Source organism: Setaria viridis, chromosome 5 (genome assembly GCF_005286985.2).
Source record: "Setaria viridis chromosome 5, Setaria_viridis_v4.0, whole genome shotgun sequence".
NCBI lineage: Eukaryota > Viridiplantae > Streptophyta > Magnoliopsida > Poales > Poaceae > Setaria > Setaria viridis.
Window position 1 is genome coordinate 27929907 of NC_048267.2, and position 56662 is coordinate 27986568.

The 56662-nt window shown below is 44.2% G+C and overlaps 3 protein-coding genes across 3 annotated transcripts; 1 reads left to right on the top strand and 2 right to left on the bottom strand.

Annotated features, from left to right (window-relative positions):
* Positions 1 to 15838: 15838 nt before the first annotated feature.
* On the top strand, positions 15839 to 18363 carry LOC117855095 (uncharacterized). The gene is made up of 6 exons (XM_034737370.2): positions 15839 to 16107; positions 16252 to 16342; positions 16428 to 16501; positions 16588 to 16733; positions 17436 to 17649; positions 18017 to 18363. The coding sequence occupies exons 1-6, from the start codon at positions 16099 to 16101 to the stop codon at positions 18182 to 18184; spliced, it is 702 nt and encodes a 233-aa protein (XP_034593261.1). The 5' UTR covers positions 15839 to 16098; the 3' UTR covers positions 18185 to 18363.
* A 5529-nt stretch (positions 18364 to 23892) lies between these two features.
* On the bottom strand, positions 23893 to 26228 carry LOC117857001 (transcriptional corepressor LEUNIG). The gene is made up of 5 exons (XM_072293600.1): positions 25732 to 26228; positions 25475 to 25627; positions 25161 to 25325; positions 24967 to 25086; positions 23893 to 24604 (listed from the first exon to the last, which is right to left on the bottom strand). Exons 1-5 carry the CDS (start codon positions 26083 to 26085, stop codon positions 24338 to 24340), a joined length of 1059 nt encoding a protein of 352 aa, XP_072149701.1. The 5' UTR covers positions 26086 to 26228; the 3' UTR covers positions 23893 to 24337.
* Positions 26229 to 27223: 995 nt separating this feature from the next.
* Positions 27224 to 36693, bottom strand: LOC117856999 (transcriptional corepressor LEUNIG). Its single transcript, XM_034739464.2, has 18 exons — positions 36398 to 36693; positions 35423 to 35520; positions 35192 to 35301; positions 34201 to 34608; positions 34002 to 34087; positions 33286 to 33373; positions 33075 to 33150; positions 32868 to 32917; positions 31301 to 31600; positions 30426 to 30626; positions 29704 to 29934; positions 29500 to 29617; positions 28997 to 29106; positions 28768 to 28917; positions 28511 to 28675; positions 28296 to 28415; positions 27786 to 27992; positions 27224 to 27703 (listed from the first exon to the last, which is right to left on the bottom strand). Exons 1-18 carry the CDS (start codon positions 36427 to 36429, stop codon positions 27557 to 27559), a joined length of 2697 nt encoding a protein of 898 aa, XP_034595355.1. The 5' UTR covers positions 36430 to 36693; the 3' UTR covers positions 27224 to 27556.
* Between the last annotated feature and the right edge of the window lie 19969 nt (positions 36694 to 56662).

The window sequence follows — 56662 nt, forward strand, 5'->3', positions numbered from 1 at the left end:
TGAGCGCGGGGTCTGGTCGCGTCATGCGCCGGATTGGGTGCGGCGACTCGGCTAGTGTGCGGCAGGAAGGAGGAAAGGGCACTGCAGGTGAGGGTACTGCAGGCGAGGTGACAGGGCGAGCGGCAACGCTATCAAGCGCAGAACTAGCGGCTTTGCTATGGCACGCTACTGGCGAGTCAGGGGAAAAGAGTTGTCACTGTCGGCGCAGTGGTTGGCGAAGGCGGTATTGTCACCGGGCCCGTGCATGGGCAGCGCAACTGAGGTACGATAGAAAAGCCGAAAGGCATTGGGGCGTGGCCGGGGATCCTGGTGAGGAGATGCGCGTAGGAGGCGAGGCGGACTGGCGCGGTAGCGGCCAATCTCCGGTCGCAGTGGCGGCAGGGTGCCTGGCGCGGCTGGCAAGGTTTCGGGCGAGACGAGATGAGGCGCAGAGACCACAGGGTGCTTCTGCGCGCGATTGGAAAGGAGGTGCGCTGATCCATCTTGTCACGGCCGGCGACTAGGTGAGGCGGCGCTCACCGGTGAGACTATGGCACGCGGCGGCAGGGCTCTGAGATAGGGTGCACGCTCGCTCTGGCGCGCTTGGCCCGAGAGATCCGTGGGATCCTTTTCTGGTCCATCTTCCAGCCTCTTGCCCTCCCAATTTTCGAACTACACCACTTCTACTGCCTTAACAAGAGTTGTAGAACTCAGGCCAAGGCCCAACTCTTGAAATTGGACCGAGTCCAAAACCGCAGTGGACTTGAGGGATCCAAAGCTCCAAAGTTTGGAGGAACACTGGTTTCGGGACTTAGAGAAAAACGGCGGTTTGCTAGTTTTCAGGGGTCGGGGCTGATTTGAACTGCAGATTTGGGAGCCTTCGGAGATGAATTGGATTAGGGTCCAACTAACAAAGTTGTAGCAGGGACTTCATTCTCCAACTTCCATAAAGGAATTTCTGAACGTTCAGCTCAACTTGCCAAAGATGAATCCGCCCTAAGGCGTGAGATCAGACTGATTTTCCAGTCTTAGCCATAATGGCTAAAGGAGTTTGAGTTGACCAGATCAGGAAACTTGTCTTAAGATTAAACTCGGCTGATTTAAACCTAAGTTGTTACACTGACGAGCACGAGTTCCTATTTAGGATCCAACCCTGAACCAATCAGGGCTGTCTTGGAGGTGTCGCTGGTCTCAAGGTCAATGGCCTTGATGTCAACGTCACTTGCCAGCTTGACCTTTGTAGCCCCTGACTTGTTCTCTTGAATTTCGAGTTTGGCTGGGGAGAGCTTTTTTGATGCGGTGAAAACTTGTTGCATTGAATTGGGCACTTGAGAAGTTGCGGCTAACTCAATAGCTTTTGTATTGCACTCATATGATTTTTTCAAGTCTCCAAGGAGGGAGAGGACTCCCTTAGGGCTCGGCATCTTGAGTACTAAGTACACATAATGCGGGATGGCCATGAATTTGGCCAATGCTAGTCTTCCAAGGATGGCGTGATAAGAAGTCTCAAAATCCAACACCTCAAACCGAATGTACTCCATCCGGTAGTGCTTCTTGGTCCCGAAGGTAACTGGTAGGACTACCTGTCCAAGAGGTATACCTGCGTTGCCTGGGACGATCCCATAGAAGGGAGAGCTCATCGGCGTGAGCATCTTTGTGATGTTGAGGCCCATCTTCTTCAAAGTATTGGTAAATAGGATGTTGGGACTGCTGTCGCCGTCAATGAGTACCTTGGTGAGCCTGGAGCCAGCAACAACCGGGTCCAAGATGAGAGGAAATCGTCCTGGTTCTGAGAAATTAGTCCACTGATCTTTTCAAGAAAAGGTAATTGGTATCTTGGACCACTTGAGGGGCATGGGTATAGTAGGCTCAATGGACATAATCTCTCGTAGCACTAGCTTCTGGGACTGCTTCGAGGCGGTACCCGGGATCTCGCCGAAAATGACGTTGTCAGTCTTGGATGGGGTTTTGAATTTGCTGGTGCCATCCTCGTCTTCGTCTTCCTTGGCTTTCCCTTTGAAATTGGTACCCGATGGCTCTAGCAAGTTCTTCATTACTCTGCGTAGGCTGTAGCATTCTATCGCAGCGTGTTTGTGGTGAGGATGGCACAAGCACTGTTTTTTCAAGAGCTCGCTCAAAGCGGGCCTATCTTGGCTTCTGCCACCTCCTTTCTTGGACGATTGAGATATCTCCATGACAGTATTGTCTGGCTTGCGCCTATGACCTCCCGAGTAGTTATTTCGGTGATCGCCATTGCGGTTCTTGTCATTGTCTTGGTCCTTGCTATGATTATTGTTGTGCTGGCCTCGATTGCGATCTGACTCGAACCTTTCAAGCTCTTTGTCTTCTTCGTCTGCCCATGCTTGCACCATAATCTTGAGGGACTTGACATCATGGGGGCACCATCTGCCAAAATGTTGGAACATACAGCGATCGTAGAGACCGTTCTGTAAACAGTTGATCACGTCTTGCTCTGAGATATCTACAACGGTGGCCTTCTTATCGAAGAAACAACGTAGGTAGCCTCGCAGGTTTGCGTCTCGCCGTTGCTTGACTTGTGCCAAGTCAAATCTGTTGCCTGGACGCTGCATTGCTCCCGCGTAATCTTTGGTAAATGCCTTCTTGAGATCTTGCCACGAGTCAATCGAGTTTGACTTCAATGGTTCGAGCCAAGTAAGCGGCGCTGATTCCATGCATATGGGGAAATAGATGCTTTTGTGTCATCGTTCCCTCCTGCGGCTTGAACTGAGAATGAGTAGCATCAGAGCCATTGAACTGGGTTCTGCTTGCCATCATCTTTGGAGATGCCTATAGGTTTGAATTTCTCGGGCAAAATAGTCTTCCTGACTCGTCTTGTGAAAGCTGGGAAGCTATCATTGCCGTCACCCCTATAATCAACTTCGAGTTCGCGCTCACAGCGCAGTCCTTCGATAATGTCACGAGCATCGCAGTTGTTATTTATCACTTCTCGAAGATCCACCACAGGATATGCAGGCTCAGGATCGGCTCTGTGGTGGCGGCGCCCCCCCATAGAAGGTGTTTGATTACCCTCGGGTATATCCCTGTTTTGTCTGGCGCCTTCGGATTGTCGAGCTGAAGGGCCTCTGTAGCTACTGCCATGTTGACTTTGCTGGGATGGAGTACGTGATACCGAGGCTATCAAATTCTACCTGTCGAGTTGTTCATAGGCATGTTCCGCTAGTGCTGCCAACTGCCTGGTATATCTGTCCTGTGGCATGGCACGGGTAATGAGGTCGATGGAAGCAATGGTGGTGAGAGGCATACGGTGTTGCCACGTTTGGACTACTTTGAAGGCTTTGTCCAGATTCATGATTGGGAGCCTCTCTGCCAGCCGGCAGCGACGATCTGCTCTCGCTGCGTTCCTTCCTCATCGCTGTGTTCTTTGAGCTTCAGTTTCCTCCCCGTGGACGTTGGCGGTTAGTTCGTCCTGCAAGACGTCATTTGGGTGATGCTCATGTCGAGGAATCCTCTCCGGTGGATCGCCATCCTCTGTATCTTGCCCTGTGATGAGGGTAAAGAGTTCTCTATCTAGAGAGTAGCTTTCAGAACTTGAGGTGATGACTTCTTAGAGCCATCACCTTCAGGGATAGGGGACAGAGGCATCCCTTCCTGATATAGGAGAACGTCGAGGTGGGCGATGAAGTGTGATTCGTTGTCCTGAGCGAGGGTGGGGGGCCTCATGCCAGGCCAATAGACGAATCTGCGGACATCATAATGGTGTCTCCTCGTCGAAATCCGAGTAGTGATCGTAATTGGGGTCCTCGATCGCACCCGGGTCGGATTGCAATCTGGACAGGCCTGCCTAATAAGTGACAGTTGTGTTACGGAGTCCGAACGAGAATCAACTCGGAGTTTGAATTGATTTGCATGATGGCTAGAACGCCCACTCGTGAGAACCAATCCGAGTAGATGTAGGGCCCGAGTAGTACTTAGACTTGATTCTCGATCCTTGGAATAGGTCAGAAATTTCTTTGAATCTCTCAACGAATTCCTCCAAAACTTGGCGATGAAAGTTGATGTCATAGAACTTCTCCTCCAAGGCCTCCCCGATGTGACAGTGGAAGCCTCCAGCGCCGTCTGTGATGCAGACCCAAGAGCCGAAGATGAACGTCGCGCCCGCTTCGAAGGCGACTGCGGGTTTGGTGGTGACTCTGCCATCGAATTCGCAAGGGAAATCTTGGCAACTTCCCCTACCTAGTGCACCAACTGTCACTGTTTAAACCCGACAACCTACCCAGGGGAGTACTCGGGATAGAGTTTTGTTGGTGGGTGTTGCTAAAATCAGGAACTCAATGGTGTACGTAGGCACATGATTTAGACAGGTTCAGGCCACTAGATCGCGTAATACCCTACATCCTGTGTGTTGTTTTCTTGTATTGGATTGAACTTGTTTGGAGGGGTCCCTGCCCGCCCTTATATATCGGGGGAGCAGGGTTACAGGTCGGTTATTTTATAGGAATACTAGTCGGCTTTGACTAGAGAGTCCTACTCTAACTGTTACGAGTAGTTTTCTAGTCCTCGACGAGTTCCTGTCCTCCACGTAGACTACACTGCCTTGCACCATAGTCTTAATGTCTGACACGTCTCGGTGCACAACCCTGTATACGGATCTGTCCAAACCCTTTAGTGGGCCATAGATGTATGTACGACAATCGCAAGGTGAGGGTACAGGAACTGTATTCACCTCAGAGACTTTTGTGAGATGTAAATTTTATTCGATCCCACAGGATGAAAGTTTCTCGATTTTCTACTTCTTGTAACCCTAACTTTGCTATGTTTGTGGCATTGGTGGAGGCGGAAATGTAGACGCAGTGGTGTAGAGGTGGATGGATAGCATGGGTCGAGCTTGACGTCGTGCTTCATCGCTCCACACTTCCATAATGAAGTGGAGGAGTGAATCTAGGAGAAGGGCGATTAGCCAGTGGTCCGAGGCGGTAGACACACCACACTTAGACCTCAGCCAACTACGTATATAGATCTAGAGCGATACTTCGTTGGTGATGTGCATGTGCAAGTCAACAAACAAAATATGAAGGTGGATGTCATGGACTTTACACGACAATGTTGTCAGCGTTTTATACCCGGCAACCTACCGAGGGGTATCCTGAGGTAGTAGTTTGGTTGCTGGGGGATCACCGGACTTGGAACTCGAAGGAAAAAGCGAGGACATAAGACACTGATTTATACAGGTTCAGGCCGCCAAAGTAGCGTAATACCCTGCGTCCTGTTTGGGGGTGTTGTATCTTGCACCTTGTGCTTGGGTGTTGATATATGAGTTGAGCCTATGTTGGTCTAGGTACCCCTGCCCTCCTTTATATACTCCAGGGGGCGGGATTACTAGTCAGTTTCAAGAGGAGTCCTAATAGGATTACAAGGTATGATTTCTAGTACAATTACAGGGGAATCCTAGTAGGAATCCGTCTTCTTCGTTCCTTGCGGGTACTGGGGATCTATCCCCGACAAGCCTCTAAGCACTTCATAGTCGAATGTAGCAGCCTTCGAGTACTTTTCAGATCCTCGCCGAGTAGTTTAGTGCTCCTCGAGTACTTTGTCTGGCTGAATCTTCAAAGTTCCTCAAACTTGCCATGAGGCTATGGTGTGCTCAAACCCTTGATCATCTTGATTTCATAATCTTCATCTTTGGAATGTGATATGGAGGGTGGTAAAAAGTCACACTCCATATGGAGTAGCTCCCGAGCCTTAGGTTGAATCGAAGAATCAGGCTGAGGCTCAATAAAATCTTGAATCTTCTTTATTTAATCTTGGGAAAAAAAACAACTGTGGGGTGTAGCTAATCAACTCCCGAGCCTTGGAATGATTAAATAATCAATCATAGCGTCTTTAGTCTGCAAACAAGTCATCATCCGAGTAGTTTTGCAGCGTCCATCCCCCTAGCTTATGCGCCAGGTGAGCCATAGGAGCCACGTCAAGTAGTTATTGGCACTTCGCCCCCGAGCTTGGAAGCTAGCTGAGCCATTGGAGGTACGCTGAGCGTCCTGGAGAGTCATCACTAAAGCTTGACCTGTAAAAGAAGATGTATACATTATGTAGCATATTTGTAAAATTATGAAGATACTACCGAAATTTATTCAGTGATAAATGTAAATATTTTGTGTCATGCTCTTATTTTGGCCATATTTCTCCCAAGTAGTTAGCTTGTTCCGTTTAGGCTCTCAGTCCCTGTTTAGCCATTCCCACTGTGTGTGAGATCTTTGTCTCGTGTACGCGTACTGGCACTGCTGCTATGCGTCTGAGATCTTTGTCTCGTGTATGCGTCCTAGCGTTTAGGCATGACAGAAGATTCGAGGCTTTCACGGATTATGGCAAGTTTAGCCTGAGTAGATTAACGACCGCTAAGAGAAGACAAGAAAAATAAGTAGCCGACATCGCGACAAAAAGAGAGCGCGATTGCGCTTAAAGTAGTCGATGAGACTTTTCTACCTTTTGGCGAGAAGAGCGCGTGTTGCCGCGCATAGGATTTACACCTCCATGGGGTGTAGCCGCTGTGAGCCTCTATCACTTAGTGCACCAAACTCGTGGCCATAGCCTCCTAATTGGATGTACCAAGCCCGTGACGGTCGGTCAACATACCCCAGGAATAGTCGGCATGGTGTAGCTCTGAAGGGTAATTCCCGTCGAGAGGCGTACACAAAAAAGTACTCGGCGCGTTGCCCATCTTGTGGAAAACAAGCCAAAAAATTATATGAAATAATTAAAAAAAGTGACTTAGATTGATTTGTGGACGATTGTCAATGAAGCCGTGGCAGTTGTCGATGAAGCCGTGACGGTTGTTGATGAAGCCGACTAGTCGGAGTCGATTCCGACTAGTTGTTGATGGTGTGAAGTCTGCCCCAACTAGTTTTCTATTCGAGACGAGTAGTCGAAGTAGTCGAGGTTGTCACTGGCGTGTCATCTTGCCGATTGTAGGTGTTGCCGCGCGAGCTGAAATCTTGTTTGGTATGATCTTTGGTGTACATGACAGCTTCCCTGGTACATCTTCCTTATCCGTGTAGTAATTTTGCTTGAATTGAATTTCCAGTCGCAATAGCAGTTCGATGCTTTGTCCCATCGTGATACGTGTGCTGGTACTTGATGCTTGCGGTTCGGCTCTGATTCAGACTCCGTCTTGACATGGGACACAGAGCACATCGAGACTTCATTTTGGATTCTGTCTTGGCGTGACGCGCCCCATGTTCGCATGACACCGCAAAAGATTGACGCAGCGCCCGCCCACCTTGTCGGATTCAACTTGGACAGGGACTCGCGGCTTCTGTGGATGGAATGGCTCGTGATCCAGTTGTTTTCCCAAGCTTCTCAACTCTGCTTCGAATTGGAACTTGACAACTTGCTTCTTGTGGAGTAGACTGATTTTGAAGATAAGGTCCTTTAAGCTCACCCGATGATCTCGACGATCACCGCTACCTGGCGCGCCATATGTCGGTGTTTTATACCTGGCAACCCACTGAGGGATATCCCGAGGTAGTAGATTGGTTGGTGGGGGATTGCCAGACCTGGAACTCGAAAGTAAAAGTAAGGATACAAGGCACGGATTTATACATGTTCGGACTGCCAGAGTAGCGTAATACCTTATGTCCTATTTGGGGCGTTGTATATTGCGCCCTGCGCTTGGGTGTTGAGAAATGAGTTGAGCCTATGTTGGTTTAGGCTTGAGGTGGTTCTGAGGTCTGCCAATTTATGTGCCCCTGCCCTCCTTTATATACTCCAGGGGGTAGGATTACTAGTCGGTTACAAGGAGGAGTCCTAGTATAATTACAAGTTATGATTCCTACTACGATAACAGGGGAATCCTATTAGGAATCTGTCTTCTTCCTTCCTTGCGGGTACTGGGGATCTATCCCTGATAAGCCCCCGAGTGCTTAGTCGAATGTAGCAGTCTTCGAGTACTTTTTAGATCCTCACTGAGTAGTTTTAGTGCTCGTCGAGTACTTTGTCTGGCTGAATCTTCAAAGTTCCTCAAAGTTTCCATGAGGCTATGGTGTGTTCAAGCCCTTGATCGTCTTGATTTTATAATCTTCATCTTTGGAATATGATATGGAGGGCGGTGAAAGTCGCACTCCATATGGAGTAGCACCCAAGCTTTATGTTGAATCGAAGAATCAGGCTGTGGGTTAATAAAATCTTGAATCTTCTTTTTTCATCTTGAAAAAATCAACTGTTGGGTGTAGCTTATTGGTTGGTGGGGGATCGCTAGTACCCGCAATGAAGGAAGAAGATGGATTCTTACTAGTATTCCCATGTAATCATACTAGGAATCATACATTGTAATCATACTAGGACTACTCCTTGTAACCGACTAGTAATCTCGCCCCCTGAATATATAAATCTCGTGTCAAAATACAACTCCTAACTCGGATTAGGCTAGTCAAACCGGTTAGACCGCCCATCCAAACCGGTCTGACCGGTTTGCCAAGGGCTAAATCTTGTCAGAGCCATAACTCTCTCATCAGGACTCCAAAATTGGTCGTTCTACATATGCATTTCAATCGTATCGACGAGATCTATGCAATGGTGAAGTCTAATCAAATATTTGACAATATTTGTAAAACCGGTCTGACCGGTTTGTGGACCGGTTCACCCAGATTCAGACAGCAAACTCCTATAATGCCAATTTTGATCTCGAAGACATGCCCCCTGGTTCTTGGTACATCTTGCGTACCAAGAAACATTTGTTAGAACCAAAACTGCATAGGAACATTGTAGAGCACAAGTGCATCAACCATGTTCCACTTTTGAGGATGATAGTATCTATCAACCATATCACTTGATTCTGCCCAATATGAAGAATTCAACTTGCTGCTGCTGTTTATACATCTTGTGTGAGTGAAACAAGCCTGAGTACACACTGCCTCAGTTGTGGATTCTTGAAATACTAATTCAAAGTCATTCTCACACTTGCAAGCTATTGTGAATGCATAAAGCGACCAAATTGCTATAATGTCAATTGGTCTTTGCAATACCTCTCAAATTGAGAATGAAGAAAGATAAAATGATTCAATATCACATCCATAAGTTTATCTTGATAAATAAATTAAGGTGAGTAATCAGCCCAAACGATGAATATGACACAATTACTTTGGAATTGATGATGGCCAGATTACTCTTGAACACCTCTTGTTCGTTTTCACCTTGTCTTTCAATGCATCTTGGATTATGCAAATATCTAGCAACAAACTTTCTCCAACTACTAACCTCAGCTTCACCACATTCTGAAATTTTGATAACCAAATTAGCAACCATACTGGTCAGACCGGTCTCAATGGCGGTCAAACCAGTTTGTTCGAGATGTGCCCTCCGGCATTTGCTAAACACCGGCATCTCTCATGTAAATGTCTTATTGGATATTGCAGCCTGATGTTCATTGTTCCAGAGTGCTGATCCAACCCAAGTCGCTTCTTCATCTCCGGGTTTTCATGTCTAGATACATGATGCACAACAAAGTCAAGTTGATCCACTAGACATCCATTAAGACAAACATCTAATGACTCATTTAAACATAAATACTTGTTGCACCTCCAGCAATGAGTCATCAAACACTTTTGCATGCTTTCTTCCCAGGGATCACAAAATCTCTAGCCTGAATAGAAAGATTTCATATTTGGCTTGATCATTGATGCTAAGCACTCCAACCGGCTAAAGGTCTCAAAACAACACCATTTGGTGAAATAAAGACATCACCAATATTTTGAAAACACTTTGTAATCTGATTTAGTAAATACAAACTCCATGGTGGGAAACTACTCCTTTTGCTAATATCTTGCCCCCCGAGCATTAAAACCACCAATAGGATCATAAGTGATCTCTAATCGGGAAGTTATCACTTTAGGACGATGATCAAAGAGATTCATCAGCCATATATGTTGCCAATGATGATAACAAGTTATCATCCATCATGAATCCATCTATAAGAGTATGCACAACCGAAATAAAAGAGTAGATATATAAAAAACCATTTCTAGGAACTAAATATTTTGATTTTTGGAAATTAATAGCAACACCTATTGCTATTAATCAATATATATATATAGCAATTTGGTGATAATCCTCTATAATATAAAGACCCACATGACCAAGGATCAAAACAAGAGTGTGAGGGATAACCAAACATACCTAAGGATGAATTCCAAGGCATAGGCATATGTGGCATTTGTAAAGCAAATGGATGATGTAATGACCAATAATTTTGATGATTTGGTGCAAACCTCAGTTTTGGAGATCATCTTTCGTACCTTTTCTTCCCCTACAATTCCCCTTCAACTGTGCTGCACCTTTTGCTTAGGCATCGTCCTTGTTTTGAATTTGAATGCTCCCTTTAGGAACCCATGCCATGCCCTTCTTTCTCAGCTCTTAAGCACTAAGCTTTTGTGGCTTCTTCTTCTGCCTATTCAATAAACCAAGTCGATGGCTTGGCTTTGCTTCAGTTTTGGACAACAGCACTCTTTTCTTGTTTTTTGGTGTTTTCAACTTATTTTGTTCAGATTTGGTACTTGGAGAATCAATGGCTGATTTTTTTCCTTTCCTTTGCCATTAGTGGCCAAAGTGCTCAGCACGTTAATCGGCTTTTCACTAATTGAATTCAGATCTGAACTCTTATCTTTGCGACCATCTCTTTTCACTTGATAAACTTGCTTGACAACATTTTTCTTGTTTTGAACTCTAGACCAATCCTTGTGCTCAAAACGGTCATTTTCAACATATGGCTGCCTTGCACATGATGGTTCTCTTGGTGCTGCATACTCTACATGATATGGTCTAAAATATGGAGTATGTGTCCATGGATCATTCCACCCCCCATGATGAGTAAGGATGAAAACTAGTGGGATGTGGAGCACATGGAACTAGCATTGGTGGCCCAAAAGGAGGATATGATGAATGAGACCTTTCTCCTTGACAATTCCAATCTCCAGAATTATGTTTAGAAGGCAATTTTGATGGTTTAAGATCATTTGACCGATTAGCCCGCTTGGCATCATTATCTTTTTGACATTTAGCCAGAAGTTCATCGAAAGTGAGCTTCGGCTTTTTACCATTGTGCTCAACACGGTCTCTACCTCCATTCACCACCGGACGCTCAGGTCTCAACATTTTTAAACTTTTCACACTTGAACCAGTCTGACCAGTTTGGGAGACCAGCCTAATCTGTTGGTCCAAACCAATCATATCTTTTTGCCCAACCGGTCTGACCTATTCACCTAGCACAGCAAGAGTAACAAGTTCTTGATTTGATGGAGAAAAATCCGTTAGCCCCACGGTAACTTCTGGGATTTTGATAGGCTCATCGTCCTCAATAGTTGTTTGAACTTGCAATTCGTGGACGATGTCCTTCTCATCACATGGGAGCCTCAAATCTTTCTCTTTGGCAATTAAATTTGGATCTTTAGATGAACCGGTTGATGCTAACCAATTTAATGATCATTTTCCATCAAGACCAATTGTAGCCAACTGGTCATCCTCTTGTGTTTGAGAAAATCCCAATCATCCAGTATTAATGGCTGATTATATAAATTGGCAAAACATATTGTAATTGCTAGTATTATGATAAATGAATTATGCCACTTGCAATGCTCTCGATCTTCTAATTCGAGAGGTGATAGAATAACTTTGTGATAAAATAGCTTAATAAAATTATTCTCTAGCAAGATATCAAATAAATCATCACACAAAGTCAAATCAAAAGTATAATTTATTTTCTCTAACTGATGCTTTCGAGGCGAAGGATTTAAGGCCAAGCAAGCAAATGGTTCAGATTTCTCACCGATCCATTCAACTATACCTCTCCTTATGCTTCTCATACCCGATGCTTTAGAGCTTATCACTATATTAGTATCAGATTTCACAATGACTCTTGGTTTTGATCTTTTGCTTTTAAAATCTAGAATGACCATAAGCAAACCATGTAGAGAAAAACTTTGGTGATGATGATGGAGAAAATTTAAATACCAAAGTATTACTATGATCAGGCTTTCTAACTTTCACAATGCATTGGCTGAGATAATATGAAGGCATACTACTACTAGCAAATAAATTACTATCCTCAATCGATCTGTTGGAAATATTTATGATAGAATCACTAATAGATAAATTAACTGAAGATATATAATCTGATTGAGAATTACTTGCAAAGCATACCTTTTCAAATATATTGGAGAGATGAGGAACCTTGATGTGGATGATATCATACTTTTCCTCTTGACAGCAACCCACAGCCACATGTTGTATGGACCGGCCAGACCGACTTATCATACCGGTCAGACCGGTGCTCCCAGGGTTGCTGGAAATCACCTTGTGTTGACGTGCAATGTTTCCTTCTTGCCTCCATTATCATGTTTTTCACCAGTTTGATGTTCTAAACTTTTCGCAGCCAGAACTTGTCGTTTAATGATGCGATAATCACTAGAAAAATGCATGACACCTTCGGCTTCAAGAAAATCAAATATAGTTGTTTTCTTACGTTTGACATGGCTCTGTACAACTAAACTTGTTTCTTTCGATACAACATATCCAGAATGTCTATTATTTGGTTTAGTTGTTGTAATAACCGAACTATTGCTTAAATCTGAATCATTCTGTTTCTCATTATCAAGTAACAAGACAATAAGCTTTTCAAGTTTAGATTTCCTCTCTCTTATCATTGTAGCCAAACCTATTTTAATGCTAGCAATTTCTGCACACCAAGCATCAGAAGTAATTTGTTATTGTGATGTAGAAACATATGCTTGAATTAACTTGTGGAGGTGCATATGTCCTTGCTGAATTTTCATTAATTTGGCTATAGTTATTAGAAACATTCTGAGCCAAATCATGATTATTAGCATTTGCATACCTTGTTGAAAAAGTAGGTTCAACCTCCACTCTAGTAGCATGTTGTGCAGCATATGATGGTTGAGAATAACTGGCCGGATAGCTAGAATTAGCATGGCCAATTTTCTCATTTACCGACATGTTTACTGAATTCTCACTAATTTGGCTATAACTATTGTTAGAATAAAGAGCCAAATTGCGAGCATTGATATTATAATCCATGGTATTGTACACAACATTTATGTCACAATCTTTCTCATTAGCCTTTCTAAACCAGCGGCAGAAAATCTGATCTAACTGAGACCATGTGCGAATAAAATTTGGTGACATAGTAACAAATCAAACATAAGCACCACCATACAATAATAAAGGAAATAATCTTAATCTCAAGATCTCATTATAACTAGATTCTCCACATTGTATGAGAAATTACTTTATATGTTGTACAACTTTTTCATCTTTTCCAGAGAATTTAACAAAATTAGGTATTTTAAAACCATTGGGGCGCAAAACTGAATTATAATGCTTAGGGTTTGGACTTTGATATTTTGTGTCCTTAGTTCTACTTCAAATTAGTCCCTTAATATGCTTGCCAATTGATCATAGGTTTGAGGCTACATACAAGGCTCAAAATAATTGATCGAACTCACCATGTTAGTTTGGTCTTGATAATTACCCTTCAACTCTTGCACTTGTTGCACAGCCGATGTTTGAGAATAATGTTATATGTTGCTAGTGGTATTAAAATTTAAAGTATGCATATTATTTGACAATGGCTTTTGCATATAACATTCAGAATTATAATTTGCATAAGTAGAACCATCTAAATAATTATTAGCCGATGCAATATGCCTACTAGTATCATATCTAGCAACATCAACATGAGGATTTATGGTACTTGAAAAATAATTATTAGGAACATGTAATATATTTGCAACTTGTAACTTGGGCTCACTGTAATGATATTGTTGTGGAGTATAAGGATAGCCTGTCATGATAGGTCTTGATACTTTTGCTCTTGTGGTAAATAAATTCAGATATTCTTGATAATCCAAGCAACCAATGACCAATACTTTGCTTCTCTTTTAATCTTCAGTATGTAGCAGCAAGCAAAACACAATGCAATCGGCTTGAGCAGCCTGATGCAATGTCACAAGTATAGATGCAATCGGTCCAAAAGACCAGATGCAACAATAGTGGCGAATTAAAATGATAGATCAATTACGTAAATAGCTAGGGTTTAATAGAACGGTTTGAGCAACCAGATCTTTCTTACCCAGCGGAGTTGTCAAAATGTGTTGGTGTAAATTCGGGGCCAACACACGAGAGCACTAGAGCGTGCGGGTCGCGAACGGACAGAATGGCAGTGATGCTGCCTAGACCGGTCCAGCAATCCGGTTAGACCAGTTCTTAGGGTTTTGCCTGCATCGATCGTTCGAGGGGATAACTACCACACTTACATAATGGAGGACGGCTAGGTTTGCGAGCAAACCAGCAAAGGGATAACCAACACACTTACGTAGCGAAGAACGACTAGTTTACGAGCAAACTAGCAAATGTTGTCGAAGCTCTCGCCCGGGAAGGACCCCGTCAAGGCGTGGACGTCGCCGGCGTGCCCTAGGTCGACCAGCAAGCCTAGGGCACCATCTCTGGTTGTGGAGATCAGTAGATGAACAGAATGGAGGTTGAAAAAGGAGTTTATGAGATAAAAAGTAAATGCATAGTAGATTGATTCGATTGGGTTGCCCTCAATCGGCCTTGGCCCTTATATTTATAGGGTGGGCAGGTCTTGCCCTAGTAGGAGTCGAAGGTTATACAAATCCCGTGTCAAAATATAACTTCTAATACAGATTAGGCTGGTCAAACCGGTCAGACCGCCCATCCAAACCGGTCTGACTGGTCTACCTAGGGCTGAATCTTGCTAGAGCCATAACTCTCTCATCCAGACTCCAAATTAGACGTTCTACATATGAATTTCGATCATCTCAACGAGATCTACGCAACTGTGAAGTCCAATCAGAGATTTGATAATGTTTGTAAAACCAGTCTGACCGGTTTGTGGACCGGTTCGCTCATATTCAGATAGCAAACTCCTATGATACCAATTTCGGTCTCGAACACTAACAAAATATGAAGGCACGACAATGTCAGATTGGTAAGAAGGAAGAATATGTCGCTATGGAAGCTTATGTCTTGGAATGAAATTGAAGCACGCAGAAATTATGCATCGACTAAATGTAGAATAAAGTTAAGAAACTTAGAGAAGTCAAAAAATTATCGTAATGTCATTTTGATTTAGGTGGATTTTTTTAAGTTTGATCCGGAACTGGAGCGATGGAGCACAACCTCGAGCTCAAACCAACACCATCCATCTTCTACACCTCCGCACCTCTACGTCAATACTCCTGTCGATGGCGCGAGACCAGACCAAGTTAGAGTTGCGGGCAACAATGAGAATTGGGAATTTTTCATCATGTCATCAATAAAAATTTGCATGGCAGTTTATTTTCACCCTCCCCTTCATGCAAATACCAGGCATACACTCTTCCCCCTGAGAGCTCACCGTCCAACGTATCTAAATACATCTCCGTGGCAATGTTTGGACCGTAGAAGGTGTCATGATGTTGCATCGGTTTGAGTAGTTTAAAAGTTGGTGGACCAATCTGCACCAACTGATATGTGGTTGGTACAATTTACTTAAAAAAATATTTAGCTCTTAGTCCTTTATGTATAGATCCCAACAAATATAAAGTGAAATATATATAGTATCCCAAAACAATTCAAACTATAACGTAGCAAAAAAACTTGTGATTACTACCATTTTATACATATTGCTACTAATCATTTGTCAAACTAATTGTTGATACAATTTCAAATTCATATCTTAAAATAGGTGCACATAGCATAAAAAACGAATAAGAAAAGTGACATGGCTGCCCCCAAATTAGCAATTCCTAGTTGGTGTACGTGTACTGCCTGTGATTCGAGCACCTGTCTAAAACGGAAAGAATTTACCCATTTGCCATTCGGAGCAATTCGCCTGCAGGCTGCCCGCAGCCACACCTTCCAGAACTTTCCCTAGACGCTCTCCCTGGCGGAGGTAGGAGGACCCCTCGAGAATTCAAATCCCATCCCAAAATTTTCCAAGCAGAAGCAACGACCGCCGCTTCCCTCTCCACTCCTCCTCCGCGCCTCCCTCCAAAACTCGAATCGAACCTAGCGAACCTCCCCCACACCAAATCCCCCAAATCCGGAGGCATCCGCAGATCGCCGGGCCCGATGAAGACGGTACGTCGCCCCTCCCTCGATCCCTCCTCTGCATCACTCGCATCCCCTTGCTGGATTCGGCCCGATTTCCTTCTCCGTTCTCCGTTCGTGCCGGGCCCAATGACGACAGTAGGCCGGTGAATTGATTGGCCTAGGTTGGTGCAGGCGGGGGAGGAGGCCGCGGCGGCAGGCGAGGAGCTGGAGCCGCTCTTCGAGTACAAGCGGGTGCAGCCCACCATCAGCTTCCACTTCGACGGTATGCATCGGCGTCGCGTCGTCTCCGTGGGCTAGGGTTTTGTTCGGGCGAGTCGCTTTAACGCTGTGTTGTTTTCGATGTGCAGACAGCGACTTGGAGAAGGCGGACATCTTCAGGCACTGCAACAAGCGCCCCCGGGTCGACGCCGACGCCGCCGCGGTGAGTGCGCGCGAATTCGATTTCAATTTGAGGGGCGCGTTCTGTTCTGGTGTGTTGATATACTGTTGCTGGTCCGTGTTCATTAGGAGGAGGGGGGTAAGCCTGACGAGAAGGGCGCCCCCGCCAAGGTGGTTGATGTCGACGAGGACGAGGAGGATTGGTTGCTCCCGCCGCCGCCCAAGGCCGCGTTCAAGCCCCCAGCAGAGGAGGACAGCGCGTTGCGGGAACTGAGGTATATCCATTGGGTTTTATTCAGAACCTGTATTGCTAGTGCACTCACATTGTTGCCGGCTATGCCCTTTGTGGTGCAATGTTTCTGTTGGGTTTATTTATTACAGAAAGTGAGGCATGCCAATCTCATTAGATGCAACCTTACTGAATTAAAATTCACTAATAGTTATTCTATACTTACCTTGTCTTAATGAGAATGCATTGGAAGGGGACAATATCGTTGTTGTTTTTTACCTGTCAGCATCCTTCCAAACCATGGAAACAATTGCACGCAATATGATTTATTTAATGAAATCATGCTCAGAATAATTTTTGGTTTTACATTAGAAGAGTGACCTGGAAGAATTTTGGAGCATTTTTTTATCTGTTCCAATGCCACAGCAAGCAATTTATAGATACTCCTGTGTCATTGCGGTAAAGATGTTTGGTTCTTTTTTCTTAGAAAATGTGGATGCCTAAGGTGATTGCCACCTGACAGCCTTATAGTCTTTTAGAGCACACTGGAATTTGCGGTAAAAAGCTTGCACATTTTAGGTTTTACTAAACAGAACACTGAAGTTCAAATGAACTCCTGCATCTAACTTTTCTCTTTACTATTGCTGTGGGGCATTCTAGTCATACATGTTTTCAAGTTCATAGCTTTAGCATCACAATATTGTTGTTGCTGCCCACTTACCATCACTTGAGTTTTCACAATTTGCAGATTAAAGAAACAAGAGTTTGCAAAGTTTGCTGAATCAGCACACGATATATTGCAAGAGTTAGATGCTACTACCAAGAAACAAGTTGGGCCCAAGGAACCACCTGAACAGATAGTTCTAGATGAGGAATCTGAACCAGAAGTAGAGAAAGCCAGGGGAAAGATAGTCATATCAATTCAAGACAAGGATGGGAAGCAACAGTTCCGTGTATACAAGGTTATCTTATTATTATTTTCCATGGGCTACTGTTGCTATCATTCACAATTCAGCCCATCCGATATATAGCTTTGATACCAGTAATAGGGCCCTATGCTACATTAGTTCAGAGTCCAGGTCCTTCAACAGATGGTCACAGCAGTTTGGTCTATTCTAGATTCTAACTAATGCACATTCAGTTTCGCTGAACAAATGATGTAGTTATGAACCTATATCTTCGCCTTTGGTTCCTGTAACTTGATTATTTGAAAATAGTAGTGCAAAGCGTGTGTCAGCCTAGTTATGATTTTTCATTATTGTTACATTTGACTTATAGTTGACATGGGAGTCCTAAGCTAATATCATGTTTGGTATATACCTGTTCCAGGACGAGAAGTTTGACAAGCTTCTCAAGGCGTATGCCAAGAAGGCCAAACTTAACCCATCCAATCTGGTCTTCGTGTTTGATGGCGAGAAAATTAACCCATCATCTACACCTGAGGACCTTGATCTGGAGGACGACGACATGATTGAGGTGTGCCACAAGCGACGCTGAGGGCTAGGAGCTCTGCTGGTCGTTTTTTATGTCAGTCATAGGCAGACTCAGTTCTCTTTTGCTAGTTCCAGTTATCTTTTGGTTTCTAAAGTTTGTTGTCTATATTCATATAGCAAAGACATGTCAAGTAATTGTATGTAGTCCAGCTTTTGTCCAGTTCCAGGAATAGTTGGTTCCCATTGTTCTGCTCTTTGCTTCAGTGCTGTGAGACGCGGTAAGAACCGTGTACCCTTGCTTCTCCCAAGCAGGGTGCTAAACCTTAGCCCCTAAATCCTTTAGCTCCTCCAAGAGGTGCTAAAATGGGCTAAAGAGGCTAAAATGTGGTCCCAGTTCCGATTATTCCCCAGATGCCCCCCTCTTCTCTCTCTTCTCGAGCTGGCGTTGCCGTTGTTCGGCAAGGCGCGTCCAGGAAGGGACGGGGCAGCCTCCTCCACCCGGCCCCGCCTCCTCTGCTCGACCCCGCCTCGCCTTGCCGGCCCCTCCGCACCCCAGGTAGTTGTAGATGAGAAGCTTCTTGTCGGGGGCGTCGCTCCTCACCCTCCAGCCTCCTCCGCCCGGCAACGCTGTCTCCAACTGCGAATACTTCGATGACGAGAAGCAGCAGCCGAGCCCCGTCTCTGTGTTGGAGCCGCACCCGTTCGAGATGACCTCCCACGCCCATGGCAAGCTGTCCGCCGCCGTCCAAGAACGCCATGGACGTGTTCCGGGAGCTCCTAGACGTCGCGGTGGCCCTGACCCGGGGGCCCCCAGTGTGGAGGAGGCCGCGGCGCTGTCCCCGCGGATTGCCAGGATCCGTATCGACCTGGCGGAGATCGGCGGGAGGGTGAGGAGCGACGCCCGGAGGTGATGAATCGATCGAGCTCTTTGACGATTTCGCTGGCGCGGTGAGGGAGGGGAGCTTGGCCGCGTGGCCATTGGCTCGCGGCGGGGAGGGCTCGCAGGGCCGCCATCGTGCGAGGAGGCCGGCGCGGCTGGGGAAGGTAGGGAGAAGAGCGAGAGAAAGGGAGAGAGAGGAGGGGTATTGTTGTCTTTTGTCAACCAAAGTGCTAAAGTTTAGTCCCCCACCCAAACGCCTCAAAATGCTAAAATTTAGCACTCCATTTGAGGAGGCTAAACTTTAGCCCCTTCCTTCCAAACAAGGCCTGAAGCGTTTGAGATATGCTGCTGCGTTGCATGCACTTTTTGTGACGGGCCAGACACAGCTGCAAATGCATCATCAAACACACATTTTGGCAGTGGTCCTTGGTAACAAACCTGCAAAGGGTTTATACAGAGAGACAGCCTTTTTCGGAGGCGGCTGCTGGATATTTTCCCTCGCGAGGTTGAAATCTCGGATGAGTAGCACCATCCTCGCGAATGATAAAATTGGATTGGATGTATAGACAGAAGATCCCACGAAACATAAAATGTTATTGCTGCACACCTCAAACACCTTAACACTTCAGGCAGCTATCCTTGTTTATGCTCCAGCAGCGCACTTCACAATCACAATCAGAGGAGCAAATCATATCTTTATTCTGATGAAAATCAACAGAGATAACAGGCTTCTGATGGCCTGTCAAAGCAAGGGGTAAATCGCCAGTCTGTGTAGACATTGCGGGACCATCTTCTAGCGCACCATTGCCAGAAGACAGTAGCACTCGGAGACAAAAAAAAAAAAAGAAGATAATAATAATGAGGAACATACAATGTCAGCAACTCAGCATCCCAAACCCGCAAGGTTTGTTAAAAGATGAAGTAGCAAGGCGTGACATGCTCCGGCTGAACCTGACACCACTGATCAACAACAAGTGTGCTTCTAGTGAAAGATTTAGGCCGTAAGAGCTCACCATAAAACAAGCTGTACGGAGACAGACGGGACTGAATCTGACATCAGTGATCAGCAACAAGTGCGCTTCCAGTGAAGATTTAGGCCGCAAGAGCTCACCATAAAACAAGTTGTGCAGAGACAGACGAACGGACCAAGGCCTGAGTTCAGGGGAGATTTTTCTTCCGTCCCTTCCTCGTCCCCCTTTCCTTCCTCTTCCTCCCTTTCTTTTTTTCCTTTTTCCCTAAAAAATCAAGGGGGAGTCAATGGGGATATCCATTATTTGTAGAGAGGTAGGGGGCTTGAGCCCCCCTCCCTGGCACCCCTGGACCCCTTGGATCCGCCCATACATAGAGATAGGAAAGATGAGTAATCTAGACTTGTGAAATCATATACAACATCAAGGCCCCCGCGTCTCTCCCCCCGTGGGTGACACAAGCGGCGCCTTAGCTGCCGCCACCAACCCCCCCCCCCCCCTCGTGCCCACCTCGCCGCTGCCAAAGGGGGTCGCCGGAAGCTCGTGCGGCTCCCGAGGATGGCGGCGGCAAGGCAAATCAGCCGGTGTGGGTCTCGTGCGCCAGGGCAAGACGGCGCAAGGAGGCCATGGCCATGCGGTGCGCCGGAGCGGCAACAGCCTAGCAGGGCCGTGGGCGGATCTGGCTTTCCCGCCACCGGATCCGTCGCCTTTCGACCCATTCTGGCACGCAACAGGCAGCGTGGAGAGAGGACGTGCGACAACGGCAGCGGTCCGGGTGGAGGACGGCGGGCACGATGGCGACAGCCAGCGTGGGGGCAAGGAGACCGCACGCGGCGGCGGCCGGCACGGGACGACGTGGGCGGCGACGTTCCAGTGAGGGCGATGGCCGGGCTGCCCCTGGGACGCGATGCTATGGCTACAGGGTCGGCGGCGGTCCGACGAGGGTGCCGGCTGGGCTGCCCCTAGGGCGTGGTGCTCCGCTGGGTTGGCCGGGCCTCATGTGCAGCGAATGCATCGGCAACTGGGCGAGCGATGTGGTGGCCGCGGGATGGCAGCAGGGAGCGAGACGGCGTCCCAGCGGGAAGAGGTGCTGCGGATGGTGATGACCATGCACGGCAACAGCAGCGTGCGCACCGACGATGCGGTGAGGCGTCGCGGTAGCGCAGCTGAGGGGGTCTACACACGACGCGAGGAGGCATGGGGGCGGCGCCGTACTGGAAGGGCTTCTATGGCTACGGTCCTAGGAACGTCGGGCTGGGGATGTGGTATGGATGGGATGCTTCGGGCGAAAGCCTTTGCCGGCGATCTTGCTAGTGGCGATGGCGGTGGCGCCCTAGGGTGTCGTTCTCCCCGTTGGGAGCGCCATCTTGGAGCTCCATCCCTGCTGCATGGGTTCTCTGGGTGAAAATCATGTCCAGATTCTAGACGAGCGATGGCAGCACCACTGGCATCGTCCCCTCCTTGAAGGCGTCGTCTCTAGAGACCTAACTCGGCCTGTGGCATTGCTCATGACGACAACCAAGGGAAGCCATAGCCAGTGGCGGCACAAGGTGGCATGGTGCAGGATGGCGAGCTAGATGGGGTTGCTAAGCTCACGTGGAGGCGATCGCAGATTTGGTGGCGGTCAGGGTTATCGCATCGTTGTCGGTTGGCTGCTTGCAGCAGACTGCGGCGGCTAGCGTTGCTTGGCAACTACCGGTGCGGCGTGGGACTGTGTCGAAGGACGGCGCTTGCAGCAACGGTACCGTGGGATGACTAGGCTTGCAGCGGACTACTCCGGTGTGGTACATCGTTGGAAGACGCCGCAAGTGACTTCTTCGGCTACTGCCTTGGCGGTGAAGGCTATGTGCGCGGGTGGAGCAATGAGGTGAAGTCGGCCTGCGGCGGTGGTTTGGCAGTTCAATGTGCCCTCCATTCTGATGGCGACAATAGAAATGGATCCGTGACATGGAATACCGTGGCGGACGTGGCAAGGCCCCCGCGCGTGGTGTTTTCTTCGAGGCGATGAGAGCGAGGTGTCCAACGGCGGGCATGGCGAGGCCCTCACGTGTTTGTGTTTTCATGGTGGCGACTGCGAAGCAGCCTGTGAGAGATTCAGATCTAGTGGTATCACTCTATCAGATGGAGTGTGGTGTTGCAGTGACACTACGGCGAAGGGTCCCGCATGGTGATGGCTTAAGTGTGGTGCGGTATGCTTTCTCTTAGGTCCTTGTCAACATGGTCACGCCGGGAGATTTCAACGACTACATGAGAGTGAGATTGTTGGAGAGCGCTGCGATAAGGCTTTCGGTACGTCTATCGTTGTCAAGTGGAGTTGTACGGTCGTGTTGATGTCCCAATCCAACCAGTCGTCATTGGCGGTTTTGAGTTGAGTGTTACCTGCGTTGATGTCCCAATCCAACCGTGTGAGAATAGATTGCTTTTTTCTTTTCATTTCATTTTTCTGCCTATGGCCTCCCAGGGCCGTAGTGTTGTATTTTTCTACTAAACTCGCACTATGGTTCGTTAAAAAAATGTGAAATCATTGTTACGGCGGATGACCTACTTTTTTATCGTGACCACCAACAGTAAGGAGTTTGACATAAGACAAAATAGAGGTTCACTTCGACCTTACTAATTTCCAGCCAACGCACTCTACTCATATTGAAGAAAATTATTTGCCCCTATTCTATATATTAATTGAGGGTATTCATAACGTTGAATCACTGCAAGCTGGCTTTAGCATCTGGTTATCGTGTTTCTTTCTCCTCCTTTTCAATCGATTGCTCTCGTGCTTGCAACCGATGATTCACTAGTTTAACCTGAACTTGAGGAATCACTTCGCTCATATGAAAGGCAAACAAGTTTTTTTGAAAGGACTAATATTGTTTTTCCATTTGGCTGCATCACTCGTGCTCCCTATTGTAGGATGACTCGCTCTTCTCCCTTTGGTCAGTGAAAAGTAAATTCTAAATGATCTAATGATCTTTCTCTACGAAATTTTATTTCACTTAGGAAGTGGCAACCATGCTCAAGTTCAGATCTTGATTCAATGGTCCAATGTAACACCGAGGACACAACTTGGGAAGATGCTTCTTATATTCCTAAACAATTTCCTGACTTTCGAACTCGATCCTTTCTCTTAACTCCATTCATTCCTTTTTTTAAGAACAAAGATGAGCTCGAATACAAAGATGAGTTCAGTAAGTTGATTACTTTGTTTGCACTTTCTATCTGCGTAAGAAAAGTATGATCCTTTCCCTCCTCCAACTGGGCGTTTTCTTCCACTGTCTTATTTTTAGCACGTATCACATCGAATGTTTAGATACTAATTAGGAGTATTAAAAGTAGACTATTTACAAAACCAATTACATAAGTGGAATCTAAACGGCGAGACGAATCTATTAAGCCTAATTAAGCCTAATTAATCCATCATTAGCAAATATTTACTGTAGCAACACATTGTCAAATCATGGACTAATTAGGCTTAATAGATTCGTCTCGCCATTTAGATTCCACTTATGTAATGGGTTTTGTAAATAGTCTACATTTAATACTCCTAATTAGTATCTAAACATTCGATATGACGGGTGCTAAAAATAAGTCAGTGGAAGAAAACGGGGCCTCAGTAGCGCGAAAGAAAAATAGATGGATTGAGCGACGGGACAACGTGGATTTAGCCCTCATCTCTACTATCTGCCAGCTACACATCATATATATTAGATCTAATTCTGCACCTCCCCCATCACAAGCAAGACCCAATTCCTATCTTAATAGGAAGAATGTTTTAATTTGGAAATTGTCATACCAAAAGGAAAAAGCAGAGAAGCCATACTCTGGTGCATAGTTAGTGGCAGAATGCTTATTGAAAAAAATAGCGGATTTAGTAATCTCCTGGTACGAGAAATAATTAGTATAGTAAATGGATTAATAAGATTTCTCTCAATTTACAATCAGATTTGGCGGCATGGACAAGTTTAAGGCAGGGGAATGCAAATCCTTTATCCCCTGTTCAGATCTGGGTGTCTGCGTGACCCACTAAATACTTAGTATCATAAGTAGTGTTCGAGTTCACAAGGCTACAATGACAAGCTTCAGCACTTCAGCATCATGTTGAACAACATACAATGTAACAACGACAACCACAAAACAAATAACATGGTTAGTTCTCCAACATTTTCGTCCAACATATAACAGACCGATTAAACTAGTCATTTCCACAGCTTGACAGTTTTATCGAGACTTACTGAGGCAATGTGCCCCGTTTCGCTCGATGCTGCTAGGGCTGCAAATAAACCATCATGTGCATTGTTGAGCGTAATTGATTCGTTCTCCCTTATGTCCCAGAGTTCCAAAGACTGTACGGCATAAAAGTAAAAACCAACCAATGTTATAACCAGAGAGAGAGAGAGAGAGAGAGAGAGAGAGAGAGAGAGAGAGAGAGACTTGCCTTGTAGCAACCAATTACTAGTAATGATGGACAGGTTGGGTGGAAAACGCATGAGTGGAACATTTTCCCTCTGCTATTCAACTCGTGCACAAATTCACCATCATGCCCAGAAGTAAACGACCATATTCTGACTGAGTCTTCACTGACAGAAGCCAGGTAGTCACCAGAAGAATCCCAACAAACTGATTGAATAGTCTTAGAGTGCCCCTATAAACGAACAGAATTTCTGCTTAGATAATCGGACATTAAATCTTGGACAATGGAACTTTCGAAAAAAATGTAAAAAGATCCTATTCCAAACCTATTGAAATTTCAGCATCACGAAAAAACTACAGGGTAAATATTATGGTACTTAATGAAATTGAAATTTGTCATGAACTTATTCTCAATGGAACTTTGGAAACTGCAAACAGTTCAATAACCAAGTTTGTAATGAACCTATTCTCAGTTCAGTGGCATTTAGTAGATTGTTGCAAGAATGACTACGAATGGTATTACTCCTGGAAAAGCTAAAGATAGGGCACGTTATAAATTGCAACACATTTTGACTGTGATCCTTGGTAACAAACCTGTAAAGGGCTTCTACTGGCCATTTGTGTTTCCCCGTCAAGTATGAAGACAGCCTTCTCTGAGGCTGTTGCTAGATATTTTCCCTTGAGAGGTTGAAATCTCAGTTGAACAGCAACACCCTGCGATGAAAAAAACACGATTGGATGTTCAGCAAAAGATCCCATGAAAGATTTTAAAAGCTATTACTACATACCCTGGACACCTTAACACAGGTCAGACAGTTAGCATAATTTGCCCTCCAGCTATGCACTTGCCCATCACTATCACAGGAGCATATCACATCCTGTTTATTAGGATGGAAATCAAGTGACATGATAGGTGCTTGATGTCCTGTGAAAGTGCGGAGTGAATACTCAGTCTGCACATACACAGTTAGTTAGGCGTTGCAATTACTTCTAGTTAGATGATGCATTTTGAGCCTCAGAACGTCTTCTAATGCACTATTGCCATATGACAATAATAGCATTTTGAGAGGAAAAAAAGAACGAAAAATAATGAGAAGCATACATCATCAGCATCCCAAACCCGCAGCGTTCTGTCAAAGGAGGATGTAGCAAGGATCCGTGGCATGCTTGGGCTAAATCTAACATCAGTGATCAGCATCGAGTGCTCTTCTAGAGAAGATTTAGGCTGGAGGTGCTCTGCCGACCACAAGACAGCCTGCGCAGAGTAAGAGCAGGTGAGGTGAGTAATTTAAATGGAGGGTCCTTTTTTTCGTAAAAAAATGGTGAAATCGGATCCGAGCCCTGTGCTGGTGATGACACCTTTTTATCATGGCCACCGGTAGCAAGCAGTTTGCCATCGGATGAGATATCGCAACAAGTAACTTTGCTTCCACTGGCAGTTGCTTTTGCAACCTCACCAAAGCTAAAGACTGCAACAGACAAAATCTTTAGCTGCACATGGTCCTCCAGTGAAGTCATTACAGTGAGGGTGAGCCAGGTATCCTCAGACAGGTCGAGAGGAGAACTTGCCTTGGCTGGAGTCCATGCCGGGTCCCAAATCCAGCAGAGGTTACCACGTCGCCTGGACGCCTGATGCTGAAGCCATTTGGTCTCCGATCCCTCGACCCCTCTCCTGATGGTGTAGGTTGGAGGAGCTCTGGAGCTGGAACCCATTGGGGAAGTCGCCTACGCCTAGTGCTTGTCGGTTTGGATGTGCAGACTGAGAGCGACCTGGAGAGCAAGGCGGGCATCTCCAAGCAGGGCACAAGGAGGCATCATGTCTTCGAACCTGGAAGGCAGACGAAGCCCTTGCTGCGTTAGGGCGTTTGCAGTGCACGGTAAAAGTGAGATTTTAGGTGATGTGTGTATCTAGGAGAGAAGAAATTTGGCGTGAAATGAAAAAGGTATTTGGCCTCAAATGTAAGTTGAATTACATGGCTCCAATCAGACAGTGGTGTTTTTTAAACAAAAAAAATTCTAGCTGATGCTTGAGTTCTGATGAGGAAGCAATGGTGTTCACCGTTGGCGTATTTGGGAGACAAGAAATGGACTTAAAAAATGAAGGGCACCCCCATTCAGTTGTACAGCGAGCAAAAGCCTATGTGGAAATGACATTGCTGCACTTATTTAAACTACATACACATCACCCAGGTGTGAATCTGAATGCTCTCCTCCTATATGGATTCCACCATCTGACCGCCGGATGGGTCGTTAATGATTATGTAGCAAACTTCAAAGATTAATGTCGCAAACTTCAAAGATCCGCCTCGCAGTGGTGTGGAACTTGTGATCAGGGATAATATGGGACAATTCAGAGCTGCGTGTTGCCTTTTGGTGCAAAAATTTGGCGATCCAGAACTTGCAGAAGCCATTGCTGTTAGGTGTGCTATTTTCTTTGCCGAGGAAACCTTCTGCGATTGATCGTGGCTTCAGATCGTCAAAACGTCATCAGAAAGATCCATTCCCATGTTGGAATAATCGTTGAGGACACAACAAACTTACTAGTTTTTTTTTTCTCGTTCACCCATGTTAGTAGATGGTGCATTCGTGCAATGAGGCAGCTCATGTAATAGCAAGATTAGCTGATCAGTTTGGTGTAACGACCCTACGGAGTGAAACTGAACCGTAGTTTGTAATGATCAGTTAAATTATTATAATGCTGCCCTTTCAAAAAAAAAAGATCAACCGCATTTGTGAATTTGTAACCCTCCAGGGTAATATGAACGAGCTCAAGATTCAAACTAACCCTTAATGAGGTTATCTATAAAGCCCCCACAAGTCCACACAATGTTAGGATTCAACAAGGACAACATACAGAGGGAAAAATGCACTACAACTGCATACAAGGCAGATTAAAAAAAAACAGTTTGTAACTTGTACTGGGTACAAATTCGAAGTCTTCAACCAACATTTCTATAAGGAGTTACAAGTTACAACTACAAGCTTCAGTAGCATATTGAACAGCATACAACGACAACCACAAAACAAAACAAAGTTAGTTCTTGAGCCCAAGTGGCTCAAGAGTCTTGTTAGCTACCCTTTTCGTCATGTGGTCATCTGAGGCAGAAAACCGTCTTGTTTGTCTATCATCTAACAAACAGAATGTAAAAGTCGACATGGACAACATCGGTCACTATTATACAGGTCATTTCCAGAGCTTGACAAATCTATCATGGCTTACTGAGGCAACCTTCCCTGTTGCACTGCATGCTGCAAGGGCTGCAATCAAACCCTCATGCGCATTGTTGAGGGTCATGGTGTTCTTCTCCCTTATGTCCCAAAGTTCCAAAGACTGCATGACATCAAATTAAAAAAAATGTATAACCATCCTCAGAAAAAGGACTGCCGTTGTGCTCACATAATGAATAACTTACCTCATAACAACCAATTACTAGCAATGATGGATAAGTTGGGTGGAAAACACATGAGTGGAATTTGTTCCCGCTGCAATTCAACTCATTCACAAAATCACCATCATGTCCGGGAGTGAATGACCAAATTCTGACAGAGTCTTCACTGACAGAAGCCAGATAGTCACCAGTAGAATCCCAACAAAGGGATTGAATATTCTTATTGTGCCCCTACACATAACAAGCTTTTACAGTTAAATGCTCTGCGTTTGCCAAATGCAAAACATATACCATGTGAAACCGAATGAAATTCAGCATCGTTAAAACCAGCATGGCTTAAAGCTGATCAAATTCTAGTAAACTTATTCTTGATCCAACCAACAGCATGTACTAAACTGTCAAGATGTGTATCACAATTGGTACAAATGTAACCTAAAAGAAGCTAAAGACACATGTCATAAGTTGCATGTAGCTATAACGAGATGGAAATGCATCCTCAACACTCAGAAGATATTAGCATCCTTGGCAACCAACCTGCAAGGGACTTCTACAAGAATGTTGTGTCTCCCCATCAAGTATGTAGATAGTCTTCTCAGAGGCAGCTGCTAGATATTTTCCCTTGCAAGGTTGAAATCTCATCTGAGTAGCACCACCCTGGGATGGCAAAATAAGAATGGGCCCAAAACCAACGTCAGAACAAATGTTGAAGCCCATGATCCCATGAAAAATAAAAGGTATTAATATCATACCTTAAACACCTTAACACAGGTCAGACAGCTACCATTATTTATGCTCCAGCTGCGCACTTCCCCATCACTATCACAGGAGCATATCATATCTTCTTTATTTGGATGAAAATCAAGTGACATAACAGATGCTGAATGTCCCGTGAAAGTGCGGAGCGAATAGTCAGTCTGCATATACACAAACAGTTAGACATTAGCATTCTAAGATGCAGAACACCTTCTAATGCACTGTTGCCAGAAAAAGATAATGAGTAGCATACATTATCAGCATCCCAAACCCGCACAGTTTTGTCAAAGGAGGATGTAGCAAGGCGTGACATGCTTGGGCTAAATCTAACATCAGTGATCAGAAACGAGTGCTCTTCCAGTTGAGATTTAGACTTTAGGGGTTCTGTACACCACAAAAAAACCTGTACAGAGTACGAGAAGGTAAGTAATTTAAGCCTCTCTAAAACTTGTGAAGTGAAAGTCCTATGCTAATGAACACACCTTTTTATCATGACCACCAGTAGCAAGCAGTTTGCCATCAGATGAGAAGTGGCAACAAACAACTTTGGTTGAACTTGCACGTGCTTTTGCAACCTCAGAAAAACCAAATCCTGGAACAAACAGATCTTCAGGTATGCACTGGATGCTGGAAAAAATAATACAATGAAGTAAAAGTATATTTTCATACATTTTGCTTTCGTACGGCCAAGAAAGTATAATATGCTTTGAAATAATTATGTAAAATGCCAGTAGCAAAAATAGAATGCAATAGGTCATTAGGAATAATGATCTGCTAAGGAGGTATTTTCTTACCTAACCAGTGAATAGATGAAATGACAAACATTTTTCAAAGTAAAACAAAAGCAATACATTTTTCTTAAAAAAGGAGGATAATATGGTAGAATACAACAGGCATAAGGAAATATTGATATCATGGATAATAGCTCACTCTCTCAAGGATAAATTAAAATCAAACCAGGTACCAGAAGGAAACAAAAACACACCTTTACTAGCATCCATGCAGCGCCCCAAGTTGTCTCTAGGATCCATGTCATCCTGTGATAGAAAGGATTCAACATTATCATCCAAGGAGCCATCTTCCAGCAAACGGTCCACATCATCCTGAAAGAAAATGTTTCAGTTACGATACTGTCACATTACATTTGGCAAAAAAAAAATCCCATAATGCTTAAAATATATGTGCATACCAAGGGGTTTGCAGGAGATGTCAAGCTCCCAGTGCCATCAGAGCCAAACATTACCATGGGTTTAGCTGAACCACCATTCTGCTGCAGCTGCTGCACAGACATTGCATCTCCTGGTGTATGAGTGGAAGGTGTCGAGGGTGCAGAACTTGGAGAGGGGCCAGCGGTATTTGCTGTTCCTGAACTGTTAGCTCTGCCAGAGGATGAACCTGGCTTCTTTCTCTTCTTTGCTGTCTGAACAAGACAAAAGATGAAGATCATCACAGTGAGCCCTACAGTCACTTGTCAACACACAAAGCAACATAATTCCAGTGAATAGGACAAATCAACTGTAGTGCAAAGAATGAAACACAACAATATGTTGTTTTTTATGCCAGAAAAATATAAAATGGAGCTAGGTAATCAGGTCCAGAACTCTACAAACTGAATTGGTCACAGATGTTACCATAAAGGTGAAACATATTGATCATACAAGACTTCCGACTTCAAACCAAAAGCAGCATGAGATAAGCTTTATCATAATTTTTTGTCAATATATAGTATATTTGGTATGCCAGGACAGATGTATAACAGGCACATACCATAATTTTTTGTCAATATATAGTATATTTGGTATGCCAGGACAGATGTATAACAGGCACATACCATGAATCAGAGCATGTTAGGTTTGAACATCCATACAAAATGAAATAAAAAGGCATCACAGGCATACAACTGGCACGTACTTGTTCAGCTCCCCCAAAAGTGTTTGGCATGCCCCCGTCAACAGGCATACTTCCAATTCCTGACTTTTCTTGTTGAAGAAGTTGATTTGAGCTTTGGGATTGCTGGCTAGAGACAGCAGGTTGCTGAAGCTGATGTTGCTGCGGCTGCTGCTGGCTATTGTTTTGCTGTTGTAACAGTTGCTGCTGCTGAGCAAGTTTCTTCTACTACACAGAAAATCTGTATAAGAACATGGTGCAGAAAAGGGCTAGAAACCAAAACTAAGGAGGGTACTCATGCATGTTGCTGCTTCAAAGGAACAGAATAGCAATTCAAGCATTGCTCATATACATGCATAAGAACATGGGAAGCAAGCACATATGATAAGAATACAGGATAACTACTAGGAAAATTGATAGATAGTCCAAGTTCATTTTGTTTCACTAGAACTTTACAATTACAAATGCCTTGTTATGTCAACCAATTTTGTGAAGAATTTGATACTTTAGAAGTCACAGAAAATGGCAAATAACTCACTGTTTATATGTTATCACAGATGCTAAGACAAATTTGGCAATAAATAGATCAAGGTCAACTATATTCAAAGTTGTTTGTAACAAATCCAAATTATACCAAAAGTCAAAACAATATGTACTATGTTCATTTTGTACTTTTGTTCATACTGAAAGGAATTCCACAATGTTCATTTTGATCATATTGATACAAAGTGCCATCTAGGCATAGCCAGGAGCCCATGATCCATCAAATTTTCCTAAAAACTTGAGTTTGTCCCATAAATATAAGAAGCTAAGAAGAGATGACGAGTATTTACCACCAACAGTGCAATCATACAACTCTGATAAATGAAAAGCCACAAGGCAGAAGTCAAAAGATATACCTTTATAAGTATATCTATATCGCCACCACTTTGACTAGGAGAGCCAACATTTGGAATAATATCAGTGCCACTGTTTGTCTGCCCATCCCGGCCAAGAACAGCATTTCTGCTGTTTAGCATCATCCTCAATCTTCTATTGTCAACATCACTAGATGTTGGCGAAGACATATTTTGCTGAGCCTGCAGCATAAGCTGCTGCTGCTGCTGCGGAGTCAGCATCTGGATCTGCTGGTGCAATTGCTGTTGATTCTGAATAAATGATTTCTGCTGAAGAATTCCAGACCTAAGTTGCTCAAGTCCCTGTAAAAACAAAGCATGAAGAGGTTAAAAGGTAGTACCTGATAGCAAACCCTAATCACACAAGTGCCATTTGCCAATACATTGAACTAAACTCCTTCCGTCCCATAAAGAGTGCAATCCTAGTTTTTTTTTCAAACAGATTAGAAGTGGCGTGAAAAGACTCTCATGCCCTCATATGTTAGCCGCATGCAACTAACCAGACTTCCTAAAATCACAGGCAGGAGTTAATTTTGGCATGCAGATCAAACATGACCACTTAATTAGGCAAGTAGTTGCGGTCCAATTTCTAGGGCTGCACTCTTTTGTGCGATTTTTCTTTTCAAATGGCAGGATTGCACTATTTATGGGATGGAGGGAGTAGACTGAAGTTTGCAGATTCCTCTGAAATTCTTATCAATGACACTATTTGTAATCTGCTATATTTATGTTGTACACAAACTGCCAAAATCATTTGTTTGGCATACAAGGGCCATGCAAATTTAAGGATAGACTTCAAAAGCGACACGAGGTTGGCCATGCAGGGTAAAATTTTGCAAAAGATGGCCTACGGTTGAAAAAATAATAATATCATTCTGTGGCATACTGTCATCCAAAACAAAAACAGATGAGACAGCAAATTTTGACATACCCCTATCCCCTCCCATGTGGAGGTACTACAAGAAAAACTAAACCATTTAAAAACTAGAGCAAGCATGTGCACCAAGAAAATAAACTCACTCTTGCCAAAAATTCTTGAAGTTTTGGATGCCGGCAGTCAATTTTCCATTTGAATATATTAATAGAACATAATAAAGTTGTGATATTGTGAAACTACTTTTCAAGACAAGTATACAATTTTCATGTTTACAATCTAAATATTTCAGAATATATTGACGAAACCATGTTAAAAATATTGTGTGTTTGTGACTGAAGGGAGTACTATATTTTAACCAAAAAAAGGGAAGTTCAGCCCAAGCTGAACCAAGGCAGGACAGTGTGCAGAAACATTCCAGGAGGAGTTTGGAAAGTTTACTGGCAGTGATTGGAGAAAATCCCAGACAGTTTAGATCAAGATATTTTGAATTGAATACTAACTAGGGAGTGTTTTCCAGCTAATATCTAATTCTATTTGGAAAATTCAGGTTTAATTAAAATTCAATGGAAGCAGTTTAAATAGAAAGCGCTTAGGTCTGTATCTCCAGGAATATATTCTTAAGTTTCAACCCTGCATGCAACAACGATGAAGAAATACAAGAGGAATATACATTTAACCATAAATAAACCTTACCGTGAGTGGCCATCCTTTCAAAGTCAAATTGTTCCCAGCTTGATTGGATCCTGTTAAGATCACATCTAATTTAGCTACAGAAAGACTATTATTTGACAAGGTTGAATATGCCCAGCATAACTTTTTAAGCAAGACTAAGGAAGCTATTTAAGTTGAAATCAGAAACAGTTGACAGTTAAAAGGTAATCCCAAGGAGTAGATGAATACCTTGGACACCAATAAATGATCCTTCTGGGCCTGCAGCTCTGGGCGTCAGAATGGGATTGATCTCTGTCTTGATACTCTGCTAATAATAGGAATACAATAAGGAACGTACCCTTTAACTTCTTGTTTACTCTTTTTTTCTCTACCAAGTGTGGAGGATCTTTTATGATTAAAGGTAATATACTAGACAAACCAGGGTACCAAGAAGACTAACCTGAGCAGGCCCAGGAAGTTGGGGACTTCTGGCCTGAACTTGTTGCAGAGTGCCTGACAAGCCACCAACAGTTCCATGCAAAATTTGCCTATGATAAAGGGGGCACTTTTAAGTCCCTTATAGCAAATTTTATTAAAAAAACCCTTCAGCATCAAAATTCCATTTGCATTAACTACCAAATTTAAGGCACGCATTGACTGTTTATGGTTCAGAACAAAGTGCGTGATTTATGATTAAAAAAAGCACTTGGGAGGTGCAATGCCCATTTGTTTTCATAACCAGAGCATTACTGTCTTCATTATATGGAGCAATAACACCAAAATGCACATGCAACAAACCCTAGTAAAGCAGAGTTATTAGTGTATATCTAATTTATCTTCAGAGTAAATCAAAGGATAGTTCAAAGTAAAATTAAGCTTTTAACAAGAAATGACAAAACAAATTGCATAAAACAGAACCCACAGTTTATCAAAATCAAAGATTAAATCATCCCCCGTATCCGCAAGTCAATTGAACAGTCCACGGAAACGCTGGTTCAATCTACTCTATTAATTGTGGGGTTAAGATGGTAAATTTCTATGGACATTGCGGGGAACCCTGTTCCTTCAATTTATTAGCACACTACTTTTTTTCTTTAAATCTCATCAGCTATGCTGTATTACATACAGTACATATACTGTTGTAGCATTTTCACTATTCATAGGTTCATCAAGTACCCTGAAGATTGTCCACTTGAAGCTGCTTTCAACAATGATGCTTCATTTGAATCAAGTAGTTGCCCAGCATTCTCTCCATATCTTTGCTGCAACCAGAGTTTCCATGTTACAATATTACCCCCCAAAAGAAAAACTATCTGGTAAGGAGTCAGCCAAAAGAATGTAGTACATTGAGCCTAGGTAATGTCTAATAATGTACCTTCATTGATGCATCTTCCAAAGTGTCTCTCTGGGAAGGTACCTTTAACCTTTCCTCATACATTTTTGTTGCCATTACATTTGCAGTACTTTGGTTCTGCCGCATTAAAGGATTGTTTCCAGAAATTCCATTTGCAGAACCATTAAGAAGATGGGAACCATCTCTACGCTGTTGTTGCAGCTGCTGCTGCTGCTGCTGCTGCTGCTGATGCTGCTGCTGTTGTGGTTGTTGCTGCTGCTGCTGCTGCTGCTGCTGCTGATGCTGCTGTTGCTGTTGTTGGTGTTGCTGCTGCTGCTGATGCACAGCTCTTTGTAACAGCATTTGTTGCATTTGTATATGCTGTGGCTGCTGCTGCCTCTGTTGGGGTGGCTGTTGCTGCTGTTGCTCCCTGGCTTTCATGAGCTGAGTCTGGAATAATTTAGTGGTTTGTATCTGAATTAGTATTGCTGGGATAACAGACCCTCCCAACACCCATGGCTATTTATGCAGTAACCACAGCCTCAAGATTTCTAAATTTAGGGCTTTAGGTAACAAAATACCCCCAGGAGCCAAAAAAATAAAACATGTATAACAAAAGAAAATAAAGATAAACACATGCTATGAACAGAATATCAGTCAGGCCAGGCCACAAAGAAGTTGAGATGTGCAACAAGCAGTTGATCAATAGAAGCTACTAAACTCCTGAAGCAAGTGTATACAATGCAATATTAAAAAGAGGTCAGGCTTCCTTTACAAACAATGCCCTTGTAACAACTAATAGCCTATCTTGAACATAGCAAATTCAAAGAGAAGGAACAGTTAGTTTCCTTATTTGGAAAATAAAATCCTCTGGTCCAAACAGGCCTAAAGTTCTAATTCTAGATGTTCTTTAACCCAAAGCACAGAAGAATTTACTCTTTGTTGAAGGGCATATAACAGAAGCCAAAAAAAAACATTCACGCGTTAAATAAAATTTGTTCATGAAAAGACAGCTGAATGCATAAACACTAACTTCAATATATGACGCTGCAACATCCGAATGTTTCTCATTTGTTCGTGCTATGAATATATCCCAAAAAACAGACCACCACTCGAACAGAAAGCCACCAGGTGCATCAATTGCTGCAAAAAAAAAGGAATTTTACAGGTAGTAAATAATATAGTCTTGACATAAGAGAGAAAATAAGTGCTAAAACTCACAAGATAAAAAGATGGTTCACACAACTTGCAGACAAATACATACCAACTGGATCTGAAGAGACCTTCCCTTCTGCTTGGAAGGCCTTTGCAGTTGCCTGCAAATTTCTCTTCATAAAATAGTCATATATGTAAACATCCAGCCTGTTTCATTAAGTAATTAAATAATCAGAATGGAGCGGTTAAAGGAAATATTCATCATACAACTATTCAGCCACAAATATATACCGATGTTCAAACAGAACATAAATAGATAGCTAATAAACTTAACAAAAAGAGACGAAATGAATACATAGCATTACAGAGAGAATCGGGAAAAAGTATATCTTCAACAATACAGTTATGCTACTAGTTTTGTTTCCTCGACTTTTATCTTTTTGTAAATCATTAGCTAAAATGATCCTAAGCATTGTTGTTCGGCTAATCACAGTTCATATTACTGGCAACAACCTATTGATTCAATTAATAAGACATCCTTAGCCCTGTCCACTTTCCACAAAATAGTTATGAATAGGTCAGAGATATGACCCCAGACTAGGAAAAGGAAATTGCCCCCCTGATAGCTCAAACAAAACCACTGAACATTCACAATCTAAGGCTAAAATCACGACATTTCTCTTGAAATCCGAGAGCACTAAATCTGCCAACCCCCCGACCCCCTGGTTCAAATCCCCAAATCGGTTATCCTGCTCTTCCAAAACCAACACCGGAAATGAGCACTCATGTATAGAATCCGAAACACTCATCCCCCGAGCCAAAACTGCAGGGGCACGCAGTGACAAAGGAAAACAAAGCTGTAATGGAGGTCTCCCGAAACCCTAGCTGGTCCGCGTCCCCTCGAACGCCATACGGGACACAACCAGGAACCTGCCCCGCGATTCTAGCACAAAAATATCGTCCCCGCACAACGCGGCAGCAGCCAGACAAAAGTACGCGCCCGCAAAACACGGCGCGAATCAAACGGGCAAGGGAAGGAGGAGGAGTAGACAGCACTCAAGAAATGGAGAAGCTAAATCCTCACATCTTGTCCGCCTCCCAGTTAGTCTGCGACATGGCTGCTGCTCCCGCGGCGCGCCGGCCAGGCGCCGCAACCCTAGCGCAAGCAGCAAGCGGCGACGGAGATGGTGCCGCCGACGCCTCCGCGGCGGACGGACGGACGGACGCCCGCCGGGGCGGTGGGTGCGTGGCTCGCGCGACGCTGAGGCGGGGAGCCCCCGAGTCCAAACCCTAGCAGCGGCGTGGCGGCGGGGCAGCGGTAAGCGGCGGAGGGGGGAGGAGAGCAGATTGAATCGCGGCTGCAGCGGCGGGAGGGGAGGGGAGGGGAGGGGGAATGTGTGAGAGAGACGGGGACGGAAACGGCGGAGGGGGAGGGGCAATTGGGGAATGGAAACGGGAGGGGTGGGGCCAGGACGGGACGGGACAGGGGGCTAAAATAATGTCGGGGGCGTAATAAAATCTCTCTCCATTTGTAGCAATCGAACAGCGTTGGTACGAGTACGTATCTCGAGTCAGGAGGCGGATCATCTGAGTCACGGCTTGACCGCCACCGCCTCACCTGTCACCGTCCGACCTGAGAGCCTGAGACGACTTGCGACGGCTCGATCTTGTTGCTGCGAGCCTGCCCAGCCATGCAGACATCTTAATGACCATGAGTAAAATCAGTGTTCAGAAATATATCTAAGTAAACATGCCACAAATAACAATATAGCATGCAGCTGATTGCACCAACCATCATAAAGCTACATGTAAACTAATAAGAAAAAATTGAGCATATCACCTTAAAACAAACCATTAATCTGAATAAGATCAAACTTATAAGAATTGAGCAGATTATCCATGATCTCTATTAATTTTATCTTCAGTCGCTCTTGGGCTCTTGGCTGTAACATGTGATTATCATTAAAAAACATGTACACGAAGCAGCATTGCCATTTTGCAAGGCTAGTAAAGATATCACCTACCACCGGAGATAGCAGAAAAACCAGAGAAGCACTGAAGACAAGAACATGAACCCCATAGCAGTAACAGTGACCTACAAAACCCGTGTGCATCCTGCATCAGCAGCGTCATCTGAGCATCAAATCGTGATCCAAAATATAAAAATTTACTCCGTCAAATGACAAGATGCAGGAAGTAACACCAGATGAAGAACTTAAATGACAAGGATTAGTGCATTTCAACAAACATGTGGTGTGCATAAGATTGCTAGCTTGAGCAGCAGGCACTGGACGGTGGGCAAACCTGGCTGCCGGTGCAGAGAGCGGCTTCCATGATGGCCTTGGCATTGAGGTAGATGTCCTGTGAGGATGGCGCGGCATACACGTTGGTGCGCCCTAGTCAGGGTTGCGCGAGGCGCATCATCCGGCATGCAGTTTTACAAAATTATGAATGATATGATCCTGAAACAATGAAGCACAAATTAATATACCTAGAAAACATACACCATCATCGTATAAAATTACACATGCATGCTATTTTACATTGTTGAAAAGGAGAATAAGGAAATAAGAAATATATGGTATGTTGATTTTTTATACAAAAATTGACAGTGAACCAAAAGAAAGGACGAGAATCAGATGACATTCCTACAACACTAAAGGTATTAGAAATCGGAAATTCCAAGAGCTCTGCACATCTTAGTCTCTGTTAACAATTGTTAACAATTAAAGAAGCTTATACTAACTCGGTTTGACAATCGATTCGTAACCAATTGAACAACATTTAATGTCCGCCCCTTTCATCCTTCATCTTGACGAGCACCTGCCTCTGCACCGTCTGCAGCTACGTCTATGTCATCTGCGTTTAGTTCTGATGTAATAGCTTCTGAAACCTGCAAATCATGTCATGAGCTCAATAGAAATACCTCTAGGTCCCAAACAAAAAATATTCCTCTAAATCTCAGTACATTGTTTTGAAGAAATCAGCACAAAGAAAATGAAAATATAAATGTCCTTCTCGCAGAGGCCCCTGCGGAAATTTTCGCATCTGCAGGTCCTCGAATCCTTGAAAATCAGCACAAACAGAGGCTCCTACTCATCTCTGACGCACCATAACAGAGGGGAAACCATAGATAAAATTTCAATAGGCAATGGTAGCTAGTATCAGCACAAACAGAGGCTATAACAGGAGTAGAGAATATACCTCAACAGTCAACTAACAGGAAAGGAGACGGCAGAAAATCGATCTACAATGGACTCAGTTTCTTCTGATCATGTGCATCACACATCAACTTCTTCCAGCATCGACACGCGTTTCAACAAAATTCACATCTAATGACTGCACCTGACACCGAACGTAAACAACGAATTTGAATGACACACCACATACCTAGGGATGCACCAGCGACCTGGTTGCTGGCCTCCACCACGGATGCCGGCAATGGACGGGGGCAGCGAAACCAATGGATGACGGCGGCAGCGGATGCAGCGAGAGTAATGGACTGGGGTTTATATATAACATGGATGTAACGCAAAAGGAAATGTGAGGTGCCGGGGAATAGCGGGATTGATTGACTAATCTGTGATTGATCGATTCACAAATCCCTGGTTGACGGACGGTGCATGGATTAGTGTGACCAGCAGGTTGAATTGAGCTAAAAATAGGCGCGGTGCAAAAAGAGAGGCGCGGGAGGCCGATTTTTGCCATGAGCTCAAAGATCAGAGATAGGATGAGATATGATGAGCGGCTCCGAAGCCAACATATCAGATTAGATGTGGACTAGAAACTCTGGCGCGGCTTTTGCCTGCCGGAGTTGAGCCATTGTTTGGCCAGCTTCTGAGTTCGTTATGGGACATACAAACATATTGTGCTTATGAATACAGTGATGGAAGCTGTACTGGTCATAAACTCATGACATAATTAAGACCACTTATGAAAAGTTAGAGCAAACTATGATAAAATTTTTGTAGCAAAATGTAGACATGCCCTTCATGTATCTGTTAGGATAATTAATAAAGACAACTTATAAATAAGTTTATGGTGTTACTGATATTGCGAGTCCAGCCTTTTCCTCTATCAGTTCGTACTCACTATGTTCATGTGCCTAATTAAAAAGGTTGTGCGTAGGCATTGGATATTCAAATCAGTCTAGACCATGACAACCACGGTCATTGATAATCAAACCTAAAGGTCATCGAACTTTATATCTAATTTCTTGAATTCAATATACGAATCCAATGGATGGAATATTTATGAAATGAAACTCATAAAAAAGGCTAATATGTATTTTAGTTTTTGCATCCTATCGTTGCCAAATATTAAGAAAATGGCGTACTGCTAGTGTAATCCTTAAGAGCTTTAAGAAAGTTGCATACAAACCAATACTCAGTGCTTGGCACCGAGTAATGATCAGGATTTAGAATAAATTAGTCCCTCTGTTCTTAAATGTATATGACACTGTTGATTTTTTCCCCTCAAACTTTTGACCAACAATATCTATTTAATGAATTAGTTAAATAAACTAAACTGAGTACCATTACGTCTACAGCAAAAGTATTTTAGGTTCAACTTGTAGTTTTGAGAGAAAAAAAAATAGTGTCATATATTTAAGAATGCAGGTAGTATAAATTACGAAAGAAAAATGAAAATTACATATTATAGTAATCAACCTGATGATAAAATATTTTTGGTTTGTATTACAAAAATTAAATTTCAGTTCTTTTAGTTTTGGTTATATATCTACAATGCGAGTCAGTCAGTCACAACGATACAATGGCATAGGAGAGCGAATCTACAAAATCATATCTTAATTTACAGTACCAGAATCATTTCATAACCTATGTGTGGCAATGTTGGTACTCAAATCATCAAGTGTCGTTCTTCAGTTCCTAATTGCCAGTTTGTGTACAAGTCTTAATGGTGAGGCACAGCTTGCAGTAAGTAGATAAACAAAGGAAACTAATTTTTGATCGAAGAAGAGTGGAAGGCAATTAAGCAACAGGAAGCGAGGTGAGTTGGTAGCGGTGGCACTGTGGCAGCGCTCAAGAGCTGAGCTTCTCTTGCTCGTTGCTTTGCGCCCCTGGCCACCAGCGCCTGCCAACTGACATAGTGCTATCGGCCTTAATCCAGGATAGCCATGCGGAGGCGGGTGCGTCAGAATGCCATGGCAACCTGCTTTGGGGGCCAGCTCCTGACGCAGCGCTGCACTCGCGGGTCATTGCCAGCGCCGGCCACCGCTCGACCAAAGTCACGGCCACAACGGCCACCGCTGCTGCAAGCAGTGAGCCCCAGCGAATTGCTGCGTTTTCTCCCTCGCCCTGGGACTTGAGGGTGCACCGCTGAGCGCGCCAACAGGACGGCCGTGACCATGGCGAGCCGGCCGGGTGTGGTCGCACGCGCACTCGCGCCGGTACCGAGCGCAGCATTCGCTTCAGCAGTGCGAGCGTGTTGTCCGAGAAGGCGGAGTCGGAGGGAGTTCCACAACATGGTGTACCGGACGGGCATTTCGTTGAAGTCCCTAGGGGCGTCCAACGGGCGGCTATAGTGGGTGTACATCACGACGAGCGACTGCAGCCATGGCGACAGCCTAGAGCGCGACTACGAGGCGGAAGACCCCGTCACGGGTGCAGATGGCCAGTGTTTTTTTAAAAAAAAAAAACTTGCAGGTGGCCAGTGTGGTGGGCGTGATTGGGCTCATTACCGGTGGCGGAGGAGGCGGACGCGCGAAGCGACGGGAACGGCGCCAGTTTGGTCGAACCATCTGGAAACCAGAGTTGCAATGCTTGCACTGGATGGCTGAGATTTATGATGCCCGATAGGGAGAGACGTGGCCCAATCACTGCCGAGAAACTTCACCGGATTTCGGATTTAGGTCTTTAAAGAAGATGGGTAGCGCAAGCGAGCAAAGTCAAATGATCCACGACTCGTGTGTTGCGTCTGACTAGCATATCGTTTGAGATCTGTCCCGGTGTTGCTTGAACATTCGCTACTCCCCCAGTCTCAAATTGTAAGTCGTTTTGATATTTCTTGGTGTATATACATACATCTAAATATAGTATATATCTAGATGCATATAAACATCTATGAACTAAAAAAGTCAAAACGACCTACAATTTGAAATGGATAGGTAGAAAAGAAAGCCCTGACAAAGGCGCATTAGCACATTCCTGCCTTTCTCCCCGAATGAGTAAACTCCAATCCAAAATTTGACTGTATTTTGTTAACGGTTATATTTCATAAGTTTCATAACAATAACCAAATAGGCTAATGACGATATGAAATTGGCCACAATTTTTGTTCTTGGGATGTATCTGTGAGGTGAGAAAATGGGCAACATGTGTGGAAAATGCTAATACGTCTACCGTGTGGCATATTTTGCGTTGTATCATATACTTTACATTCCTTAATTTTTAATGGGGTTTCAAACATGGGTTTTTTTTCATAAGTTCGCAAGTAAACTAGAAATAACATGTTTTCTATTAAGGCCGTTTTCGTCGTTTTCTTTTAGCGTAACCCCATGCGCCTGTTAATATTGAGATAGCTATGGTGGTTGTCTTGTGATTTAGTAGCTCAGACTAATGTAGGTTCTTACAAGAGTACCACATAACTATGACTACTATGCATACAATTTTTCACAAAAACAACCCAAAAGTACGGGTTTTAATGGAGTTTGAAACATGGCTTTTTTTTATAAGTTTGCAAGTAAACTAGAAATATCATGTTTTGTATTAAGGCCGTTTTCTTTCAGCGGCACGCCCATATGCCTGTTAATATTGAAACACCTATGGTGGTTTCATTAGTCTCGTGATTTATCACTTACTAATGTAGGTACTTACAAGAGTACCACATAAGTATGAGTATGCATACTATTTTTCACAAAACAACCCAAAAGTACGGGTTTTGAAAAGGCTTTGCAATGGACAACGTTTGAGAGAAATGTATGTTTGTTGGGCTTTGCTAAGGTACTCCGATTACCTCTTAGGGGGTGTTTAGGAGAGGGGTGCTAAACTTTAGCACCCCCACTTTAGTCCATTTTAGTCACTTGTGCTCCCAAACAGGTGAGCTAAAACTGGTGGACCAAATTTCAGCCCCCCACTAATCCCTTAGTCACTTGGGGGTAGCTAAAATGGACTAAATGGACTAAAAAGTGGTCCCCCGGACCACTTCCCCCTGCCCCCTCCCCTCTCTCTCCTCCCCTCAGTCTCTCTCTCCCCGCCTCCTTCGCCTCGCCCGCCGGTCCCGCCGCCTCCACCTCGCCCGCCGCCTCCTTCGACCAGCCCCGCCGCCTCCACCTCGTTCGCCGCCTCCACCTCGCCGCCGCCGCCGCCTCCGGCCGGCCCCGCCCGCCCTGCGACCTTCGCGCCGGTCCCGACCGCCCCCTCCCCCCGCGTCTCGCCTCCACCGGCCCCGCCGCTGTGCCCCTGCCCCACCTCGCCTCGCCTCCGCCCGATCCCGCCACCGCCGCCGCGGCCGGACCACGGCGCCGTCTCCGCCTCGCTCGCTCCGCCCGGAACCTCACCATCGGACAGCGTCTCTCTCTCCCCGCGAGGTCTCCGGCGTCGGCGCCCGCTGTGCGCCGTTGTGCGCCGTGGCGGCGGTCCTGTCCACCGTGCTGCTGCTCGCCGCTGTGCGGCGCTGGCTGGCGACGGAGGGGATGACGAGGAGCAGGTGGCGATCCGGAGGGGCAGCTATGCAGGGTAGAAGGGTCATTTGGCACAGTAGTTGCTAAACTTTAGCCTCCCTCCCAAACACCCCCAAAGGCTAAAGTTTAGCACTCTTTTTGAGCCATTAAGAGGTAAGACTTCAAATAAATCTGAGCCATTAAAATTTAAGAGAGAAAAACAATTACCTATAGGAAAAAAAAGGGCAATAAGCAGGGATCTCGGTTACCACCGAGGAATGCATAGTGCATGTCATGTGCACGTATCCATGCAGTTTCTTTCTTTTGGCTGCAACTGACAAAAAGACGTGCACATTTCTTGGAGATTTTTTTAGCGGGAAATTAAGAATATACTCCATTCCAAAATCAGAGGTGTTTACGTTTTCAATCTCATCACGCCGATTTTGGGATGGAGTAGTCCCCGTGTTTTCCAAGATGGAAGAAATTAAAGCCGCAACATATCAAGATAGTAAAATTTATTTACTTGTTTATGAATATAAAGAAATAAAATTGAGTTCATGCCATAACTATGACTTGCAAACTTTCTTTTTGGCTGACTTGCTTCCTAATTTTGTACATCTTTGACGGCCATATTGTCACATGTCACGTTACAAAAACTAGATCCCAACTAAATGACTTGGGAAGAATTTTTTTATTTTTAACCTTTTTCTAAATAAATTTTTAAAAATAACCTGTCCGGAAATTTATTTGTACTGGCTGACCCTTTTGCCCGCGCCAGCACACTTGGCGCGGCAAGAAGCCTCTACCGCGCCACATGCACTGGCGCGGCGGAGGCCGCCACGCTGGCGCGGCGTGGGAGGTGGGCTAGCGTGTCGTTGACGTGGGGTGGCAGTTGCTGCACCAGCCCGCCTGGCGTAGCAGCTTGTCTCCTACAGACGTGTGCCAGCTCCCTCCTTCCTCCCTCCTCTCTTCCTTCTCTTCCAGAAACCACCCGCGCCCGAGCTTCTTCCACGCCGCTGGCCACCGCCCCACCCCCAAATCCCCCAAATCTGGCGATTGGGCTTGGGGAAAGTAGTGGGAATTCATCACCGCGTCGTGTGGAAGGTATCTCCCAACTTTTTTCCTTGTTTTACCATTGCATTTGGTAGATCGGAGGATGTTTAGGTGACCTAGGGTTAGGTTGAGATTTCAAATTTGGATGAAATGCAATGTTGTTCTGTGTTAGATGATGTGTAGTTCATATGCAATACAGTCTCTGCCCGCAATATTGACGTTGTTGAATGCTTCGATTTAGATAGATATTCATCAAATTGTGTAGTGTACATGACATGGGTAATTTTTTTTGCAATATGTCCAATATGTGGAATGTGTCCAATTGATATGTCCAATATGTGCAAGGTATAGTGTACATGACATGGTGAAGTGTTTGTATTTTGTAGATGGATCGTTTAGTTCATTTTTTATGGTGGTATTGTGAAAGAAAATGGGGAGTTAGAGAATATGAATGAGGCAGTTGAATTCTTCGATGGTCCTCCAACTTTTACTGATTTAGTTGACCGTGCAATGAGGAAGTATGGATGTAGAGTGGATGAGATGACATTGAGAGGCTATTTTGATTGTGGGAAAGCTAGAGCTCATTATGTTCTCATGAACTTGGCATCCGATTCAAATTGCAAGCACTATAAGGATGTAGTTCACGAAGCAAATGTTGCATGCTTGGAGGTTGTAGTTGAAATTGTTCATATGCCTGGCCCAAATGTTGTCTTGAGGGACGAAGTGGCGGTAGTGAATCGTAATGGTACCCAAGAGTCAGAAATTTTGCAACACGTGTTAGGTGAAACAGAATTTGCTTTTGACTTGGCCATTGCTAATGATGATTTTCCTAATGACACTTTTGCGAAGGATGAAGCAAATATAGATTATGATGACATATCTATGGGTTCGGAAGATAGTGAATTCGAGGATGATGGGGTAGAAGATGTCAAGGGAGAGGAAGAGTCACCTTCTCAGAGTGGTGGGCATGAAAATAAGGACGAGAAGTCACAATATGAGGAGGATGGACCGCAGTTCAACACCGCAATCGTGCATGATGTAGAAGCCATTGGTCGTGTGGACGAATGTTTTTCTTACACCCAGAATGAATTGCGGTTGTTGAAAGAATGTGATGTCGAACTGCCATCCATTCCCAACGATAAGAACATAAGCATGGTTCACAAAGCCATATGTGAATCTAGTATGGTGAATTTCGAAGGGATACCCTTTAGTGAGAGTCTAGTGATTAAGAAGGGAATGAAGTTCAAAAGTCTCGAGGAGCTCAAATTTTTCTTGTCTGATCACGCAATGAGGTTACATAGGCCTTTCAGCATAGTTCAATCTGAAAAGAACTTAACGTACAATGTGATGTGCAAGCAAGGATGCCATTGGCGTGTATGGTCTCGGCTAATTACAAGCATCGGACAATGGAGGATTTCAAATGTTGTGCAACCGCATATTTGTCGTTCTTCACAGCCGAAGCGAGTGCATATCCAGTGCACAGCAAAGTACCTTGGGTGGTGTATCCTAGGCATTATTCGTAAAGACAGCGAGACATTGGTGCCATCCCTCGTGGAGTCCATATTCGCCTTTAGTGGATACCGTGTCAAGTATTCAAAGTACTGATGGGCGAAACAACACACCGTTGCCCTGCTTTGGGGGGGGCTGGAAGGAGTCATATGACATGGTTCCTAGGGTACTCACAGCTATGGCCTACTACAATCCCGGGGTTAAATGATTCACTGACTCATGCGGCATGATGCATCCTGACAATAGAGTTTTGAAGCACGTGCTCCAAAGGGTATTTTGGTGCTTTCCTCAATGTAGTGTGACATTTCAACATTGTCGTCCTGTGATACTTGTGGATGGTACATTATTGACTGGAAAGTATAAGGGTACACTACTGATAGCAGTTGGTGTAGATCCAGAACAACAGCTTGTGTCTCTTGCTTTTGCCTTGGCCGAGAGTGAGAACAATGAGAGTTGGTCATGGTTTATGAAACTGGTTCGGTGATATGTACTTGGACCTTCACGCCAAGTATGTATGATCTCGTATAGGCACTATGGGCTCCTAAATTGTGTGAACGACCACATGGATGGGTTTCCACCGCTTGTGCATAGGTGGTGCACGAGACACTTTGCTGCCAACATGTCGCGTTGGCAAAAGAACGACCGCGTGATTGGAAAATTGAAGACTTTATGCGAGGTACATACGGAGACAGAATTTAATGAGAAGTTAGAAGATCTAGTGAAGGACTTGAATGATGATGCAAAAGAATGGTTGAAGGGTGAAATGGAGAATAAGGACAAATGAGCGCAGGCTTTCGATGAGGGAGGGATGCGTTGGGGTATTATGACCACGAACTACTTGGAATCACTAAACGTTGTTTTCAAAGGCATCCGAAGTAGGCCTATTTCTGGAATTATTGAATACTCCTTCGAAAAATGCAACGCCTACTTTGTGGACCGATGGAAAAAGGCACGTGCAATGTTGGATGAAGGTCATAGAACTGGGAAGGTTGCAGATGAATTTATATCAGAGGCTGAGCTTAGGTTTATGCACCACTTACCAGAACTGTACGGGCCAGAAAGAATGGTATATTCTATAAGAGGTTCCGGTACTACTAACGTTGGGGGTGAGAGCCATGGAGGCCGACACTACAAAGTGGATCTGAACGAAGTTTCGTGCACCTACAACGTTCCTCAATTGTTGCACTTTCCATGTTCACACTTCATTACAGCTTGCAAGGCAAGAGGTCTTAACTATGAAAGTCCCTTGTACATGTCACCGTTGTACTCTAGGGAGCACACCGTTAGAATATGGGAATCTAGCTTTCAACCTTACCTTGATCTATCACAATGGCCGCCATATGAAGGGGTAGAGTACATGCTCAACCCCAATTTGATGAGAAATAAAGTAGGAAGGAGGCAGAAGAAGCGTTTGAGAGGCGACATGGACGTGTCGCGAGGGAGGCTTTTTGCAGATTATGACACTAGCGATTTTGATGTGGACAAGTCGGAAAATCATTGCTCGAAGTGCCACAAAATCATTAAGAATTGCACATGCCGCAATAAAAAATCTAAGGCCACAAAATCTAGAGTGAACAATAATAGGCCGCGTTCTTCCAACATGAGGGTAGGCACGTTGCTCGTATTTTGCATGGTTATCATTATAACATTTATTGAAAGTAAATTTTTATTGTTACTATACTTATCATACAATGAACCTTTTTACTAACGAATGTTGTTTATTGTTTTATAAGATGGCAGCCCCAGCGTACCTGCTCCTTGAGGCCACGTACGACTCGCAGCACCGCGCCCACCACCTCGCCGACCTGCACGAGATACTGCATCAGTTCAGGCGTTATGACGAAAGATAATAGATTCTTGTCTATTAAATAATATTTGGACAAGACAAACGATGCTCAATTAATTTTATTCAAATGAGCGTTACTTGTAAAAGGAGCCTCAAAATAGTGTGAACGAGATATCTGACTAGAAAATACACTATACGTGGCAAAATTTTGTTGGCAATTTAAGTTCAGGATTAAACAATGGTTTGTTGATAAATAAGTTGTCCCCAGATGTTCCTGTTGTGTTTCCTTGAATATCTTTAAGAAAAGTAGAAAACAAATTGGCAATGTAAGCATGCACATTACTTAGTTCGTACAAATTCATCAGATCTATCTTCTTTGCGGCCCAGGTGAAATATCACTAGTCATACCACGACAGGCTTTGAGGGAGAAATTTGTTCTTGATGTGCTTCATCACGCTACACAGTTACCACATGTCCTTCTATCTGTGTTAAGATTCCTGCATAAGAGTTTTATACTTTTCCATTACTCTTTTGCACCACTTTGAGATACTAGCTGATTAAATTAGTTGTAAACAAACCATAATTCTGCAACTAACCTGGGTAAGTTAATGACCCTAAATTTCCTGATCTATCCTTTGATTGTTTCTTCTAATAGAAAAGAAAAAGGGCGCAAGTCTTAAGATCTATGTAACACTGTAATATCGTATGATTCTACTGTTTCGGTAGCATTACAGCACTATTGTTTTTAAAACACATTTGATAGTACTAGTCCGTACCATTTCATTATGCCCCAATTTGAAAATTTATGCTGATGAATGGGTATCTTAGGATGAGAATTGCAACATTTTGGTATAAACTATTCTCAGCAATGCTCGCTAATTTCTCGCAATAGTGCTTAACATGTGTTCCTTTCTCTAGTTGTTATTTTCTTGTGAGCCAAAGCCCCGTATTGACTTGGATGTTGAAAATATGACTAGTCGTTTTGAAAATCTTATGACTTGATGCTAAGTCTGTCCCTGAATATTACTATGTCTAATTCTCAGCTGCTATTAAGTTTTAACCTGAAAAAGGTGATGAAAAACACCATTCCGGTTTCTTGTGTACAATCAACATAATTTCCTACTCAAAATGTCATTTATATTAGATCTGTGTTACTTAGCACTTTAGCAACCCTTTATTTCTAGAGTTGATGAGCTTTTGTAGTTTGGATTCTAGTGTTCATCTCAAATGCATTCACTTGCAAAGGTCTTGTAGCACCGCCAGTATGTGTTGTCTGACGGTATCTTGGTTCTATTGTAAAGTAAATTGAGAGAGTTGGGAATTCTGGCCAGTTTCTTTTCTCAAAGTGTCAAAGCAATTCGTACTGTATAGTTATTGGAGAGGTTCTTGGAAAATTCTTTGGCCTTCTTGTTTCTGCATTCTTGGAACTAGTCATGGATGGTGAATGTTGTCTGATCGATGAGATCAGCTCTAAGGGCTGAGTTCTATCAGGTTTGAGTTACCGAACAACTCTCTATGCTTGCTTGAACAGTTCTTTCCATTTTTTTTCCAAAGAACCTTTTCCATCTATGTCCACTTCCTTATATGGTAAGAAGTAACCTTATTTCCAATTATTTGGTTGTTTTGTAGGATTTGAAGCCATTACGGTCGAGAGTGCACTCACCATTTAGGTGGGATGAGCGCTAGGCGCACTACCTGCAGAGAGCAGGATTCCTGGACATTGCAGTTCAGGTTGTTGCGGGTCTTCCTCCAATGGATGGACCGTTGTTGACTGTCATGGTTGACAGGTGGCGTCCAGAGACTCACATATTCCACCTCCCGTTTGGCGAGATAACCATCACGATGCAAGACGTCGTCATGATACTCGGTCTTCCACTGGAGGGGCATCCAGCGCCAAAGCTAGAGGATGGAGATAACTCCAAGAAGACCTCCGGTGTGAGCTCCGCATGGTTGAGGGAGTAGTTCAACGTTTGCCTTGAGGGAGCAAATGACGAGGTTGTGCAGATACACGCTCGTGTTTGGCTATAGCACTTTGTCAACACGTTCCTCCTTCCTGATGCATCTGGGAACACAATGTCTTGGATGGTTCTCCCACTTTTAGGTCAGGATTGGGACAACATCCGTTTGTACAGTTGGGGCTTAGCGGTCCTCGCTTGGCTGTACAAGCAGTTGTACGAGGCTTGCAGACGCACTGCAAGGGATTCAAATGTTGGAGGGTGTGCGTATATGCTGCAGATCTGGATTTTGGAGCAATTGCCTGTGGGTCGACCTTGCCATCTTCGTGTCGATGTAAGCCACAACGATGACTTCCCTTTTCTGCTTTGCAGTTCTCAAAACTTTTGTACCATGCTAACAATTGGATTCCTTTGAATTTTTAGCAATAGCATCGAAACGATGCTCATCCCACATTCTATCATGTGTGGAAGCATGCGCAGCCCGTTCATGGCAATCCGGATAGGCGCTACAGGGCCTACACAAACGAGTTGGATGTTGTCACGCAGCACCAGGTAATTTGGTCACCATAGTCTTTTTAAGCTCTATTGCATATAATGACCTATGAAATAACTATTGTCTACCAATTTTTGAAGGTTGAATGGGAACCGTACAACCGTCAGTAGCTGAGCCAGATCATGTTTTCACCGATGTGCTATAGAAACAGACAATTGTTAAGGTGCACGACTCCAATGATCTTGTACTATGTTGTAGTGTTCCAGATGCCGCATAGGGTGATGTGGCAGTTCGGTAGGATCCAAACATGCCCTCCCTTGGAATTATCGATTTCGCAGCAACTACAAAGGTATGTAGGAATCATTACCCACTTCGCTTCTTCGATACACAGATGTAACATGTTATGCTAATAACTTGAGAAATTTGTGATGCAAAATCGACCGCAGGGAGAGGTATAAGGAGACTGATTGGAGGTTGAAGCATGCTCAGTACCTCATCCAGTGGGAGAACAGGCAAAGATGTGATGCTGAAGATGGGCCGTACAGTACCAAACAATGAGTACATACAATGGTACTATGCTTACACAAGAACTAAGGTGAAGCCATCTTCGAGCAATGTGCCCATTAAGGATGCACCATCCGACTCGTCCGATGACATACTTGACGAGTACAACACGGTGACACGCTATGGGACACAGCCTGAGCGTGCAACTCTCCATGACTACATGGTAAGATTCCAGTTTATCTAATTCTGTTCCGAAGGAATGTAATCACAGTACTGTAACATTGATAAATCATGAAATCATACTATGCGTATAGGGACAGCAGCTTGCAAGGCTTGCAAACGAGGCAAGCGTGGTCATGGAGTGTGCAGTCGGATCCGGTGATGGTGTGTTTCGTCAGTTCACAGAGGTACAAGCACAACCTAGTTTGCACTGATGCCCGTACTACCTTTGTAACCCTCTCGATATTATAATGGTGAATCTATGCTGCTTACATGTTGTAGAGGGTTCGAAGAAGCTGCAGGCGAATGACCATGAAGATGAACTGCATGTCGGCCACAGATGTGCACCACGGGGGCAATGGCCAGGGCAGTTCTTCAGGATCACGGCGTACTCCTATCCACCACAGTAGTAGTGGAACCTCTAGGACTCCCTTGGTGACCCCCCCCCCCCCCCACAAGGACCGCATCACCATCCATTGCTGCAGGTCCTAGCAGGCGGTCACGAGGCAAGGCACCCGCGCCCCTGAGGCTAGCAAGGACTCTGAGGGTAACCAGTCCGAGGATGACAACCCTACCTATGGTGAGGAACTCGAGATGTCCGGCATGTTTGATGCTCCACATGTGACTCAGACGCAGGGAGAGTCCAGCCAGGTAGATTCATCAGTTTTCCCTAATTCTATTCTGGATTGTTAAGTTCAATTCCCAAAGAGTCGTACACCTTCATGCTTTCCTCTCAATTTTTTTGTAGGAACATGCAGCTCATACCTGGATGCTCCGTCGGCATCGTTCCCGGGACCACACCGACGTTGGCAGCGCTAATGTGCTGCCCACGCATCCAAGGAGGGAGCGTCGCCTGAGAGATCCTTTCAGCCCTCTGGTTCAGCGGCGGCCAAGCCAATGAAATTTGCATGTCTCAAGTGTGTTGCACTAGGTGTACAAGACTGCAAGACTATGTTCCAATTCGTGCTATATGTGTGTACAAGACTGTTGCAATTGTCAAGCGTGTAAAAGACTAAGCTGGATTTTAGTTGGATATCTCAAAATACTATGGTCTTTTCTAAAGATATTCCTCATTTGCAGGTCAATATATCACTTTATGCTGCTACTGGTCGGCTCAGGAAAACTAGGGAAGAGAGGGAATAATTTGATGAAACAAACAATCAAATCATCTACATCCGTGTCAGGAAGAGTGGCAGCTGGGTCCTATCGTGCCAGCTAGAGTAGCGTGGTGGCCTTTGACCTACTGAAAGTTTATTGCGCTTTGCGCGGCAGCTCAGTCCTGCCGCGCTACTCTGAGTGGCACGGCAACACTTGCCGCACCAACCAGAGTGGCACGGCAGCCCTTTGACCTACTGAAAGTTTATCGCGCTCTGCGCGGCAGCTCAACCCTGCCACGCCAGGCAGAGTGGCGCGGCAGCGCTTGCCGCGCCAGCTAGAGTGGCACGGCGGCCCTCTTACCTACTGAAATTTTATCGCGCTTTGCGCAGTAGCTCAGCCCTGCCGCGCCAGGCATAGTGGCGTGGCAGTGCTTGCCGCGCCAGCTAGAGTGGCGCGGCGGGCCTCTGACCTATTGAAAATTTATCGTGCTTTGCGCGGCAGCTCAGCCCTGCCGCACCAAGCAAAGTGGTGCGGCAGCGGTTGCCACGCCAGCCAGAGTGGCATGGTGGGCCTCTGACATACTAAAAGTTTATCGCGCTTTGCGCGGCAGCTCAGCCCTGTCGCATTAGGCAGAGTGTCGCGGCAGTGCTACAGTTCCACATCCATACCTTACTGCTCTCAAGCTGTTGTTCATACGTCTATACCTTACTGCTCTCAAGCTGTTGTACATATGCCTTTAAAATTAATAGGTATTGTTGCAAAGGGCTTATAGGAAAATAATAAACCTAAAAGTGAACAAAGAAAAAGCTAGAGGATACACTTTAATTTACACACTTCAGTCGCTTATGTCTAAATTATAAATTTCAAAGTTGGTCGCTGATTAAGAAAGAAAACAAGGACTGCTTTGGTGGTTACTCTATTTTTCTCTATTTTTCTCAAAGCAAGGGTACCTTTTGTATGAGATCACAAGTGCTAAATCACACACACTTGTTGCCTTGCAGGTTTCCAATAATATCATGAAACTATCAAAGTAGCTGTAACACAGTGTGCTACGAAACGAAATAGCCCTTGTAATAGTATGCAAATAACGTACTACCACAATGTAACCATTGACCATGACCACGCACTTTACAATCAATGCAAATAACATATTACATGTTTCTCAACAAATAATCATAATTCTCACAATAAACATAGTTCTCGCACAAATGAACATAGTTTTCACAAATAATCATAGTTCTCTCACAAATGAACATAGTCTTTACAACTAAAAAGAAACATGAATCAACTCAATCAACATGTTTATCTAGTCGGAGTCACCTTGATATAGTAACTCATCATCATCATCATCCCCCGCAATAACAATTTCCTTCCCTTTTTTATCCACATTAACCTTACCAATAGGTAAATCGGCAACAAGTGCCTCCATCGCCTCCATTTGCGCCCCTTCTGCCTTTTCTTGTAACTCTTCCATTTCAATCATTCTCTTCCTTGCCCTAATCTGCTGCAAATATTCTTCCTATGAACCCTTAGGGTATTTTGCATTCGGATCAACCACAAAACCTATGCGATCTCTTTCCTCCCTCAACCTTTATTTCTCCAACTCCCTCTCCTCCTGCAACTTTCTCCTATTTTCTCTCTTCTCATTTTCAGTTAGAGGTCGTGGATACTTGATTTTGTTCTGCCTCCAATACTTAATAATAGTTTCCTTCGCATAAAGTCCTTCAGGCTTCACTCCAGTCTCCCGAACCATGTCTTGGTATATTTTCCCCGAAAGCAAGTCGCTGTCAGGTATAGGCACATCATACTCCTTCCTAATCTTTTCTATCAGTTCTTGTGTTTGTCTTGAATTCCATGGTTCCGATGTACTACCCAACTTTAACAATAAATCACAATGACCAGAAAAGTCTTCCCAATTACATGTTCTTCCCTCCTGCAACAAGATTTTCATATTCTTACAAATTTGAAACAATGGATACACATTCACATGTAAGCTCTCAAGGCACCACAAAAGAGATGAGTAGTTACTCACCCAGTACTCCCCATGTGTATTGCCACAGAATGAACCATATCCAAGCTCAGAAGGCACCACACCTTTTGTTGCCAACGTACCACACTTGCATCTACGACTAGAAGAGGACACACATAGCCATGGTGCCTTTCCACTCTTGAACTCCCGCACTTGCTCCTCCGTTGGCCACATGGCCTTTGGCTCGCAGATATACTTATTGAAATCACATAGCGGTCACCCATCCTGCATAAAACCGGTGACAAGATTAAAAGTGAGCATAAATCAATAAAACTATCACTACTTGCTACACATCATACTAACATTCTTCTAATAAACTTACATGAGTCTTTAGCGAGGATCGAAAGAATGGAGTGAACTTAGGTGGAACCCCTAAGTTAGGATGCATAAGCTTAGCAGCAACTCCACACTTGCACATGGGAGGATCCCTCACACGCCTACAAGCAGCCTTCTGCTTCTTCTCCTCGATCATTCTAGGTGGGTTTGGTGGAGGAGGAACTCAACGCCTAAACTGATGGTATGGTATGGTTTAAGCTCCGTGCTATGGTATGGGAATAGACGGATCCTAGGATCATATTTATTGGATCCATCTATCCACTGAAAGAAATCACAAGGCGCAGCAGGCATTGGATCAAAAGTCAACCTGCACACATAGAAGGCTCTTCTGGCTGTCTTTGGATGCCTTGATTGTTTCACCTCAGGTTACACGCCACATCTACAAAGAGGTACCGGAAGGGCAGGAGGTACGGGAGCACCCGCATTGGACTCACCCACGTAACGCACGTACCATCTAGGCCACTTGTATTCACAACCGGACGACGTCATCTCACCTTGCCCGTAAATTAATATACAAATAAACTTTAGACACGTAACCCATCTACTTTACCATACGAACTATATACATAAATTTGACAAAATACAAACACTTTACCATATAAACTATAGCAACTATATTACGAAACAAATATATTGGACAAATTAATTGGACATATTGCAAAAAAAACGTACCCATATTATGTACACTACACAATTGCATACCAACTTTCACAATCCCACCATCAAACATACAAATTAAACAATCCATCTACAAAATACGAACACTTCACCATAAAAACTATATCAACTATATTACAAACTAAACATAATGGACATATTGAAAAAAAACTACCCATGCCATGTACACTATACAATTGCATTAATATCTACCTAAATCGAAGCATGCAACTAGATCTACACGTCAATATTGCGGGCAGGGAATCTAGTGCGTATGAACTAAGCATCATCTAACACATAACAACATTGCATTTCATCAAAATTTCAAATCAACAACCTAACCCTAGGTCACCTAAATATCCTCCGATCTACCAAATGGAACGCTAAACCAAGGGAAAAAGTCGGGGGATACCTTCCACACGAAGCGGTGACCAATTCCCACTCTTTTCACCCACCGAAATCGCCGGATTTTGGATGGAGGTGGCGGGCGGTGTGTGCAAGGGTCAGGCTCGAGGTTACCAGAGGAAGAAAAAAGGAGGGAGGGAGGAGGGAGCCGGTGCGGGAGTGCTACATAGCGCTGTCGTGCCAGGCGGGCTGGCGTGGCAAGCACCAGCCCACGTCAGCACCACGCTGGCTCGCCTGCCATGCCGCGCCTGCATGGCGTCCTCTGCCGCGCCAGTGCACGTGGCGCGGCAAAGGCTACGTGCCACGCCACGCGAGCTGGCGCAAGCAAAAGGGTCACCCCGTGCAAATTTAATTCGGGGTTAATTTTAAAATATTTTTTAAAAAAAGGTTAAAGATAAAAAAATTCCACTTGGGAATTTTTTTTCTTGCACTAACATGTTACACGTTAGAAGAACACATGTTACAGTGATATGAATCATGTCACGTTAAAAAAAAACCATCACCATGTCACACTAATTTCAGGTTAAAGGCCATGTTACAGAATCGCATGTGGTGTGCACCATGCCACGATTTAACCCATCACACCATGTCACCATAATTTCAGATTCAAAAAAACGTTACAAAATCCTAGGGATTTGCACCATGTTAGAAAAAGCAGCATATGAAATTTACGAATCTGCTTTAACATGAAACTATCGTGATGGGTTGGATCTGTTACTTCTATAACGGCATCAGATCTAACAGAGGAAATATATTTTGCATTTTTTTCATATTTTCTAAATTAAAAATTTATACAAATATATATTTCTCCTACTACTTCCTAAGAGGGAATAGTCATCCAGATCTAACAAAATGGACGGTCCACGGTATTTTGGAGGACTGTAGCAAAGCCAACGTTTGTTACTATTATATGATAGTTGTATTTCCTTTTCAAATATATGGAACAATTTACGTTTGCTATATACTAATACTTGAGATAGAATTCTACAAGTTTGTTGAGTGTGGGGTCTACTTGTAATTTTCAAGATTGAATGGTCTTATACTCGCTTCAAAGCTGCACTTTTGTCTCATCAGATGTTGATTGAGGGACAAGGCATTTGGATCAATTGGCACCTTCTTGGCTTTTTATTTCCACTGAAGCTTATAAGAACAGGACGGCTTTTAGCATCAATGGGCCTGTTCACTTCAGCTTATAAGCCGGCTGAAAAGTTGAAATGGCTGATTTGTTATGAGAGAAAAATACTGTTTGGTGGTTGATAAGCCGGCTGAATAAGCTGAAGCGAACAGGCCCAATGTCCTTAGCTATAGATTAGAGGCATGGAACAAGTAATGATTGACTAGGGTGGAGAATGGAGATTGACTACCGTAAGAGCATATGCATCCGTTACAATGCCTGCATCCATTAGCACCTGGCACCTGCGCTATGGATGTAGATCAGCCATGAGGCCATGGACAAAGACATGAGAAGAGAGCAGGAATGAAACGAGATAAAATAGGGGGAGAAAAGACCTGAGTCATGAGGCACTCTTTCGCCCGTTTATTGGACGAGACGGGCCTATTGACAAAGTCACAAAACCCGTGTCCACAGGTCCCTCTCGCGCTAACCAAAGGGAAAGAATGGTAACGTTGTCTTCGACCAAGCTTGAGATTTTTAGGCCCATCCAAACTAGGCCTTCTCACGTAG

Excerpts from the sequence above, each read along its gene's own strand:
- LOC117856999 (XM_034739464.2), bottom strand. The coding sequence starts at position 36,429 with ATGTCGCAGACTAACTGGGAGGCGGACAAGAT. Across the intron at positions 33,374-34,001 it reads TCAAGTGGACAATCTTCAGG|GCAAATTTTGCATGGAACTG; the intron begins GTACTTGATGAA and ends CCTTTATCATAG. Across the intron at positions 27,704-27,785 it reads TAGTAATTGGTTGTTATGAG|TCTTTGGAACTTTGGGACAT; the intron begins GTAAGTTATTCA and ends GATGTCATGCAG.
- LOC117857001 (XM_072293600.1), bottom strand. The coding sequence starts at position 26,085 with ATGGGTTCCAGCTCCAGAGCTCCTCCAACCTACACCATCAGGAGAGGG. Across the intron at positions 25,326-25,474 it reads GGGTTTGGGATGCTGATGAT|ACTGAGTATTCACTCCGCAC; the intron begins GTATGCTTCTCA and ends GTGTATGTGCAG. Across the intron at positions 25,087-25,160 it reads CCTGTGTTAAGGTGTCCAGG|GGTGTTGCTGTTCAACTGAG; the intron begins GTATGTAGTAAT and ends TTTTCATCGCAG.
- LOC117855095 (XM_034737370.2), top strand. Across the intron at positions 16,502-16,587 it reads TCGACGCCGACGCCGCCGCG|GAGGAGGGGGGTAAGCCTGA; the intron begins GTGAGTGCGCGC and ends CGTGTTCATTAG. Across the intron at positions 16,734-17,435 it reads AGCGCGTTGCGGGAACTGAG|ATTAAAGAAACAAGAGTTTG; the intron begins GTATATCCATTG and ends CACAATTTGCAG.